The 72089-nt window shown below is 35.0% G+C and overlaps 1 protein-coding gene across 1 annotated transcript; it reads left to right on the top strand.

The window, feature by feature from the left end:
• Nucleotides 1-38029: 38029 nt before the first annotated feature.
• On the top strand, nt 38030-56070 carry LOC133331088 (protein FAM107B). The gene is made up of 3 exons (XM_061539499.1): nt 38030-38063; nt 51317-51620; nt 55769-56070. Exons 1-3 carry the CDS (start codon nt 38054-38056, stop codon nt 56031-56033), a joined length of 579 nt encoding a protein of 192 aa, XP_061395483.1. The 5' UTR covers nt 38030-38053; the 3' UTR covers nt 56034-56070.
• The last annotated feature ends 16019 nt before the right edge of the window (nt 56071-72089 follow it).

The raw sequence follows: 72089 nt of genomic DNA, 5'->3' as shown, positions 1-72089 counted from the left end.
TTTATAAAGCCACGCCTCTGAAAATATTCTTTATAAAGTCACGCCTATTACTATTGAAGTCGTCCAAAAATCTCCTTTAAAAAATCCACGCTCATAGCTTGAATGGTCCTCTACAAATTTTCCTTTGAAAATTCACGCCTAGTCATTGGATGAACCTCTAAAATTATTCCCAACAATATTCGTTTAAAAATTCCTGCTCCAATTTTGCCCTTCATATAATGCTCCTCATTGTTGTTGTTGTTGTTATTACAGTTGTCTTCTTTGTTATTGTTAACATTTGAGACCGACCTCCTCGTCATGGCCTACAGTAGTAGTTCCTACACTGATGATGACTCCTAGCTTCTGATGCTTCTATTCACTTGTCATTTTTATGGCAAAGGAATGCAGCTGCTGCTGCCAGCGATTGTTTGTCGGAGTCAATATTAATTTGTTGTTGCTGTTGGAGTTTCAAAACAAAGGCGTTGTTTGTTAGTTTGTTTACAAACAATCCGATGTTTGTTATGAAAAATATGTGGCGCAACATTAAAAAAATTGTTTTGATCATAGTTTTCTAAAATGGATGCAACATTAACGTTAGGTTTTCCCCAGATGGTTCGAAATGAGGAAACTATTCTCCGGGGCTAGAAATAACTTTTACTGAATAAGGCAACGGTGGTGGAATGTGAGTTATAAATAATAATGCAAAATCGCTAGACCAAATAAAGTTCGAATCGATTTAAAAACAATTATCATAAATTCTGCTAGGCGTTGAAGTTATGGAAAATGTTGGACATTGCTTATGGAGATTGAGGTCTATTGTGAGCAATGGAGGGCGGACTTATTGGGAGTTTAATTAAATCAAGAAAGAAGTAAATTGAACAAAATAAAAAAAGACCTAAATAAACCTAAATATTTTTTGCAGACCCACATATGTATACATATTTAGGTAAAAATCGCGAAATAAATAATTTTGTAAAGACTAGGACAATCTAAAAAATCTTTTTTTATCAACCCAGTAGTTTTTTTTAAATATTTTTCTTATATGGGAAAATATTTCTTTAGCCATAGGCGTGAATTTTTCAAAGAATATTTTTAAAGAACCTTCCAAGCTATGATCTACTTATGAATTATTTTATTTTTAATTACTTTGATAAATAGCAACATTTGTTATTGTTTATATTCAAAAGCAAATTCGCAATACCATAAAAGGTCATGTTTGTTTCTGTTATTTTGAATTTCTTAATGTCTGAAAAAATAAGTTTAAAAAATATAATGGAATCTTAGGCAACCACACATAATTCAGGCAAAACACACCTATTATTAATCATAAAATTATATTCAATTAAAAATTTAAAAACTCAACCATCATCAGTCAATCGTACGCAACACATTACCTCACATCACATTTGGAGATATGAATTCCACATGTGGAAAATAAATTTTATAAAAAAAGAAGATAAATAAACCATAAACCAGTAATCAGAGTAGTGCCCCTCAAAAATTTAAATGATTATAATAATGTCTATAAAACAACAACGACAACAACAACATCGTTCCAAGTAGCTTCAACGCCCATGAAATGAAAATTATAACCTTGCCTTTTATGGTAAAGAAAAATGATGTTTTTTTTTTGGTTCGAAAATTTTGCAAATTTTTTTTGTTTGTTTATTTTTCCAGTCTTTATTTTTTGTGAAAAATTAGCGTCATGTTTTGTGTGTAAGCAATTTATCTACAGCAACAAAACATTACATACAAGGCAATGATAAATATTTTAAATACCATGACTAAGCGTAAGCATATTTTCAAACAAACAGAACAGAAAAAATGTAATAAATAAATTCATGAACATAAAGTCAAGGTCAAGCACAATTCGTTTGCTTCGTTTTTATCTCTACCCAAACTAAATTTAATCCCCACAGGGCAACACTCCCCTCCTAAAGATTAAAAATCCGAAACAATACAACAACTTTGTAATAACTAACACCGGAACCTAATGCTCTAATGTTTTTGTAATTTTATTGGAGCTGAAAAATAAAACAACAACATAAATATCTAAAATAGACAGTCCCTGACAGTTATAATCTCTTGAAAAAATTATCATCATCATTGTTATTATTACAAAAAACATACAGAGATCAGGAGGGATTTTTAAAGGGCATTTAATGTAATGACGCTGTTGGTTTTTTTTTTTTCTTGGCAGATAGACGCATTTAATGTCCATGGCCTCGGCCACGACCCTCTAAGGCAACATGTTTCATTTTTTATTTAATTTATATGATTTGGATGATTATGTTGTTGGCAAGCATCATTTTTAGAGTTTTAAGATAATGTGTTGATGGTTTTTGTAAATAAAACTTGAAATATTGGCAGCAAAGGCATTAAATTCGAATACTAGTGGGAATACATATTGAGTCGGATGATGAGACAATTCTTGTCATTGGAATTTAACCTTTATAAACATTTTACAAAAAAAAAAAAAAAAACAACAACAATTAACTCTTCTATTGGTCTAGAAGTCCTCCAAAAATCTTTATTAAAATTCTGAAAGTCCCCCAAACATCTTCATTAAAAAATCCACGCCTATGGCTCTGAAAGTCCCCCAAACATCTTCATTAAAAAATCCACGCCTATGGCTCTGAAAGTCCCCCAAACATCTTCATTAAAAAATCCACGCCTATGGCTCTGAAAGTCCCCCAAACATCTTCATTAAAAAATCCACGCCTATGGCTCTGAAAGTCCTCCAAAAATCTTCTTTAAAAAATCCACGCCTATGGCTCTGAAAGTCCTCCAAAAATCTTCTTTAAAAAATCCACGCCTATGGCTCTGAAAGTCCTCCAAAAATCTTCTTTAAAAAATCCACGCCTATGGCTCTGAAAGTCCTCCAAAAATCTTTTTAAAAAATCCATGACTATGGCTCTGAAAGTCCTCAAAAAATCTTCTTTAAAAAATCCATGCCTATGGCTCTGAAAGTCCTCCAAAAATTTTCTTTAAAAAATCCACGCCTATGGCTCTGAAAGTCCTCCAAAAATCTTCTTAAAAAAATCCACGCCTATGGCTCTGAAAGTCCTCCAAAAATCTTCTTTAAAAAATCCACGCCTATGGCTCTGAAAGTCCTCCAAAAATCTTCTTTAAAAAATCCACGCCTATGGCTCTGAAAGTCCTCCAAAAATCTTCTTTAAAAAATCCACGCCTATGGCTCTGAAAGTCCTCCAAAAATCTTCTTTAAAAAATCCACGCCTATGGCTCTGAAAGTCCTCCAAAAATCTTCTTTAAAAAATCCACGCCTATGGCTCTGAAAGTCCTCCAAAAATCTTCTTTAAAAAATCCACGCCTATGGCTCTGAAAGTCCTCCAAAAATCTTCTTTAAAAAATCCACGCCTATGGCTCTGAAAGTCCTCCAAAAACCTTCTTTAAAAATCTTCTTTAAAAGATTTCCCTAAAAATGTTGAGTCTGGAATTTTGCATGTCATGTAAACATTTCAATTTTTGTTGTTGTATGTTTTGGCATACCATCATCCTAAATGTTCCCCCTGGCATTAGCATCGGCCCCAGTGAGTATCCAACAGTTTTTTTATCGTTTGATAGCAGTAGGCTAAATGCGTACATACATACACACATTCCTCATTTTTTAGTAAACATTTAGATGCTGTGATATCGTACTTGTTTCAGATATGCTGGAAACAATATCTAAAAAATAAACACAAAATCTGGAAGCAGATACAGATAAGCCTCAGAGAATATGTTAAATAATTTATTTATTTTCGAGAAGATTACATTTTGAAATTTTAAGGCTCATTGTATTACTCACTACTCAATTTTAAATTCCTCACCTACCGAATTTTTCGATTGCCACCTGTATATGTTGTACACACATGGCCTGGCGGGCTGGCAACATATTTCTTCACATTGACATGCCTCTGGCTGGCTGATTGTTAAATAAATTCCTTGTTTTCATTTGAAATAAACAAAAGCAAAAACAACAACAACAGCAGCATTAAAATGTGCGTAGAATTTTTTTGCAGATATTATTTTTTCGGATAAAACTTTCTGTTTGTTATTCCCAAACCACATTTTATTCAGTTGTCTAATGATCTCGGTGCTAAAACGTTCGCAGAAGTTTTGAAAAAAATTCCGAAATTGCGCATCATAAAAAATCTCTAGAATTTAAAGACCAATCAAAGTCGTAGTTGTTTTTTTGTTGTTCCTGCTATTGAATGTCAAGGTGAAGAGTTGATTATTTTTAATTAAATTGAAAGTTCAATGAAGTGTCGTTCGTAATCGCACAACAATAGTTAGTTATGTATGTTATCTTAACGTGTTCGCTGTTTTATATATATTTATTTACACTTCGCTGGTGCTGACAACATTTAATGAGGAGAAAGACATTAACAGCTTGACAAACACCTAACAAAATTAATTAAGTTTGTTAGACAAAACAGAACATGAACCAGGGAGATATAAAATTGAATAAAAAGTGTATAAACATTTCTTTATAGATAAGGAAATTAATAAAAAAATGGTCTAAAGGCGCTCTAAAAATCTTCTTTAAGAAATCCACGCCTATAGCCCACAAGGCGCTCTAAAAATCTTCTTTAAGAAATCCACGCCTATAGCCCACAAGGCGCTCTAAAAATCTTCTTTAAGAAATCCACGCCTATAGCCCACAAGGCGCTCTAAAAATCTTCTTTAAAAAATCCACGCCTATAGCCCTAAAGGTGCTCAAAAAATCTTCTTTAAAAAAATCCACGCCTATAGTCCTAAAGGTGCTCTAAAAATCTTCTTTAAAAAATCCACGCCTATAGTCCTAAAGGTGCTCTAAAAATCTTCTTTAAAAAATCCACGCCTATAGCCCACAAGGCGCTCTAAAAATCTTCTTTAAAAAATCCACGCCTATAACCCACAAGGCGCTCTAAAAATCTTCTTTAAAAAATCCACGCCTATAGCCCACAAGGCGCTCTAAAAATCTTCTTTAAAAAATCCACGCCTATAGCCCACAAGGCGCTCTAAAAATCTTCTTTAAAAAATCCACGCCTATAGCCCACAAGGCGCTCTAAAAATCTTCTTTAAAAAATCCACGCTCTAAAAATCTTCTTTAAAAAATCCACGCCTATAGCCCACAAGGTGCTCTAAAAATCGCCTATAGCCCACAAGGCGCTCTAAAAATCTTCTTTAAAAAATCCACGCTCTAAAAATCTTCTTTAAAAAATCCACGCTCTAAAAATCTTCTTTAAAAAATCCACGCCTATATCCCTAAAGGTGCTCTAAAAATCTTCTTTAAAAAATCCACGCCTATATCATTAAAGGTGCTCTAAAAATCTTCTTTAAAAAATCCACGCCTATATCATTAAAGGTGCTCTAAAAATCTTCTTTAAAAAATCCACGCCTATATCCCTAAAGGTGCTCTAAAAATCTTCTTTAAAAAATCCACGCCTCTAGCTGTAAAGGTGCTCTAAAAATCTTCTTTAAAAAATCCACGCCTCTAGCTGTAAAGGTGCTCTAAAAATCTACTTTAAAAAATTCGCGCCTATGGCTCTAGAAGTTGTCTAAAAATCTTCTTTAAAAAATCCACGCCTCTAGCTGTGAAGGTGCTCTAAAAATCTACTTTAAGAAATTCGCGCCTATGGCTCTAGAAGTTGTCTAAAAATCTTCTTTAAAAAATCCACGCCTCTAGCTGTAAAGGTGCTCTAAAAATCTTCTTTAAAAAATCCACGCTCTAAAAATCTTCTTTAAAAAATCCACGCCTCTAGCTGTAAAGGTGCTCTAAAAATCTTCTTTAAAAAATCCACGCTCTAAAAATCTTCTTTAAAAAATCCACGCCTCTAGCTGTAAAGGTGCTCTAAAAATCTTCTTTAAAAAATCCACGCCTCTAGCTGTAAAGGTGCTCTAAAAATCTTCTTTAAAAAATCCACGCCTCTAGCTGTAAAGGTGCTCTAAAAATCTTCTTTAAAAAATCCACGCCTCTAGCTGTAAAGGTGCTCTAAAAATCTACTTTAAAAAATTCGCGCCTATGGCTCTAGAAGTTGTCTAAAAATCTTCTTTAAAAAATCCACGCCTCTAGCTGTAAAGGTGCTCTAAAAATCTTCTTTAAAAAATCCACGCCTCTAGCTGTAAAGGTGCTCTAAAAATCTTCTTTAAAAAATCCACGCCTCTAGCTGTAAAGGTGCTCTAAAAATCTTCTTTAAAAAATCCACGCCTCTAGCTGTAAAGGTGCTCTAAAAATCTTCTTTAAAAAATCCACGCCTCTAGCTGTAAAGGTGCTCTAAAAATCTTCTTTAAAAAATCCACGCCTCTAGCTGTAAAGGTGCTCTAAAAATCTTCTTTAAAAAATCCACGCCTCTAGCTGTAAAGGTGCTCTAAAAATCTTCTTTAAAAAATCCACGCCTATAGCCCTAAAGGTGCTCTAAAAATCTTCTTTAAAAAATCCACGCCTCTAGCCCTAAAGATGCTCTAAAAATCTTGTTTAAAAAATTCACGCCTCTAGCTGTAAAGGTGCTCTAAAAATCTTCTTTAAAAAATCCACGCCTCTAGCTGTAAAGGTGCTCTAAAAATCTTCTTTAAAAAATCCACGCCTATAGCCCTAAAGGTGCTCTAAAAATCTTCTTTAAAAAATCCATGCCTATAGCCCTAAAGATGCTCTAAAAATCTTGTTTAAAAAATTCACGCCTCTAGCTGTAAAGGTGCTCTAAAAATCTTCTTTAAAAAATCCACGCCTCTAGCTGTAAAGGTGCTCTAAAAATCTTCTTTAAAAAGTCCACGCCTCTAGCTGTAAAGGTGCTCTAAAAATCTTCTTTAAAAAATCCACGCCTCTAGCTGTAAAGGTGCTCTAAAAATCTTCTTTAAAAAATCCACGCCTCTAGCTGTAAATGTGCTCTAAAAATCCTCTTTAAAAAATCCACGCCTCTAGCTGTAAAGGTGATCTAAAAATATTCTTTAAAAAATCCACGCCTATAGCCCTAAATGTGCTCTAAAAATCTTCTTTAAAAAATCCACGCCTATAGCCCTAAAGGTGCTCTAAAAATTTTCTTTAAAAAATCCACGCCTATAGCTGTAAAGGTGCTCTAAAAATCTTCTGTAAAAAATTCACGCCTATAACCCTAAAGGTGCTCTTAAAATCTTCTATAAAAAATCCACGCCTGTAGCTCTAAAGGTGCTCTAAAAATCTTCTATAAAAAATCCACGCCTATAGCTCTAACGGTGCTCTAAAAATCTTCTTTGAAAATGTCACGCCTATTGCTCTAGAAGTCCACGCTTATTGCTCTATAAGTCCTCTAAAAATCTACTTTAAAACATCCACGCTCTGGAAGTCCTCTAATAAAAAATCCACGCCTGTGGCTATTGAAGTCCTCTAAAATCTACTTTAAAAAATCCACGCCCGTGGCTATTGAAGTCCTCTAAAAATCTACTTTAAAAAATCCACGCCTGTGGCTATTGAAGTCCTCTAAAAATCTACTTTAAAAAATCCACGCCTGTGGCTATCGAAGTCCTCTAAAAATCTACTTTAAAAAATCCACGCCTGTGGCTATCGAAGTCCTCTAAAAATCTACTTTAAAAAATCCACGCCTATGGCTATTGAAGTCCTCTAAAAATCTACTTTAAAAAATCCACGCCTATGGCTATTGAAGTCCTCTAAAAATCTACTTTAAAAAATCCACGCCTATGGCTATTGAAGTCCTCTAAAAATCTACTTTAAAAATCCACGCCTATGGCTATTGAAGTCCTCTAAAAATCTACTTTAAAAAATCCACGCATATGCCTTTAAAAGTCGACTAAAAATCTATTTTAAAAAATCCACGCCTAACGCTATGAAGTTCTCTAAAAATCAACTTTAAAAAGTCCACGACTAGTGGTCTAGAAGTCCTCTAAAAATCTTCTTTAAAAAATCCACGCCAATGGCTCTAGAAGTCCTTTTAAAACAGTTCTGATTGTCCTCCGAATTTTTCCAGGTCATATAACTGTCATGTTTGTAATCTCCCAACTGGCGGGGTGCCTTGTGAGCTTGTTCCAAAATTTACATGGCTTTTGACTTGAAATAAAACATGTCGTACAGATGTATGTACGTATGTATGTCGTTTATTTTTAATACTCGTATTTTTTATGACCAACATTACACACACACACACATTTCATTATGACATTTTGACTTGAAACCTAACGGCCTTTTCCATTGTGAGAATATTGTGTGAAATATAATGATAATCGTAAAAAATTTACATGTCGTACCGCACACCACATGTGAAATGAGGCAGTTTTTGTTGTTGTTCCTCTTTTTTGGTGCCACACAGATAATTACAATTTTTCACACCATGTTTGTTTAAAAAAATATTTTTTCTTCTTCTTCATTTGCAGGTAATTGGAAACATTTTGACCACCATTTGATTTAAAACAGGTGAGTTGGACCGCTGGAGGGATCTAAGACCGCAGTTCATATTTTTTCTCTGTTTATCCGATGACCGATTTTTTTTTTCTAAAATCCTCCAAACCTCTGGTCACCTGAGGCCCAATTTTTATCTATAGAAGAAAATTCGTCCATACCTCTGGCCACCTGAGGTCCGGATTTTTCCGTCCGGCTTTTCTATAGAAAAAATTTGGACGGACTGAGGTCTGGACACGTTTTTTATAGAAAAAAAATCGCACCTCAGGTGAACTGATGTCGTGACGATTTTTTTCTATAGAAAAAAATCGTACCTCAGGTAAACTGAGGTCTGAACGAATTTTTTTTTTCGATATATAAAAATTAGTTCACCTGAAAAAATCATCCAGACCTCAGTTGACCTGGGGTGCAATTTTTTTCTATAGAAAAAATTCGTCCCGACCTCAGTTCACCTGAGGTGCGATTTTTTTTCTATAAAAAAAACGTGTCCAGACCTCAGTCCGTCTAAATTTTTTCTATATATATATCATCAGATCAATTGAGGTCCATTTTTTATATAGAAAAGAATTCGCCCAGACCTCTGGCCACCTGAGGTCCGATTTTTCCTATATAAAAAAATTGTCATGACCTCAGTTGGCCTGAGGTCTGAGTATTTTTCTATATTTAAAAAATTGTCCAGACCTCTGGTCACCTGAGGTCCGTGTTTTTTATAGAAAATAATCGTCCAGAACTCAGGTGATCTAAGGTCTAGGCTATTTTTTCTTTCTATAGAACAAAATCGGACCTCAGGGATCTGAGGTCTGGGCGATTTTGAGGTCCGAAAAAAATTCACCTAGACCTCAGATCACCTGAGGTCCGATTTTTTTCTATAGAAAAGTCCGATATTTTTCTATAGAAAACAAATCGTCCACACCTCTGGTCACCTGAGGTCCGTTTTTTTTAATAGAAAAAATCGTCCAGACCTCAGGAGATCTAAGGTCTAGACGATTTTTTCTTTCTATAGAACAAAATCGAACCTCAGGTGATCTGAGGTCTGGGCGATTTTGAGGTCCGATTTTCCGATTTTGAGGTCCGAAAAAAATTCGCCTAGACCTCAGATCACCTGAGGTCCGTTTTTTTTTCTATAGAAAAAAATTCGCCTAGACCTTAGATCACCTGAGGTCGAATTTTATTTCTATAGAACAAAATTTCTTCCGCACATTCCTCAGTGCATCTGAGGTGATTGCTAGTTTTTTCTTAAGGTTGTATTTTTTTTCTATATAACCAAGTTCCCATAAATACTTTAAATACTCTTGGCGCCATGGTCTTTCCTTGGCTAAGATATTTTTTTGCGGTTTTCTATGTAGGAAGTTTGGCTCATTGCCTCCCAACAGAGTTCCATTGAAAAATCATTTAATCGTAAACGTTAAAATGTATTTTCCTTCATTTTATATTTATGATGTTGTTGTAAATGTTCCGCAACTTATCGCCCGATTGTGGTGCGTAGCTGAAAAATATAAATAAAATGATTTTTTTTTCTCTGAAGCGATTTGATGTCGGCTGGCTGGGTAATGAGATTCGTGATTTTTTGTAATTTTTTATCAAACGATTTTATTTAACGTTATTGGGATTACGATTTTTCCTTTGTGGTCACAGAAACAAGTCCCCTTGAAAAACCTGATGGCGATATCGGCTTCCTAGGCAGTCAGTCGGCAATCGGACGAAATAAGCAGGACAGATGATAACCCAAATGGTTGTTGGATGGCGAGAAAGAAACTGGCCTAGCCTGGCTGGTTGGCTGGCTGTAATTCTCGCCATTGGTATTATAAATAAAAATCTATTGCGTAATAATGTACACACACACATTCATACATACAGCCACACAAAGTTCGGAAAAAACTTAATATTGAATCCATACATTCAAGTTGTCACATTAGAGCTACAACAACAATGATGGAGTGGCGGCTTTTTAATTGGAAATACATGTTCGGCTCAAACCTGGCTTGTTGGGGATGTGAAGAAACGTTTACAAACAAAAAATCTCCTCATGACCAATTAAGAATGATGTATGTGACCACACGTTGTGATCACATAGAGGCTGGTGTAATTAGGGGTGTCATGAAAGAAAGAGGAAGAAGCGATCCCCAAAGGATATGGAGCAACAGTTTAGACAAATATTGATTGTGGAAAATAATAACGGTCCTAAGAACCTCCCAAATCTCGAGTCTTTAGTTGTAACTCTGAAATCCCTCCATTTCCTAATCGGCATCCCTGCAACATTTTTCAAATATTTAACCATCATCATTCAACGTCATAATTTTTGCCGACAGCAACGGACATTTGCCGTGGGCTGCTGTAACAACAGCAACAACCACACCAGTCAGTGTTGTCACAAAAAATTTGATGCCTATTAACGGAACTCTGCAAATTGTTGACAATTTTCCATTAGCGGACATTTTCATAATTAACAAGTTTTCCACACAAATATTGACAATTAATAATTTTTTGGGAAATCATATTTTCCACATGGATGGGAAAAACCAGTTGAATGAAGGAATTTTTTCAATAGAAAAAAATCAAGTCTCAATTATTGATTTTTTCAAGGGTCCGCCTAAGGCGTTAATTTTTTTTTGAAGAATATTTTTTCAAAAGTTCACCTAAGGCGTGGATTTTTTAAAGAATATTTCTTCAAAGGTCCACCTAAGGCGTGGATTTTTTTGCGGGTCCACTAAGGCGTGGATTTTTTTCGAGGGTCCACCTAAGGCATGGATTTTTTTGAGGGTCCACCTAAGGCGTGGATTATTTTGAGGGTCCACCTGAGGCGTGGATTTTTTCGAGGGTCCACCTAAGGCGTGGATTTTTTTCGAGGGTCCACCTAAGGCGTGGATTTCTTAAAGAATATTTTTTCAAGGGTCCTTCTAAGGCGTGGATTTTTTCGAGGGTCCACCTAAGGCGTGGATTTTTTCGAGGGTCCACCTAAGGCGTGGATTTTTTAAAGAATATTTTTTCAAGGGCCCACCTAAGGCGTGGATTTTTTAAAGAATATTTTTTCAACCGTCCACCTAAGGCGTGGATTTTTTAAAGAATATTTTTTCAACCGTCCACCTAAGGCGTGGATTTTTTAAAGAATATTTTTTCAACCGTCCACCTAAGGCGTGGATTTTTTAAAGAATATTTTTTGGAGTCCAGCCATAGGTGTGGATTTTTTTAAAGAATATTTTTTGGAGTCCAGCCATAGGTGTGGATTTTTTTAAAGAATATTTTTTCAAGGGTCCACCTAAGGCGTGGATTTTTTAAAGAATATTTTTTCAAGGGTCCACCTAAGGCGTGGATTTTTTAAAGAATATTTTTTCAAGGGTCCACCTAAGGCGTGGATTTTTTAAAGAATATTTTTTCAAGGGTCCACCTAAGGCGTGGATTTTTTAAAGAATATTTTTTCAAGGGTCCACCTAAGGCGTGGATTTTTTGAAGAATATTTTTTCAAGGGTCCACCTAAGGCGTAGATTTTTTAAAGAATATTTTTTCAAGGGTCCACCTAAGGCATGGATTTGATGAAGAATTCTTTTTCCAGGGGCCACCTAAGGCATGGATTTTTTAAAGAATATTTTTTGGAGTCCAGACATAGGTGTGAATTTTTTAAAGAATATTTTTTCAAGGGTCCACCTAAGGCGAGGATTTTTTAAGGCATATTTTTTCAAGGGCCCACCTAAGGCGTGGATTTTTTAAGGCATATTTTTTCAAGGGCCCACCTAAGGCGTGGATTTTTTAAGGTATATTTGTTCATGGATCACACGCAGCTTAGATATTCTTTTGAAAAATTTTCAAGGACCAGATGCAGCTCAGATGTTCTGTTGAAAAAGTTTCAAGGACCACATTTTTTCAATATTGAAAGATATATTAATGCCTGATCTTGCCTTTGAAAAATATATTCTTAAAGCCAGTAAAAAAGTAGTAAAGTCTGACTTCACCACTTTCAGTATGTTGTATATATGTATCCTTGCAATTGCATGTCACTGTTCTCTCGAAAAAAAACATGCTTATGCCTTTCTGAGATATGATAAATTTAATTCGGGCAGATTCAGAGTCGTCTGCGTACCATGGGACAAATTTATGGAAAACGATTTATAGTAAAATTTACACACGCTATTCGGTACGCCGCACTGTTAAAAATGTAATTTCTATCAGTTCGATATACATATGGAAGCTATGGCTGCATCTGCATCAATTTCAACATCAATTCAATTTCAAAAATAATGTCATTCAAGTCTCAATTTTAAACGTTGTGCAAAATTTCGTGTTAATCGGGCAAACATAAGGAGTTGGTGCACCATTTATGTAAAATCGGACGAATATATACGTATATGTGGTTCGAAATCTGAACCGATTTTCTCGAAACTTGGCACACATCATTCTAGACCTAATTCATTACGCTGTGCTAAGTTTCGTGCAAATCGAATGTTATATGGGACTTTGGTCCACCATTTACATAAAATCGGATGAAAATATATATGGTAGCTATATATAAATCTGATCCGATTTTTTTGAAACTTGGCACACGTCCTTCTAGACCCAATTCAGTACACTATGCAACATTTCGTGTAAATCCAAGATACATAAGGACACCATTGGAACACCATTTACCTTAAATCGGACGAAACTATATATGGGAGCTATATCAAAATCCGAACCGATTTTCTCGAAACTTGGCACACATCATTCTAGACCTAATTCATTGCGCTGTGCCAAGTTTCGTGCAAATCGAATGATATATGGGACTTTGGTATACCACTTACCTTAAATCGGAAGAAAATATATATGTGAGCTATATTTAAATCTGAACCGATTTTCCCAATTTCAATAGGGCTCGTCCTTGGGCCAATTAAGTGACCTGTGCCAAATTTCATCCAAATCGGATCATAAATACGACCTGTAGGGGAGACTAGGGCACCTTCGGCACTTTTTTTTAGAGCTCTATATCTCAGTACTTATTCAACATATATAACAACTTTATGGCTGATTATTGTCCTCTGACACTTAATTATAAAAAATAGTACAAAAAAGAAATACAAAAATAGTATTAGTTAAAAAATTTTACAGTTTTGTAAAAAAAGTCAAATCCGCCGAATGTGCCCCAACCCGGGGTAGCTTCGGCATTTGACGGGGCACATTCGGCACCATAGTCATAGCCGGGTAATTGTCATCGCTATCAGTCTGGTTGAAATACTGATCCTCTAAAGACTCTATTTGGTTTTAATACGCCACACAATGTTTGAATTATAGGGCTTTATTTTCTAGCGGCGGACGTTTACATCTCAAGGTCGCACACACCATCAGAAATAGGGGTTTTCTATCGCATTTTCGTCAATACAAGCACGTTTGATCTTATATATGCAATTTCGAGCCATATTAAAGGATTAGTTTTAAAGACAAACTCAAAAATTATTTAAGGAAATAATATTGCACAATCTGTATATGGCCGAATGTGCCCCACTTTAAAATGCCGAATGTACCCCGAATGTACTTTTTATAGTTTTTTCATTTTTTTCGATCAGATTTGTAAAAACATTATATTTTTACATATTTTTATAATAATACATCGTAGTTAACCACTTTTTAATAATATTGTCTCCAAAATTTAAAAAGTTTTATACGCGAAATACTTACGAAGTGGAATTGAAATATTACAGAAACATCTATAAAAATATAAAAACCCATGTAAATAAATAAGTTTATTAGCTAGAAATTTCAAACTTTGTGTCAGTTATTTATTTCGATATTCGATACCTATGTATCGAAACTAGTGATGTACGGTGAGAGCTTCATATCGAAAACGCGATTGCCGAAGGTGCCCCGATGCCGAAGGTGCCCCGATGCCGAAGGTGCCCCAGTCTCCCCTACTTTGTTAACAAAAATACATGGATGGACGAACGGACAGACGGACATGATAAATCGACTCAGAAAGTGATTCTATGCATATTCTTAATCGGAACCATTGGTCTCGATTATTTTTGCCTGTTACAAACATATGCACAAATACATAATACCCTATACCACACTGTGGTGAAGGGTATAAACAGCGCCTTGTGTGGTTCTTAAATAATACTTTAAAAAATCCACGCCTTATCCGGTTCTTGAAAAAGTATTCTTCAAACAATTCAAGCCTTATCCGGTTCTTGAAAAAATATTCTTCAAAAAAATCAAGCTTTATCCGGTTCTTGAAAAAATTTTCTTCAAAAAAACCCACGCCTATATCCGTTTTTAAACAAATGTTCTTCAAAAAACCGCGCCTATATCTGCTCTTTGAAAAAATATACTTTAAAAAACCAACGTTTTACTGGTCCTTGAACAAATACTCTTAAAAAATCCACGCCTTATCTGGTCGTTGAAAAAAATCCAAGCCCGTATGTGGTCCTTGAAAAAAATATTGTTTAAAAAACACATGCCTGTCTGTGGTTCCTTGAAAAATATTATTAAAAATATCCACACCTGTTTATGGTCCCTCAAACAATATTCTATAATTCTTATATGGTCCTTGAAAAAAATTCTTTAAAAACTCCACGCCTATATCAGGTCCTTGAACAAAATTTTGTAAAAACTCCACGCCTATATCAGGTCCTTGAAAAAAATTCTTTAAAAACTCCACGCCTTGAAAAAATTCTTAAGAACTCCAACCCTTGAAAAAATTCTTAAAAAAATCCACTCCTTGAAATAATATTCTTTAAATACTCCACGCCTATATCTGGTCCTTGAAAAAATATTTTTTAAATAATCTTTACCTTGCTTGGTCCTAGAAAAATATTTTTTAAATAATCTACGCCTATGGTCCTTGAAAAAAAAATATTCTTTAAACCAGTGAGCGGAGCAGTATAGTCGGACGGGGCCGACCATATGATACCCTACACAACTACCACGAAAAGCACACTTTCGGCGGTTCTATATTCTGAGCCTGGGCAATATTTCGTGATATTTGTAACCTTTTTACAGATTATAAATCAACAACTCCTATTTCTAAGTCTTGCATATTTTCCAAAATGTTTTTTCTTGAAGAGAATTTTTACGCCATACAATAAAAAATTGGTCACTTTAGGTTTTGGTTGATTTGACCCTCGGAAAATTTACCGATCATCATCTAAACAGCCGCTCTAAGTATTTGGTCAGATCCCCTTCTCCTTGTAAAATATTCTGTATATAATAATTGCCTCTAAAGCAGTGTTGAACAGAACTAAATTAAGAGTATGTGCGTGAGAGCGTTACTGAGAGATAATCAACAAAAATGACTGACGCAAAGAGAGATAAAGAGAAAACATGTTTGGCAATCACCGCTATCGTACTATTTTGTGCATTAGTGCTCTAAAGCGACTATAAAATCTGACAAAATTAAAGTTTTCGGTTCATTGCACACCCTGAATGAAATCTCAACTTCACCGAAAGCTATAGGCGTCGTCCTTGACCATAATCGGAATTGCATGTACAATTTCAAAGCGATCAGCGCGACATTTCCGTCCTCTAATGGAGTAATAGTAACAATATGCACATAGTCACCTTTACTTAATTACGTATGACTCCCACATCGGAGTACATACAGCCATATAATTGGTATCAATTTGAAGGTCAACAACTCATCTTGGACATACTATCAACATCTCAAGTATATGTCCTTCAGGAGCTAGCAGCAACGTACACAGGATTTCATTTCGGGGGGGCCCGGTAGTACAAAATGAAAAAATTCGCTGTTACAAACATAAATTTACTGTGAAAAAAAATTAATTTCGGGGGGGGCCCGGGCCCCCCGGGCCGCCCCCCTGCGTACGTCCCTGGGAGCTAGTATATACGTCCCAGAATAAAAATTTTGTAATTTTTCACACAAAAGTCAGGGTCCATTTGACCCGCTAAATATTGACCGATCTTTATCAAAACAGGCATGCTTATTCTTAGCCCCGATCCCCTTCTCCCTGTAAAATTTCACGATGTTCGGACCATAACTGCGGCCTCTGGAGCGACCAGAAAAACCGACAAAAATTTAGTATTTGGTCCATTTCATCCCCTTAATATTAACCGATCTTTATCAAAAACAATAGGGGTCTTCATTGGCCAGAACCCATCCTACATGCAAAATTTCGTGAAGATTGGTCCATAACTGTGGCCTGTATCGTGTTTACAAATTATAATGGACAGACGGACGGACGGACACACATATCTAGATCGACTCAGCTAGTCGAGATATGACGATTGGTATACTTAAAGGTGGGTCTAGGACCAATATTTCGCGGCGTTACAAACTTTTGGGGCTGCACAAAGCTATAATACCCTGACAACATAGTTGTGTAGGGTATAAAAATCCACGCCTGTCTGTGGTCCTAAAAACATATTCGTTAAAAAATCCACGCCTTGGCTGGTCCAAGAAAAATTTTTGTATCAAAAAATTTCTTATTTTTGAAAACATAGAGTAACTTCTGGTAATGTGGACCATGCATCAAATGTGGACCACCCCCCATATCTAAGAAAATGCTTGAAATATGCCAATGCCGCCTTGATAAATGTTTTCCTAATTAGTGAAAACAAACATCAAACTTGGTTTTTAATAAATAATTGCAATGTTGAAAATTTAGTAGGTGAAAATGTAGCTCTGATTGTAAAAGTGTGATTTGAAAATTTTTTAGCACAATAGTCGAACGATTTTGTAAAATAGTCGAACATTTTGTTTTTCTCGAATATAAAGAGTGGTTTTCTTGTTTTCTTTAACAAAAATACACGTTTATCTGTAATTACTTTCGGTTATTTTTACATTTTTATTCATTTTTGAAGCCGATAATTATTTTTAAATAAAAATATTCAATGTCGGGTAATGTGGACCACTATAAAAAAGTGGGAAATTTTCATGAGGACGAGTTCGAAACAAGGGTGCATTTAATATGCGAGGAGGTATTCTATCCTCTGAAAACTCGATATCCGAAATTATAGGTGCCTCGGTTGGATAATGAAGCAAGGGCCTTCAAAATACCGCAAATGTGGTGGTACCCTTAAATGGGGGCTATTCCAAAACATGGACCCATATATTTTTGCATTCATTGTTACCCAAGAGAGCAATAAATTGAAATTTATCACAATTAATCCACAACCTACCTTTAACTTACTGATCCTCATTACCCACACATACTGGTCCACATTACCCGCCAAGTTATTTTTATTTGCAGTTTAGAGTTTTTTGAAATATAATGCAATAACATTTTTATAGACAAATATATATAATTTTTGACCTGGAATATAATTAGCCAACAAATCTACCATGCTGTGAAAACAATTTGTTTTTATTTTTTACCGTTGTTACGCCCACAATATCAAAAAAAGAAAATGGTGGTCCACATTACCCGAAGTTACTCTAATTATTTATAGAACAACGAAGTATTCAATATTTTGTATTGATGTCATCATTCTTCTTAGCATTCGATGACATATTATTGACATTTGTTGACATACACAGTTTGACAACAAATAAAATTTCAGCTACCTTTTAGAAAATATTTTATTTCCAAAAATTACGATTTGGCCGAACATCATGAACATGTTTACATTCTATGAGACACAATTTTGAATTATTAATATTAATGTTTTAAAAAATATGTGACAAAAAATATCAGGAGGGCTATAAATATTAGATATTATAAAAACAATTCTCTCAACCTCCTTTGTTTGGCTGTAGCACGAATTTTAAAACTTTTTCATGTTGATTTCTCCCAGAAGAATTTCAAATTGCTTACCCTCACCTGTATACTTCAGAAAAGGCTCCCCAATTTAGGGGTTAATAAAATGTGGCACATGTTGACAACATTATTTTTCTGCAATTTTCTTTATTTTTTTCCTATTGCGATTTCAACCCCATTTTAGGTATTTAGAAAATAGGATAACAGCAACGGAAAGAAAGCTGGCAAGTGCCGATTAAGGTCAAAGGACTGCAAAAAGGCAACCACCCCAAGCAAGCCCCTTACAAAAATATCCATTACAACCAACAGCCCTCTTAAAAAAGATTCTTTAGACTATTCTAAGCCATTTATTTTCAATTCCTTTATCTTCTTATTTTTCTTATTATTTTCCCTATCGAAAGACAAACAAAAGAAGAAAATATGCATTTCTTTTGTTCTCCTGTTAAATGAGTAGAAGGAAAATTTCAAAGGATTTAAAACTGCAGTAAAGGTCAAAGCAAAAACATTTAAACTTTAACCCTTTCGTTCGTGCTTCTCAAACTGGACATAGCTTCAAAAGTGGAAAAATCAATTGTTTTTATTTTTTCTCATAACTTCCTTTATCGTATTTCCAATCTTCCCTACACTTGACCTTTTCCTATCGTAGTGGTCAGTGGTTTATGTGTTGTGTCCTTAGCTCGTAAACATTTTTGTCTCCTTTGTCAGCCATTTTGCCAGTTGGAGCCAATTTCAAATAGGCTAACAGAAATGTTTAGCAGTTGAACTTTTATATAGATGAGTGTATATGTTTGTTTGTGTGTTTGTAGAGAAGCTGGGGATAAGGATATTGGCTGACACTATATCCTTCATTGTTTCATTTCCCCCTCCAACACACATGAGTAAGCTGCATACCCATTGTCATCATCATCATTGCCATCACTTGCAGTCAAGTGTTTGTAGGACACCCGATTATTTCCTCTCTTCCTCGAAATCAGCTCTCTCACCAAATCCATTGTTGTTATTTTTAATAGTTTTCAATGATTGCTCTCATCATTACTGCAGCAAAAACATTGCAGAGCACCACACACACAAATTGGGTCAAGGTTTGTTTGCAGCTCCTGGCTGGCTTGCTGCTATTTTTTCGGGGGCTTGTGTTGGTCGGGCGATGCTAATTTTGGGTTGGTAATAAAGGATTTTGCGCAGAAAAAAATTATTTAATAAAATTTATTGTTTAAAGACCATTCCTAAGGCGTGGATTTTTTAAAAATTACTTTTTTAAGGACCCATCACCAACGCGTGGATTTTTTAAAAATTGTTTTTATAAGGACCCTTCACCAAGGCGTGGATTTTTAAAAATTATTTTTTAAAGACCCATCACCAAGGCGTGAATTTTTTAAAAATTATTTTTAAGGACCCAAAGACACAAGGAGTGGATTTTTTAAAAATTATTTTTTAAAGACCCATCACCAAGCCGTGGATTTTTTAAAAATTTGTGTCTTAAAGACCCATCACCAAGGCGTGGATTTTTTAAAAATTATTTTTTTAAGGACCCATCACTAATGGGTGGATTTTTTAAAAATTATTTTTAAGGACCCATCACTAAGGCGTGGATTTTTTAAAATTATTTTTTTACTGACCCATCACCAAAGCGTGGATTTTTTAAAAATTATTTTTTTAAGGACCCAACACCAAGGCGTGGATTTTTTAAAAATTATTTTTTAACGACCCAACACCAAGGCGTGGATTTTTTAAAAATTTTTTTTTTTAAAGACCCATCACCAAGGCGTGGATTTTTTAAAAATTATTTTTTTAAGGACCCATCACCAAGGCGTGGATTTTTTAAAAATTATTTTTTTAAGGACCCATCACCAAGGCGTGGATTTTTTAAAAATTATTTTTTTAAGGACCCATCACCAAGGCGTGGATTTTTTAAAAATTATTTTTTTAAGGACCCATCACCAAGGCGTGGATTTTTTAAAAATTATTTTTTTAAGGACCCATCACCAAGGCGTGGATTTTTTAAAAATTATTTTTTTAAGGACCCATCACCAAGGCGTGGATTTTTTAAAAATTATTTTTTTAAGGACCCATCACCAAGGCGTGGATTTTTTAAAAATTATTTTTTTAAGGACCCATCACCAAGGCGTGGATTTTTTAAAAATTATTTTTTTAAGGACCCATCACCAAGGCGTGGATTTTTTAAAAATTATTTTTTTAAGGACCCATCACCAAGGCGTGGATTTTTTAAAAATTATTTTTTTAAGGACCCATCACCAAGGCGTGGATTTTTTAAAAATTATTTTTTTAAGGACCCATCACCAAGGCGTGGATTTTTTAAAAATTATTTTTTTAAGGACCCATCACCAAGGCGTGGATTTTTTAAAAATTATTTTTTTAAGGACCCATCACCAAGGCGTGGATTTTTTAAAAATTATTTTTTTAAGGACCCATCACCAAGGCGTGGATTTAAAAATTATTTTTTTAAGGACCCATCACCAAGGCGTGGATTTTTTTATAAATTATTTTTTTAAGGACCCATCACCAAGGCGTGGATTTTTTAAAAATTATTTTTTAAGGACCCATCACCAAGGCGTGGATTTTTTTATAAATTATTTTTTTAAGGACCCATCACCAAGGCGTGGATTTTTTTATAAATTATTTTTTTAAGGACCCATCACCAAGGCGTGGATTTTTTAAAAATTATTTTTTAAGGACCCATCACCAAGGCGTGGATTTTTTTTATAAATTATTTTTTTAAGGACCCATCACCAAGGCGTGGATTTTTTTATAAATTATTTTTTTAAGGACCCATCACCAAGGCGTGGATTTTTTAAAAATTATTTTTTAAGGACCCATCACCAAGGCGTGGATTTAAAAACTATTTTTTTAAGGACCCATCACCAAGGCGTGGATTTTTTTATAAATTATTTTTTTAAGGACCCATCACCAAGGCGTGGATTTTTTAAAAATTATTTTTTAAGGACCCATCACCAAGGCGTGGATTTTTTTATAAATTATTTTTTTAAGGACCCATCACCAAGGCGTGGATTTTTTTATAAATTATTTTTTTAAGGACCCATCACCAAGGCGTGGATTTTTTTATAAATTATTTTTTTAAGGACCCATCACCAAGGCGTGGATTTTTTAAAAATTATTTTTTAAGGACCCATCACCAAGGCGTGGATTTTTTTATAAATTATTTTTTTAAGGACCCATCACCAAGGCGTGGATTTTTTAAAAATTATTTTTTAAGGACCCATCACCAAGGCGTGGATTTTTTTATAAATTATTTTTTTAAGGACCCATCACCAAGGCGTGGATTTTTTTATAAATTATTTTTTTAAGGACCCATCACCAAGGCGTGGATTTTTTTATAAATTATTTTTTTAAGGACCCATCACCAAGGCGTGGATTTTTTAAAAATTATTTTTTAATGGACCCATCACCAAGGCGTGGATTTTTTTATAAATTATTTTTTTAAGGACCCATCACCAAGGCGTGGATTTTTTAAAAATTATTTTTTAAGGACCCATCACCAAGGCGTGGATTTAAAAACTATTTTTTTAAGGACCCATCACCAAGGCGTGGATTTTTTTATAAATTATTTTTTTAAGGACCCATCACCAAGGCGTGGATTTTTTAAAAATTATTTTTTAAGGACCCATCACCAAGGCGTGGATTTTTTTATAAATTATTTTTTTAAGGACCCATCACCAAGGCGTGGATTTTTTTATAAATTATTTTTTTAAGGACCCATCACCAAGGCGTGGATTTTTTTATAAATTATTTTTTTAAGGACCCATCACCAAGGCGTGGATTTTTTTATAAATTATTTTTTTAAGGACCCATCACCAAGGCGTGGATTTTTTTATAAATTATTTTTTTAAGGACCCATCACCAAGGCGTGGATTTAAAAATTATTTTTTTAAGGACCCATCACCAAGGCGTGGATTTTTTTATAAATTATTTTTTTAAGGACCCATCACCAAGGCGTGGATTTTTTAAAAATTATTTTTTAAGGACCCATCACCAAGGCGTGGATTTTTTTATAAATTATTTTTTTAAGGACCCATCACCAAGGCGTGGATTTTTTTATAAATTATTTTTTTAAGGACCCATCACCAAGGCGTGGATTTTTTTATAAATTATTTTTTTAAGGACCCATCACCAAGGCGTGGATTTTTTAAAAATTATTTTTTAAGGACCCATCACCAAGGCGTGGATTTTTTTATAAATTATTTTTTTAAGGACCCATCACCAAGGCGTGGATTTTTTTATAAATTATTTTTTTAAGGACCCATCACCAAGGCGTGGATTTTTTTATAAATTATTTTTTTAAGGACCCATCACCAAGGCGTGGATTTTTTTATAAATTATTTTTTTAAGGACCCATCACCAAGGCGTGGATTTTTTTATAAATTATTTTTTTAAGGACCCATCACCAAGGCGTGGATTTTTTTATAAATTATTTTTTTAAGGACCCATCACCAAGGCGTGGATTTTTTTATAAATTATTTTTTTAAGGACCCATCACCAAGGCGTGGATTTTTTAAAAATTATTTTTTTTAAGGACCCAAGGAAAAAGGGAGTGTATTTTTTAAAAATTAGTTTTAAGGACTCAAGGAAAAAAGGAGTGGATTTTTTAAAAATTAGTTTTAAGGACTCAAGGAAAAAAGGAGTGGATTTTTTAAAAATTATTTTTAAGGGCACAAGGAGAGGATTTTTTAAAAATTATTTTTAAGGACATAAGGACTGGATTTTTTAAAAATTATTTTGGAGGACACAAGGAATGGATTTTTTTAAAAATTATTTTTAAGGACACAAGGAGTAAAACGATCAGATTTTTGTGAAATTTTTTCCAGAGGTATGTATTTTTGCCCTAATTATTGGGATATCTTTTTTTTCTTGGGGGACGTACCCGGTTACCCGAACCCTATTGGGACGTACCCGGTTACCCGAACCCAAGGACGAACCCTATTGAAATTGGGAACAATCGGTTCCGATTTAGATATAGCTCCCATATATAATTTCGTCCTATTTAATGTAAATGGTGCAACAAAGTCCCTATATATCTTTCGATTTGCACGAAATTTGGCACAGCGTAATAAATTGGGTCTAGATTGAAATTAAATTTTTAACAGTGCGGCGTACCGAATAGCGTGTATCAATTTTGCTATAAATTGTTTTCTATAAATTTGTCCCATGGTACGTAGACGACTCTAAATCTGCCCGAATAAAAATAAAGGCGTGGATTTAAAAAAAGTATTTTTAAGGACCGCACCCAAGGCATAGATTTTTTAACAAGATATTTGTAAAGACCGCGCCCTAGGCGTGGATTAAAAAAATATATATTTTTAACAGCCAAGAAGTGGATTTTCTTAAAAATTATTTTTTTAGACCTATCTAAGGCGTTAATTTAGAAAAAGTATATTTTATTTTTCTATAAAAAATTCCCTACTTTGCTGCCGTTTCTATGAATCAATTACAAGTTGTAATTTTCAATTTCGCGTAAAACAGCTAAGAACGATAAAATAAATATTTATTTAACAATTACAACGCCTACACGTTGTTGTAGTTTATTTTAAGGTTTCTTTAAAGTGTTCCGCAGAAATGAACTCCCCCACCATCATCATGTTTTTCCAAAGAAAAACAAAATACATTTTCCCTTTACAACCAAGAAAATCTATCTGTTTACTCAATAAACAAATGAACGAACGAATCAGCCAGCCATCCATCCAACCCAAATGACTGAACGAATGACGCACGCACCAAAGACTTCTTCGCAGAACCTCAATTTTTGCGATAGATTCCTACTGAGTGCTGTTATTTCTGGGGCCGCCTCTATTTGTACTCCCAAGCAGACAAATTGATGACAAACGTGTCATATTATTGCCAATACGTTTTTTTCTTTTTTGCAACGAACGACAAAAATGCCATGCCATGTATTTTTATTTTCTATCTAGGTGAGGAATTAGGACGGACGGGTTGGTACCGCTAATATCGTTTGGCGACATCGAACTGTCTCATTCGTTTGCATGTTACAATGCTAATTTGTCGCGATGTTTGTCTGTCTGTGTGTTTGTTATTTCCCAGATGTGTGTCGTTGCCTCTTGTCCCCAAAATAGTTCATTTCCATATTTGTTCTCCGGCGTTGCGTTGCTTTTGGTATCTCCTTTGCCACTTCTTCTACTTCGTTTTTAGGTTATTCGACGGCCTATGATTAGTGGTAGACATGTCAGCGAAAGACGTTGGTGAACTACAACAACAAGGTGATATGATGACAGCATGTCGGTGCTCCCAAAAAACTGTTTTGTAACAGAGGAAACGATACAGATGACACAGTGCTTTTGGAGAATGTTTTAAAAATCCCCGCCATGGTTTGGGTCTTTAAAAATCATTTTTAAAAATCCACGCCTTGGCTAGGGTATTAAAAAAATCTTAAAAAAATCCATGCCTTGGTTACTTACATACTTTACTTAGCTGGCTTGTGACAGAACTTTCGTTCCATAAGCCGAGTTTAGAAAAGATTTCCAGGCGCGTCGGTCTTTTGCGCAGTTGTTTCCAATTTGAAAGACCATTTTCGACAATGTAGTCTTCGACTTGATGTTTACATCGTTTTTATATGCCTTCTGGACTGGGGCATCTTTATGCACTCTCACAACATGACCTAGCCAACGTAGTCGCTGCAGCTCAACACGTCTAACAATGTCGATTTCCGAAAATAGCTGGTACAACTCATGGCTCGGAGAAATTTTCTCTCAAACACTCCAAGAGCTGCCTCATCTGCTTGAGTAAGTACCCATGCTTCAGATCCATATAACAGCTCGGGTAGTATCAGCGTCTTGTAGAGTGTGAGTTTGGTCTAGCGGGAGGTGACCTTGCTTCTGATATAAATAAATCGTTACCTACCTCGAAGCTGTAGTTCTCAAGTTCCACAGTTGGTCCCAGTCTATTGGACGTCTTGCGCGTTGATACCATCAGCTTGGTCTTCTCGCCGTTTACTACCAGACATACTTTGGCAGACTCTATTCAATTTGTTCAAAGATGGCTGTTACCGCTCGCAATGTTCGACCCATTATATCGATGTCATTGGCGTAGGCGAGTAACATGTGTTGTTTGGTGTACAGAGTGCCATTTCTGTTCACCTTTGCGTCTCGTATGACCTTTTCCAGCACGATGTTAAATAGATCTCACGACAAACTGTCAACTTGTCTGAATCCTAGTTCGGTATTGAAGGGCTCCGATAGGTCCTTTCCTACCTTAACTGCTGACCTTGTGCCACTTAAAGTTATCCTGCATATCCGTATTAATTTTGCAGGAATGCCGAACGTGGCTTTAAACACCTCTGAACGGTTAGGGCGGTCGAATGCGGCTTTATAGTCGACAAATAGGTGGAATGCGTCGATGGATTTTTCGTGGATCTTTTCCAGGATTTGGCGCAAGTGAAAATCTGGTCAATGGTGGATTTGCCAGGTCTGAAGCCGCATTGGTATGGTCCGATGATGTCATTGACCATTGGCTTTAATCGTTCCTACAGCACACTGGATCGCATTTTATATGCGATGGGAAGGATACTTATTCCTCTATAGTTGGCACATATCGTCTTGTCTCCATGTTTGTGCACGGGACACAGGATGCAGAGGTTCCAATAATTAGGCATGCATTCCTCTAGCCAAAGTGTACTAATCAGCTGGTGCATGCTCTTTACCAGCATCTGACCACCAGTCTTGAATAGTTCTTCATTGCTACTATTTGATACCAGTTTTTAAAAATGCTCCTTCCAAATCCTCAGCACGCTGTCTGTATCTGCAACCAGGTTTCCTTCTTCATCTCTACAGGAGGATGTGCCTGCACCAAAACCTTCGGTTTTGTGATTTCATTCTTTTGTGACTTCATTCTGATTCCTGTACATCTCGATTTGCTCACGCTCACGTTTTTATTGTTCTTTCTTCTTTTTTCTGAAAACACGTTTCTCCTATCTCCTTTTCTCCCGATAGTTCCACCACATTACGTATTGCTACTGTCAGCAGGGTTGCCCTATACGCTGAGTTTTTTTCATATCAGTAGCATTACGACACTCCTGATCATACCACGGATTTCTTGATGGTGGTCTTTGGTACCCAAGTGTTGTGTTTGCTGCAGTTTGTAGGGAGTGAGCAATTCTCTGCCATAGTGCTTCTAAATTAATATCGGGACAAGGGGTGCCTTCGTCAAGCAGTTGGGTAAGATGAGCGGAGTAGGCTTCTGCTATCCGTTGTGTTTGCAGGTTTTCGACGTCAAATTTCCGTGTTACATAAGATCGCACCTTTGCTGCTACATTAAGACGGGTGCGTACCTTGGCTGCCTCCGCTCCCCGGGTCGATCGGACGTCTAAAACACTGGATAAATGCCTTCATGATCGATTTGATTTCTCGTTGTTCGATCGGGAGAAATCCAAGTGGCCTTGTGTATATCGAGATGCTTGAATCTGATGCTGTTAACTACAATGTTTTTTGTTGCCGCAAAGTCAATCAACCTCATGCCGTTGTCTGATGTTTCTTCATGAAGGCTGAATTTTCCGACGGTGAGGCCAAAGATATTTTCGCTTCCGATTTTTGCATTAAAATCTCCTAGCAGAACTTTAATGTCATGGCCAGGGCAACGGTCATATGCTGTTTCTAGGCGCTCGTAAAATATATCTTTGGTCTGTTCATCTTTATCTTCGGTCGGACTATGGGCGCTGATGAGACTGATGTAGAAGAACTTCGCTTTATGCGGATTATAGCAATTCGCTTATCAACTGTAGTGAATCTGGAGACGAGGTATTTTATTCTCATGTTAACCATAAATCCGCAGCCAAATTCATGTTTCGTTTCATGGCACGTATAATACAGGGCGTAATCATCTGATTTACTTACGCCAGTCCCCTTTCCATCGCATTTCCTGTAAGGCAATAATATCAGTTTTATACTTCTTGAGTACAAAAGCGAACACTGCGCCTGTTCTGTACAACGTGCGCACAGAACAGATTTGCAGATCGTGGTCTTTTATATGTTTGCCAGGGTCGTCAACGTTAGGGGGGTTTGGTTTTCCAACCTACTTTAAGAAATGCACTTAGTGTAGTAGTTCGTATTTAAGTAATCAGCAATCCTTGTCTATCCTTTATATCCTGTCTGCTTTAAATTAATTACAGCACTGATTACTTGATGAGTTGTTAAAGGACTTGTTTTTTATAGCAGGAAACCAGACCACACCAAGGAAAACAACAATAAACGTCGTCCTCCATGTGACCAGCTGCAGTCCTGCGGAAAAAAATGAGTAATTGAATTGAGCGAATGTAATAGACACCACCACCATCACGACGACATGTCCTTCACATTTGCAATTATTCTGCAGTTATTTTTTCAAAGTCTCCTCTTTTTCAAGGGCTTTGCCAATAACAGTTGGCATTGCAGAGATAATGGGGATGGTGATGTGACTGCATATATCTAATAAAAATATCAAGGTTATTTCTCGATGCAATATAAAATTTTTTATTGGCCCTTAAAATTATATGGTGTGTGTGTCGGAGATGATAGATTAGATAATAGATTTGTCTAGCAAACATGAGTGAAGATATTAGAGAGTTAGGCGATGGGCGAAACAATGTAATAAATTAGTTAGGAAATAAATGTGATGCGGTCACCATGGTGAGGACATATCTTCAGACTTGAAGCCTGAATCTTGGAAAATAAATTATAAAATAATTCAATTGCTTTAAGATAAATTTTAAATATATTTTTGTTGATTTCTATTTATTTTATTTTTAATTAAAAAAATTGTATTAAACCCTCAAACTATTCTCATTCGATATACCACATAGTGCAGCATTTTTAGCAGTTATTTCCTCTCTCGATGTAACTTGATACCATGTTCGTTCGAATATAGCACACAACACATTACAACATAATGAACAGCAAACGTCGACCACAATTTCTCACCATTTTGTCAATTAACTGTCACTTCACAGATAAACAAAAACATCAACGTCAGACCAAATAAAAAAACACCGAATGCCGCAACTCAATTTAGTTATGTGTAAATTTATGACATTATATTCGTATTTGTTTGGCGGTTTGATACAACTAAATATTGTTGAGAGTAATTATGCCGCAACAAACTCGACAAACAACACTATTTTTAAATAAACTTTTTTGTCAAACCACACAACCGCAAACAACCTCACGCACCGAAATAGATGACAAGCGGTTAAAAACATTACCGCAAATATTCTAAAGACAGACTAAATCTGAATATTTTCGAAATAATTAAAAATTAATTTATTAAAAAATATTTTCAAAAACCATCCCTAAGGGATAGATTTTTTAAACATTATTTTTAAGGATCCTCAACAAGGCGTGGATTTTTCAAACATAATTTTTAAGGATCCCCGTCAAGGCGAGGATTTTTATACCCTTCACCAGACTGTGGTACAGGGTATTATGTCTTGTGCATATGTTTGTAACAGGCAAAAGGAATCGAGATAGACCCATGGTTCCTTTTGAGAATATGCATAGAATCACTTTCTAAGTCTATATTCTCGTCCGATTTCATGTAAATGGTGTACCAAAATCCCTATACATATTCCGATATTCACGAAATTTGGCATAGCGTACTGAATTGAGTCTAGAATAATGTGTGTAAAATTTCTTGATAATCGGTTCGGATTTAGATAAAGCTTCCATATATATATTCGTCCGATTTCATGTAAATGGGGTACCAAAGTCCGTATATATCTTCCGAATTGCACGAAATTTGGTACAGCATACTGAATTGAGTCTGGAATGATGTGTATAAAATATCTTGAAAATCGGTTCAGATTTAGATATAGCTCCCATATATATTTTCGTCCGATTTCATGTAAATGGGGTGCCAAAGTCCCAATATATCTTCCGATTTGCACGAAATTTGGCACATCGTACTGAATTGAGTCTGGAATGATGTGTGTAAAATTTCTTGAAAATCGGTTCAGATTTAGATATAGCTCCCATATATATGTGTTTGACCGATTTAATGTAAAATGTGTACCAAAGTCTCTATATATCCTACGATTTTCACGAAATGTGGCATAGCGTTCTTTATCCTTCACACAATATTTTTAACTTATGTCTTAGATTTGAAAAAATAATACTCGAGTATATCTCGAAAACACAAATAATGTTGTTGTTATTCCCTGGCAGATTGACACATTTCCCCTATTTCCGTTATTATTTGTTTTTTATTTTGCCTCAAAGTACCTTTTCCATTTTTTTTTTTGCCATGCTATTCTATAAATAAAATTATCCTATTAAAGATGTTGTTTTTTTCCAAAGAAATGTAGGTCTTTATTCTCCAAAGGATCACCTCCTTGAAAACATAAATACGAAATGTGGAGCACCCAGTTCAATAGGGATTCTGTTCTTTTTCCAACAACCTCTGCTCCGCTGAATATCCGTTCAGGATGTTTATGAGATTTGTCATGTTTTGCTCTTGCTTTTCTAGAGCTGACATGGTGGCGCCACTTATACTGTGGCATAAATAAAAACTAACGACGACGACAACAATAACAGCAGCAGCAAAAATAGATATGTCCTTCAAATATTATTATGCGAAGAACGAAGGCAAAGAAGCCTGGGACCAACACCCACAATTTTGTGCTGTGGGGCGCCTGAAAGGAAAAGTGTGCACGAGTTGATTAATTTCTGTGTGTGTATGTATGTATGTGTGCAGGAAAACCTGTAACGAAAGTGAAAGTGCATTCTCGCTCACTCACTCACTCACTTGCTCGTTCGTTCGCTCATTCATTCATAATGAAAACAAAGTTATCACAAGCGTGACAGTAACAACAAGCGCCACAACAGCAGTAGAACTTAACCCTTTCTGCTCGGCAAAAGCTTTCACACATGAACGATGAGTATCATCATCGATAGAACAAAAGTGACTGACGCACTCACTCACTAACTGACAACCACGGTGAGTGTGCGGGGTAAATAGTGCAAACTATGGGAAACAGATTAACCGATTATAACGTCAGTTAGACACGAACACCCAAACACACCACTAGCCGAATAATCACTCATGAGAATAATCGTTCATACACCACCCAAGCAAAAATCCCTTCTTCTTCTTCTTCACCCCACTTCTCGAAATAGTTCCGAGTGCATCAAGGGAAATGTAGGTCATCAACGATTATTTAAAAAGCTTGCTTGTCGTGTGATATTTCTCTCTACTGCTCCGCTTTCCTTCGTCCTAGGTCTCGTTGGCCGTAAAAAAACATGTGGGCGCCTAATAGAGTTGCCAGATTGGGAACAGATTTTTTCTATATGAAAAAACACTTTGCAGGAATGAGGATTTTTTTTCTGTAGAAAAAAAAAATAGATCTCAGTTTCGGCGGAAGGCGTGGATTTTTTAAAAATTATTTTGAAGGGCGCTACCCAAGACGTGGATTTTTTTTAAAAAATTTTTTAAGGACTCCAACCAAGGACTCTACCCACGGCGTGGATTTTATAAAAAATATTTTTAAGGACTCCAACCAAGGACTCTACCCAAGACGTGGAATTTATAAAAATTTTTTTTAAGGACTCCAACCAAGGACTCTATCCAAGGCGTGGATTTTATAAAACTTATTTTTTAAGGACTCCAACCAAGGTCTCCATCCAAGGCGTGGATTTTATAAAAATTATTTTTTAAGGACTCCAACCAAGGACTCTATCCAAGGCGTGGATTTTATAAAATTTATTTTTTAAGGACTCCAACCAAGGTCCCCATCCAAGGCGTGGATTTTATAAAAATTATTTTTTAAGGACTCCAACCAAGGACTCTATCCAAGGCGTGGATTTTATAAAACTTATTTTTTAAGGACTCCAACCAAGGTCTCCATCCAAGGCGTGGATTTTATAAAAATTATTTTTTAAGGACTCCAACCAAGGACTCTACCCAAGGCGTGGATTTTATAAAAATTACTTTTAAGGACTCCAACCAATGACTCTACCCAAGGCGTGGATTTTATAAAAATTACTTTTAAGGACTCCAACCAATGACTCTACCCAAGGCGTGGATTTTATAAAAATTATTTTTAAGGACTCCAACCAAGGACTCTATCCAAAGCGTGGATGTTATAAACATTATTTTTAAGGACTCCAACCAAGGACTCTACCCAAAGCGTGGGTACTCTAACCAAGGACTCTACCCAAGGCTTGGATTTTATAAAAATTATTTTTAAGGACTCTAACCAAGGACTCTACCCAAGGCGTGGATTTTATAAAAATTATTTTTAAGGACTCCAACCAAGGACTCTGCCTAAGGCGTGGATTTTATAAAAATTATTTTTAAGGACTCTACCCAAGGTGTGGATTTTATAAAAATTATTTTTAAGGTCTGTAACCAAGGAGTCTACCCAAGGCGTGGATTTTATAAAAATTGTTTTTAAGGACTCTACCCAAGGCGTGGATTTTATAAAAATTATTTTTAAGGACTCCAACCAAGGCGTGGATTTTATAAAAATTATTTTTAAGGACTCTACCCAAGTCTTAATTTTTTTAATTATTTTTAAGGACTCCAACCAAGGCGTGGATTTTATAAAAAGTATTTTTAAGGACTCTACCCAAGTCTTAATTTTTTTAATTATTTTAAAGGACTCTACCCAAACGTGGATTTTTTTTTTTGAATTATTTGTATCAAGGTGGCAACTCTGTGTTCCCTTAGTATTTTTTGCATAATACCACCCAAAATATTCAGCCTACACAAGTTTGCTGAGCACCACTATAGAACTGGCGTGTGTGTAGGCTTTGGAATCTCAATCCGTGTTGTGGAGGAGGGTACGGCGGAGAGTGATGACGAAGGACCAAACAAGGTAATGTTACAAAACGAGCGTATGGAAAACAATTTTTTGTTGCTTTGTCTTTCCATGTTAAATTGAAAGGAAAAATAATCTACTTGAGGATAAAATGCGAAGGAGGTGGTAGGAGATTAGCGGGCCCTTGTCCATGTTTATACAAAATGCAACATTGTTTTGGCCCCTTGATTGAGTTGTTTTTGGTATGATGGTGTTGATGGCGGGTTGATTGTTGGAATGTGTTGGCTAGCTGTTTTACCTTGTAGGGCTTTTAGTTGTTGTTTTTGTTGTTTGTGCAATGAGTTGTTCATTATTGTCTTGTGCTTCATATGTGTGTGTGACCGTGTCTGTGTAGATGTGTGTCAGTGTTTTCTGCAACATCAACCAACAATTATTGATTTCTCACTTAGCTCTGGCTCACAAATGTTGCAGCAACAGAACCAACCAGCAGCAGCCCCAGCACCAGCCTTCTATTGCCACCACAGTTTCCATGGAGGCTGCTTGCAGGTTGTATAAATCAACCAACTCGTCGACCGAACGACCGACTGCACAACCAACTGACGAAACATTGACAAGGTTGTTTGCTATTGTTATTATTATTCTGCACGAATTGCACAGTGGTTTGAAACGATTATTTATATTACAAACTATTTTTTTGTCTTTGCAGGTAAACAGTTATACTTGGACACTAAGTGGGAATACCTAAATACTGAAACAGGTAAATATGTACTTACTTACTTAGATGTCTTGTTACAGAACGGTTGTTCCATAAGCCGAGCTTAAAAAAGATTTCCAAGCGCGTCGCGCATCTCCTCCAATTTGAAAGACCACGTTCCAAGATGTTGTTTTCTACTTGGTCTTTCCATCTAATTCGTGGCCTTCCCCTTCTACGGGGACCATCAGTAGGCTGGCTTTTATATGCCTTTTGAGCTGGGGCATTCTCATTCATTCGCACAACATGGCACAGCCACCGTAGTTGCTGCAGCTCAATACGACTGACTACCTCGATGTCCGCGTATAAATTATAAAGCTTGTGGTTCATTCGTCGCCGATATTCAGCGTTGACGCAGATCGGCCCGTATATCTTTCAGAGAAGTTTTCTTTCAAACAACCCAAGAGCTGCCTTATCTGATTGTGCAAGTACCCATGCGCCAGATCCATACAACAGCACGGGTAGTATAAGCGTCTTGTAAAGTGTGAGTGTGGTCTGGCGGAAGGTGGCCTTGCTTCTAAACTGCTTACTTAGACCATAGTAGCATCTGTTGGCCATCACAATCCTTCTCCGAATTTCAAAACTGATGTCATTCGTTTTATTTATGGCGGTAAAAAATCTTTAACTACCTCGAAGCTGTAGTTCTCAAGTTGGTCCAAGTCTACTGGACGTCTTGCGCGTTGATACCATCAGCTTGGTCTTCTCGCCCTTTACTGCAAGACCCACTTTGGAAGACTCCTTCTCAATTTGTTTTAAAGTGGCTGTTACCGCTCGCAATGCTCGACCCATCATATCGATGCCATCAGCGTAGGCGAGTAATATGTGCTGTTTGGTGTACAGAATGCCATTTCAGATCACCTTTGCGTCTCGTATGACCTTTTCCACCAGGATGTTAAAAATATCACACGACAAACTATCGCCTTGTCTGAATCCTCGTCCGGTATCGAAGGGCTCCGATAGGTCCTTTCCGACTTTAACTGCTGATCTTGTGCCACTTAAAGTTATCATGCATAGCCGTATTAATTTTGCAGGAATGCCAAACGTAGGCATGGCTTTAAACACCTCTGAACGGATAGGACTGTGGAATGCGGCTTTATAGTCGACGAATAGGTAGAATGTGTCGATGTGTTTTTCGCGGTTTTTTCCTCGATTTCGCGCAGAGTAAAAAGCCGCATTGGTATGGTCCAAAAATGTTATTGACCATTGGCTTCAATCGTTCACACAGCACACTGGATAGCACTTTATATGCGATGGGAAGAAGGCTAATTCCTCTATAGTTGGCACATATCGTCTTGTCCCCGTTTTTGTGCACGGGACACAGGATGGACACAGGTTCCAATCATTCATGGGCATGGATTCCTCTAGTCAAATTGTACTAATCAGCTGGTGCATGCTCCTGACCAGCATCTGACTACCAGTTTGATTAGTTCGGTTGGTAACCCATGGGCTCCTGCTGCTTTATTGTTCTTGAGCCGATTAATTGCTTTTATGACCTCATCATGGCTAGGTGGTATACACTCTATACCATCATTTCTTATTGGTTCTGGGGTATCTTCTTCACCGCCACTATTTGATATCAGAAGCTCTTCAAAAATTCTCCTTCCTGATCCTCAACACGCTGTCTGGATGTGCCTGCACCAAAACCTTCGGTTTGGTGTTTTACTCGTTGGTAAAATTTCCGGACTTCATTCTGACTCCTATAAATCTCGATTTGCTCACGCTCACGCTTTTCTTGTTCTTTCTTCTTCTGAAAATACGTTTCTCCTCTCTCCTTTTCTCCCGATAGTTCTCCATCGCATTACGTGTTGATAGTGTCTGCAGGGTTGACCTATACGCTGCGTTTTTCATATCAGTAGCATTACGACACTCCTGATCGTACCGCGGATTTCTTGATGGTGGTCTTAGGTACTCAAGTGTTGCTTTTGCTACAGTTTGTAGGGAGTGGGCAATTCTATGCCACTGTGCTTCTATATTATTATCGGGACAAGGAGTGCTTTCGTCAAGCAGATGGGTATGTTGAGCGGAGTAGTTACATTAGATTGCACCTGGCTGCAACAAGGTAATGGTCCGAATCGATATTCGCTCCTCGGATCGATCGGACGTCTAAAACACTGGATGAATGCCTTCCGTCTATCACAACATGATCGATTTGATTTCTCGTTGTTCGATCGGGAGAAGTCCAGGTGGTCTTGTGTATATCGAGATGCTTGAATATGGCGCTGCTAACTACCATGTTTTTGCTACCGCGAAGTCAACCAACCTCATGCCGTTGTCTGATGTTTCTTCTAGGAGGCTGAATTTTTCCGACGGTGGGGCCAAATATATTTCCTTCCGATTTTTGCATTAACATTTTATTTTTAGCAGAATTTTAATGTCATATGCTGTTTCTAGGCGCTCGTAAAATATGTCTTTGGTCTGTTCATCTTTATCTTCGGTCGGAGCATGGGCGCAGATGAGGCTGATGTAGAAGAACTTCGCTTTTATACGGATTATAGCAATCTACTGGAGTGAATCTGGAGACGAGGTCTTTTATTCTTCCGTCAATCATAAATCCGCAGCCAAATTCACGTCTCTTTTCATGGCCAGTCCCTTTCCATATTATTGCCTGTAAGGCAATAATATCGGCCTTGTACTTCTTGAGTACATCTGCCAAAGCGAACACTGCACCTGTTCTGTACAACGTGCGCACATTCCAAGTGCAGATTTGCAGATCGTGGTCCTTTGTACGTTTGCGGGGGTCGTCAACCTTAGGGGGGTTTGGTTTTCTTTTTCTTTGCTTTTTATACCCTCCACCATAGTATGGAGGGTATATTAATTTTGTCATTCCGTTTGTAACACATCGAAATATTAATTTCCGACCCTATAAAGTATATATATTCTTGATCAGGGTAAAATTCTAAGACGATCTAGCCATGTCCGTCTGTCTGTCCGTCCGTCCGTCTGTCCGTCCGTCTGTTGTAATCACGCTATCTTCCGAAGGAATTGAGATAGGGTGCTGAAATTTTGCATAGGGTTGTCTTTTGTCTGCAGGCAGGTTAAGTTCGAAGATGGGATATATCGGTCCACGTTTAGGCATAGCTCCCATATAAGGGTACCCCCCAATTTTCGGTATTTTGGGATTGTTGAGCGCGTCTTTCAACCAAATTCGCTGAAATTTGGTACATTGTGTTCTTATTGGGTACTAAATGTCTCCACAAAAAATTATAAATATAGGTCCACTTTTACTGGTAGACCCCATATAACGGTACCTCCTAATTTCAGTATTTTGGGGGTTTTGGTCGTATTTTTCCACCGAATTGGCTGTAATTTAGTACCTTGAGTTCTTAATAGGTACCAAATATCTCCACAAAAAATTATGAATATAGGTCCATTTTTTTCGGGTAGCCCCCATATAAGGGTACCCCCAATATTCGGTATTTTGGGGTTCTTGAGCGCTTTTTTCAACCGAATTCGCTGCAATTTGGTATTTTGTAGTCGTATATGGTAACAAATCTCCCTACCAAAAATTATTTATATTCGCCCCCTTTTTGGGGTAGTCCCCATATAACCCCCTTTTTTATATTAAAATAGTTATCTAATTTGTTCCGCGTTTTGGGTTTGGTTCTAAGAGTCTGTCGTAATCATTTAACCTGCGGAGGATATCGAGATAAAGCTAGAACGTAAGGTTCGATAATGAACTATACATGAACTATAACCCGCATTTAGGCCTAGCACCTGTATGGGAGGTATCAGAGGGAGTGGACCGAACCTGAACTAAGTTTGGAAGAATAATAAGATAGGCACAGGTTGGATGAAATCATTATTTTGTGGAACATGGTTCACATTATGGTTTACATAATCGTGTTGTAGTAATGTCGGTATAGGTCCACTTTTTGGTATATTCCCTACATTTTCATTTCAACTACCTTTTAGTATATCTATAGTGGAGGGTATAAAAAGTTCGGCCCAGCCTAACTTAACGCTTTTTCACTTGTTCGTAGTAGGTTCGGTTTTCCGAGTGTGGGGGGACTAACCCGACGCTTCAACCCATTTTTTATAGTTCTTATGGGTGAACTCCCGGCACATATTAGCTCACTATTTCATCGGGTGATGAAAATAGCTACCCCAGGTGGGATCAGGTAACACAAACTGTCCCCACGCCTTGGTTAGAGAGCCTTAAAAATAATTTCTAACAAAGTCCACGCCTTGTGTTTGGTCCTTAAAAATAAATTTTAGAAAAGCCAAGCTTTGCCTTGGGGATCCTTAAAATTTTTTTTATAATGCACGCCTTGGTTTGCGTCGGTAAATATAATTTTTAAAAATCCATTTTCCATATCCGAACCCCTGTTTGCATACCTGGCGCATGCCGCTTGGCATCCACATAGTTGGACGTGACTTTATCGTTGAGAGGTGACGGTGGAGGCATATTGCAGCTTTTAGCTGCCATTGTCGTAGCCGTAGCTATTTTTGTTGTTGCTGTTTGAATTCTTCCACATCTACATTTTTGGTTATTTGGTTGCACTTTCAGCATTCCTTAGTAGAACTAACAGCCAGGCCGAGTGGCTGACTGGCTGTTAGTATTTCCATACGCCTCAGTGACACGAATCACGCAGATGTGTGCAAATTTTTGCAATTTTGGCCACACGGAGGCCCAAAGTTCTTGTCGTCGTTGTTATAAGAATTTTTGATGTTGTTGCATCCGGAATAATCGACAACAATAAAAAACACACTTGAGTTTCTTTTGAGCCGAATTTTAAAATAGTTGTGCTTGCAAATCGCCATACAAAAAAAGTGAAAAAAACGGCGTTAGAATTTCAAACAAAAATTTTGAAATCTGTGTTAAGTGCTAAGTGTTTTGGTGTTTTTCAGATTTTTTTTTTTTTTTGCATTTTAACAAATGGAAAAATATAAATCTTTATAAGGCCAAGAATAGAAATAAAACAAAACGGCAACGGAAAACACCAGTTTTTCCAAAATTGTGAAAACAACAACAACAATCGACGACGACCCACAACAATTGCAACACAGCTGATTGTGGTTGTTGTTGTAATTTTTTTTTTTTTAATTTTTGTTCGGCTTGTTATTGACCATTTTTGTTCTTGTTGCTGATGTTTGTGTTGTGTTCACGCGTCCGGCTGGTCATTTGTTGTTTGTGTTATTGTTGTTGTTGCAATTGATTATTCGCAAACTGAATCGCTTTTTCGAAAATTTCTGTTCTGACGAGTTGCCTCTTTTGTTTTCAAATTCAATTAAAAACAAGTGAAAACCCCCAGCAATCTAATTTAGTGTCGGTAATTGATCGGACGTGTTAACAGCGGTTTCGATTCGTCACTGCATCATTTGCGTTCAATATTTCAATATTTTGCGAAAAATTATTGGTCAATAAAATCGAAAATCTCGCTTTTGATTTCATTTGCATTGTGAAGTTTTCAGTTTTTATTTTTGGTGGCAAAACTTCGAAAGCAAAAATGACGAATCGTACAGCAGCAGGTATATCGACGGATATACAGAGTCGCATCAGAATGTTTGAAAGTGAGTGATATTATGATTTTATTGTGAAATATCAATATCATGAGATTTTGAAAAAGAATAATGGCCTGTTTGGACTTTTGCCAATGCAATACTTAACCTTCAACCTTGCTCTGTGCAGCTTAATATTATGGCAATGATGTAAAGGTCAAATGCCATCTGCATATGCTGCAGATTTCCAAGGATTGTGTGTATGATTTGAAGGACAATAAAAGGAAATCGATTACTACAACAAAAAATCAATATTCCAGGGTAAAAACAAATGAAAATGAAAATCAGAGAAAATCTACAAGCCGTGGATTTTTTAAACATTATTTAAGAACCTACCCTGCAGCGTGGATTTTTTAAAAATTATTTTTAAGGACCCATTAACCACGGCGTGAATTTTTTTATCAAATTATTTTTAAGGATCCATCAACCAAGGCGTGGATTATTTAAAAATTATTTTTAAGGACCCATCAACCAAGGCGTGGATTATTTAAAAATTATTTTTAAGGACCCATCAACCAAGGCGTGGATTATTTAAAAATTATTTTTAAGGACCCATCAACCAAGGCGTGGATTATTTAAAAATTATTTTAATGATCCTTGGTTTTTTTAAAACTTTTTTTAAGGATCCATTAATTTTTTTTTTTAATTATTTTAAGGATCTATAGATTTTTTAAAAATTATTTTAAAGGGTCCTCTTGGATTTCTTAAAAATTATTTCAAGGACTCTAGCCAAGGTGTGATTTTTTTGGCTGTGGCTGTTACCGCTCGCAATGTTCGACCATTATATCGATGTCATCGGCGTAGGCGAGTAACATGTGTTGTTTAGTGCCATTTCTGTTCACCTTTGCGTCTCGTATGATCTTTACCAGCAGGATGTTAAAAAGATCACAACACAAACTATCACCTTGTCCTTTCCGACTTTAACTGCTGACCTTGTGCCACTTAATGTTATCCTGCATAGCCGCATTAATTTTGCAGGAATACCAAACGCAGACATGACTTTAAACACCTCTGAACGGATAGGGCTGTCGAATGCGGCTTCATAGTCGACGAATAGGTGGTATGTGTCGATGTGTTTTTCGTGGGTCTTTTCCTGGATTTGGTGCAGAGTGAAAATCTGGTCAATGGTGGATTTGCCAGATCTGAAGCCACATTGGTATGGTCCAATAATATCATTGATCATTGGATTCAATCGTTCACACAGCACACTGGATAGCAATTTATATGCGATGAGAAGAAGGCTAATTCCTCTATAGTTGGCACATACTGTCTTGTCTCCTTTTGGCTGGTAACCCGTCGGTTCCTGCTGCTTTATTGTTATTGAGCCGATTAATTGCTTTTATGACCTCATCTTGGCTAGGTGGTATACACTCTATACCATACCAGAAGCTTTTAAAAATGCTCCTTCCAGATCCTCAGCACGCTGTCTGTATCTGTCACCAGGTTCCTTCTTCATCTCTACAGGAGGATGTGCCGGCACCAAACCCTTCTGTATGGTGTTTTACTCATTGGTAAAATATCCGGACTTCATTCTGACTCCTGTACATCTAGATTTGCTCACGCTCACGTTTTTCTTGTTATTTCTTCTTTTTTCTGAAAACACGTTTCTCCACTCTCCTTTTCTCCCGATAATTCTCCATCACATTACGCGATGCTACTGTTTGCAGGGTTGCCCTATACGCTGCGTTTTCCGATCAGTAGCATTACGACACTCCTGATCGTACCATGGGTTTCTTGGTGGTGGTTTTTGGTACCCAAGTGTTGCTTTGGCTGCAGTATGTAGGTAGTGGGCAATTCTTTGCCATTGTGCTTCTATACTATTATCGGAACAAGAAGTGCTTTCGTCAAACAGGTGGTTAAGTTGAGCGGAGTAGGCCTCGGCTACCTGTTGTGTTTGCAGCTTTTTGACGTCGAGTTGAGATAGCACCTTTTCTGCTACATTAAGAAGGGAGCGTACCTTGGCTGCCATAAGGTAGTGGTCCGAATCGATATTCGTTGGATGAATGCCTTCCGTCTATCACAACATAATCAATTTGGTTTCTCGTTGCTTGATCAGGAGAAATCCAGGTGGCCTTGTGTATATCGAGATGCTTGAATCTGATGCTGCTAACTACCATGTTTTTTGCTGCCGCGAAGTCAATCAACCTCATGTCGTTGTCGGATGTTTCTTCATGAAGGCTGAATTTCCCGACGGTGGGGCCAAAGATGTTTTCCCTTCCGATTTTTGCATTAAAACCTCCTAGCGGAATTTTAATGTCATGGCAAGGGCACCAATCATATGCTGTTTCTAGGCGCTCATAAAATATGTCTTTGGTCTGCTCATCTTTGTCTTCGGTCGGATCATGGGCGCAAATAAGACTGATGTAGAAGAACTTCGCTTTTATGCGGATTATGGCAATTCGCTTATCTACTGGAGTGAATCTGGAGACGAGATCTTTTATTCTCTTGTTAACCATAAGTCCGAGGCCTGTTAACTATAAATCACGTCTCGTTTGATTTACTTACGCCTGTCCCTTTCCATCCCATTTCCTGTAAGGCATTAATATCGGCTTTGTACTTCTTGAGTACATCCGCCAAAGCGAAAACTGCACCTGTTCTGTACAAGGTGCGCACATTCCAAGTGCAGATTCGCAGATCGTGGTTCTTTATTTGTGGGGGTCGTCATCATTAGGGGGATTTGGTTGTAGTTTTCTTTGCTTTTTCATAGTGTGGGCAACTAACCCGACACCTGTACTCTTTTTTTATAGTTCTTATGGGTGAACTCGCGGCACATATTAGCTCACTATTTCAACAGGTGATGAAAATAGCTATACCAGGTGACGCCACGGGGAGATCAGTGTCCACAATTGAGATGAAAAAGGGACCTAGATAAGCCTGGACTTCGCCATGTTAAAGGCAATCAGAGCCGTGGCTTGGTATCTATCATCCCCTACACCACCCCTTATTTCCTTTTAGACCCTCAAAAATACTTTTAAAAAATAGTTTTGCTTTGTGACCTGGTTGCGTATCAGTGTTGTCGTTACTTATACGCATTTTAAATGTCAGAAGATTACATTGGTCCAAAAAACATTGGTCCATCAATGTTTTTTTCGTCTGAGAATATTTGTTCAAAAAAATCCACGAATGGTCTTTGGAAAACTATTCGTTTAAAAAAACATCCACGAAGAATAATATTTGTAAAATCTATGCTTCTGATATTCCTCCAAAAATTGTATTTAAAAAAATCTACGTTTCCTTTAAGAGATTTTTTTAAAATATCTACACTTCTTGTACGCTATCAAAAATTGTTTGTAAAAATCTACACTTCCAATAGACCCTTACTGATGTATTAAAAAACTACACTTTTAATAGTTCTCATAAAAGCATTCATGATTTACGGCTCTATTTTTAAATAGTTTTGCTTTGTGACCTGGGTGCGTATCAGTGTTGCCGTTACTTATACGCATTTTGAATTTCAGAATATATTGGTTCATTAATCTATTTAGTTACACATTTAAATGGAGGGAAAACATATTGATGGTCCAAAGAGAATATTCGTTTAAAAAATCCACTCCTTTTGGCCTTTGGAAAAATATTAGTTTAAAAAATCCAAGCCTGTTTGCCTTTGGGAAAAAATCTTCACTTATAATTCTTATTTAACTAAATTAACAACATGATCTTATTTTAGACCTCTGAGCTATTTAATAGACCCCTTTTAATAAGAATTAATTTAGAAAAATCAATACTTTTTGTAATCGTACCCTTTTTATATGGTTTCTCAATTGGCAGGGAAGCCAATTTTTATATTTTTTCTCTGTTTTTGTTTTCTTTTTTCTACTGGCTGTTAAATAATTTCACAATTAAACCAATTATGTAAATTAAAGATTAACTTGTCGGTTATAGTGTTGTATTTTTTCTGTTCTCTTTTTCCCTTTTCTGCCCCGCAACAACCATAAAAAATCCTTTTGCCTTACAGAACTGACCCAATTTCATGTTGCCTTTCCTATGGTAGGTTACTGTGTGTGCGTTTTTTAAAGCCAATTTACTTGAGCCGATCATCAGATGTTGTTCGCTGAATTGTAATTCCTCCAAACCAAAGAACCAGAACCGGCGGCAAACATGTTGTAAATAAATTAAAGAAACCATGAAATGAATTACAAAACGGATACAATTCCACATTTTTATTTAAATTGTTTTGGACGTTGGAAGACGTCTTTAAGTCTACACAGAAAGCATTTAAGTGATATTTTTGTTGTTGGGATTTTATTTCATTTTTTGTTGTTGATGTTGTTGTCGTTTTGTTGGTTATATCGTTTTCATAAGTTAACGACCATAAACCACAGTTAATAGTCGTCGGCGTCATCATCACCATTAGCCGAGAAGATGACTGACAGACTAGCTGACTAACTGAATGAATGGATGGATGAATAGGGGCCCCACAAAAGAACTTCAGATGAGGAGGAAGCGGCTAAGTGTAAGCCAAAAGCGCGCTACATAAATAGAAATAAGAATTTGGGTTAATATGACAATTTAGCCTGAAAAAACAACAACAACCAAAATAATCACAATACTCAAAAACTAGGAAAGAACTGAAAATGAAGTTTATTTACAAAAACAAAACAAAAAATATATTTTTCTGAATTAACAAAGCAACAAAAAAAAAAGAAGCTGAAAACAAGTATGAAAACGAAATGCAAAAAAATATGGTAAAAATAATAATTTTTTGCCAAATAAGAAAAATAAGGACTGTTGCGGGAGAAAATTATTTACAGATGGCATGGATTTTATAAAGAATATTTTTTGGAGACCTTCTATAAGGCGTGGATTTTTTAAAGAATATTTTTGGGAGACCTTCTATAAGGCGTGGATTTTTTAAAGAATATTTTTTGGAGACCTTCTATAAGGCGTGGATTTTTTAAAGAACAATTTTTGGAGACCTTCTATAAGGCGTGGATTTTTTAAAGAACAATTTTTGGAGACCTTCTATAAGGCGTGGATTTTTTAAACCACAATTTTTGGAGACCTTCCATAAAGCGTGTATTTTTAAAAAGAATATTTTTGGAGACCTTATATAAGGCGTGGATTTTTTAAAGAATAATTTTTGGAGACCTTCTATAAGGCGTGGATTTTTTAAAGAATATTTTTGGGAGACCTTCTATAAGGCGTGGATTTTTTAAAGAATATTTTTTGGAGACCTTCTATAAGGCGTGGATTTTTTAAAGAACAATTTTTGGAGACCTTCTATAAGGCGTGGATTTTTTAAAGAACAATTTTTGGAGACCTTCTATAAGGCGTGGATTTTTTAAACCACAATTTTTGGAGACCTTCCATAAAGCGTGTATTTTTAAAAAGAATATTTTTGGAGACCTTCTATAAGGCGTGGATTTTTTAAAGAATAAGTTTTGGAGACCTTCTATAAGGCGTGGATTTTTTAAAGAATAAGTTTTGGAGACCTTCTATAAGGCGTGGATTTTTTAAAGAATAAGTTTTGGAGACCTTCTATAAGGCGTGGATTTTTTAAAGAATAAGTTTTGGAGACCTTCTATAAGGCGTGGATTTTTTAAACAACAATTTTTGGAGACCTTCTATAAGGCGTGGATTTTTTAAAGAATATTTTTTGGAGACCTTCTATAAGGCGTGGTTTTTTTAAAGAATAATTTTTGGAGACATTCTATAAGGCGTGGATTTTTTAAAGAATAATTTTTGGAGACATTCTATAAGGTGTGGATTTTTTAAAGAATAATTTTTGGAGACCTTTCTATAAGGCGTGGATTTTTTAAAGAATAATTTTTGGAGACCTTATATAAGGCGTGGATTTTTTAAAGAATAATTTTTGGAGACCTTATATAAGGCGTGGATTTTTTAAAGAATAATTTTTGGAGACCATCCATAAAGCGTGGATTTTTTAAAGAATAATTTTTGGAGACCTTCTATAAGGCGTGGATTTTTTAAAGAATAAGTTTTGGAGACCTTCTATAAGGCGTGGATTTTTTAAAGAATAAGTTTTGGAGACCTTCTATAAGGCGTGGATTTTTTAAAGAATGTTTTTTGGAGACCTTCTATAAGGCGTGGATTTTTTAAAGAATATTTTTGGAGACCTTCTATAAGGCGGGGATTTTTTTAAGAATAATTTTTGGAGAGATTCTATAAGGCGTGGATTTTTTAAAGAATAATTTTTGGAGACCTTCTATAAGGCGGGGATTTTTTTAAGAATAATTTTTGGAGAGATTCTATTTTTAAAGAATAATTTTTGGAGACCTTTTATAAGGCGTGGATTTTTTAAAGAATAATTTTTGGAGACCTTTTATAAGGCGTGGATTTTTTAAAGAATAATTTTTGGAGACCTTTCTATAAGGCGTGGATTTTTTACAGAACGTTTTCAGACCTTTCTATAAGACGTGAATTTTTTAAAGAATATTTTTAGAGACCTTTCTATAAGGGGTGGATTTTTTAAAGAATAGTTTTGGAGACCTTTCTATAAGGGGTGGATTTTTTAAAGAATAGTTTTGGAGACCTTATATTAAGCGTGGATATACACCACCGATAATTTTTTAAAAAATATACACCTCCGATATTTTTTTATATCAAAATATTCACACGGATATTTTATTATAGAGAAATTTTCACCACAAATATTTATCAATGGACAAATTTTCACCACCGATATTTTGCTATAGAAAAATATTCACCACCGATATTTTTGTATAGAAAAATATTCACCACCGATATTTTTGTATAGAAAAATATTCACCACCGATATTTTTCTATAGAAAAATATTCACCACCGATATTTTTCTATAGAAAAATATTCACCACCGATATTTTTCTATAGAAAAATATTCACCACCGATATTTTTCTATAGAAAAATATTCACCGCCGATATTTTTCTATAGAAAAATATTCACCGCCGATATTTTTCTATAGAAAAATATTCACCGCCGATATTTTTCTATAGAAAAATATTCACCGCCGATATTTTTCTATAGAAAAATATTCACCACCGATATTTTTCTATAGAAAAATATTCACCACCGATATTTTTCTATAGAAAAATATTCACCACCGATATTTTTCTATAGAAAAATATTCACCACCGATATTTTGTCAGAAAAATAATTTATTTTAAATAAGTACTGGAACAGTCTTTATTACTCATCCAGCCTCTGAAGAAGTGAAAGAATATGATGGTGTATTTTTTGTACACCCCTCAAAAAAAAAAAAAAAAAAAAAAAAATTGAAGAAAGTGACTATTTGCTGGTTTTTGTGTCATTGTTTGGCAAGTTTTTAGAGAAATTTGTTGTTGTTTTTTTTGCCTCCTCTTTTTTGTATGACCATTAAAAAGTAAGTCCAGCATCCGAAGAAACAGCACCATACAAATAAGTGGAAAAAACACAACTAATTCAAACGATGGTCACACTGGCAACCGGTCAGTGAGCCAGCTATTCCGCCACACAACGTTGACGACTACGAAAATTGACATAATAACCTCTCTTGTTGTTGTAACACAGTAAAAATTCTTGGAGTTATTAAAAGAAACAACCGAAACAAACAAGGCGACGACAGACATGACAGAGGCATTCAAAGATCATTGGACAAAAGTTGTTGTTGGAGTTCTTCTGGGAGGTTTTTGGTTTGGTTTCTGTGTCGACAACTTTAACTTCATTGAGACGAACGGCCAGCTTTGGGTGACTTGACGGACCACCGATGTAAGCATAAGCGATTGCCCTGCTTGTAAAGCAAATTAATGTCTTGTTTTGAATGGGGCAATGCATGGCTGGCTGGCTGGATGGCTTTGGCTTTAGAAGAAGAAGTCCATAGAAGTTTTCATTTTCTTTGTAAAATTATTTAAACTAACCTTAATTTGTTGGGTTTAATTGAATTTACAAAGTGAACTGGCAGGGAGACATGCTTTCTTTGCTTCGCATTTTTTCACTTTTTTCCCCCTATTTGAGAAGGGATCAAAAGTCACCAGACATGCTGGTATGCATGCATGCAGGCAGACATAGGCTATGGGAGACATTCGCCTTTTGTAGTTGTAGAAAAAGAAAATTGAAATAAAATTATAGAGGCCTATTGTCGTTTCATGCCAATCAAAGTGAAATTGAAAAGCGAAAAACACGATTTTTTTTCTTCGGTGACATTTTCACTTTGATGTTCTACTTTTCAGAGTTACTTTCCCTTGGTTTGGGGAAACAATTATAGAAATATATTTTGAAAGAAATATAGTTTTCTATATAAAATGTCAATGATATACATATTTTTCTAAAAAAAATGTCCGTGGTGAAAATTTTTCCTATAGAACAATGTCAGTGGTGAATATTTTCCTATAGAAAAATGTCAGTGCTGAATATTTTTCTATAGAAAAATGTCTGTGGTGAATATGTTTCTATAGTAAAAATGTCTGAGGTAAATATTTTTTATAGTAAACTGTGAGTGGTGAATATTTTTCTACAGAAAAATTTCAGTGGTGAATATTTTTCAATAGAAAAATGTCAGTGGTGAATATTTTTCTAGAGAAAAATGTCTGTTTTCCTATAGAATATTTGTCTATAGCAAACAGGGCGTGGTGAATATTTTTCTATAGAAAAATGTCCGTGGTGAATATTTTTCTATAGGAAAAATGTCTGTGGTAAATATTTTTTATAGTAAACTGTGATCGGTGAATATTTTTCTATAGAAAAATGTCCGTGGTGAATATTTTTCTATAGAAAAAATGTCCGTGGTGTATTTTTTTCTATGGAAAAACATCAGTGGTGAATATTTTTCTATAGAAAAATGTCAGTGGTGAATATTTTTCTACAGAAAAATGTCTGAGGTAAATATTTCTTATAGTAAACTGTGATTGGTGAATATTTTTCTATAGAAAAATATCAGTGATAAATATTATCCTATAGAAAAAGCGGTGAATATTTTTCTATAGAAAAATGTCCGTGATGAATATTTTTCTATAGAAAAATGTCAGTGGTGAACATTTTTCTATAGAAAAATGTCAGTGGTGAATATTTTTCAATAGAAAAATGTCAGTGGTGTATATTTTCCCAGAGAAAAAATGTCAGTGGACATTTTTTCTCTATATAAAATTGGGAATGAGATATAAGTTAAGGTTTACAAGAGGCGTAATTTAAAAAAAATATTTTTAAAGGTCTATCAACAAGCGTGGTTTTAAAAAAAAATTAAAGGTAGATTTTTGGAAAAAAATTTTTAAAGGTGGATTTTTTTAAATATTTTCCCCGTTTATCACATTTTTACACAATCTACACAGATTTCCATGGAAGCACATTGACTAGCGTGCGATCAATTACCACATAATTTTCCATCATTAAAGCAGAAAAGAGCAGCAACAACAACAACAACATCGAAATGAACATTTCCTTCCTCTTAAAAGCTTAAGCTGATGGTATCTCATTGATTGACAGACAGACATACAGGCAGTTGAATGCTGTGGCTGCTGCGGCTGCGGGTACTTCTCTGTTAATTTCACTTTCAATAAGACGGAGGATGACTGGGTACAGCCCAGATAATAATCGTAAATCAGCTGCGGAGTCATTCAAAAGAAAAATGCCGAGGAATTACAGTAGCCGAAATAATACTCTCCAATAACAATTACAATAATGACAACAACAACGATAATATCCAATATAATATTACGACAATAATCTTAATCATGATTAAGTGTTTTAAATAATTTCATATATATTGAAAGTGATTAACAAAAGTGGAGGGATGGAGGTGGGGCTTTTTATTACTTCCCTGTCACCAGATTATGGTAATTTGAATTTTATGTTATTGAGAAGTGATTCGAAATGCGGGTAATTTGTAAAAATTTGGAAAGGCATGTGGAAGTTCACTACCATTTAATACTGTAAAATGTAAATAAATAAATATTCTACCACCGATATTTTAAAAATCCACGCTAGTTTATAGTTCTTCAAAAATATTTAAAAAAAAATCCACTCCTGTTGATAGAAACCAGTGAGCAGAGCAGTATAGTCGGACGGGCTGACCATACGATACCCTACACAACTACCACGGAACTCTAACTTTCTGCGGATTTTTTTTATTCCGAGCCTGGGCAATATTTCGTGATAGTTACACCCTCTTGCCCGATTAGAGGTCAACAGCACCACTTCCTTACACTGACATATTTTCCGAATATAACTAATATATATATTCACAAAACTTTGCAGACATCATTCTAGACATAATTCAGTACGCTATGCCAAAACTCGTGCAAATCAAAGGACTTTCAGGGACTTTAGTGGACTATTTACCTAAAATCGGGCGAAACTATATATGGGAGCTATATCTAAATCTGAACCGATTCTCACAAAACTTTGCAGACATCATTCTAGACATAATTCAGTACGGTATGCCAAAACTCGTGCAAATCAAAGGATTTCAAAGGACTTTAGTGGTCTATTTACCTAAAATCGGGCGAAACTATATGCGGAAGCTATATCTAAATCTTAACCGATTCTCACGAAACTTAGCATACATCATTCTAGACATGATTCAGTACACTGTGCCAAATTTCGTGCAAATCGAAATATATTTAGACACGTTGGTGGACAATTTACCTTAAATCCGACGAATATATATATATATATATATATATATATATATATATGGGAGCTATATCTAAATCTAAACCGATTTTTAGGAAATTTTGCACACATCATTCTAGGCTTAATTCAATACCCAGTGCCAAATTTCGTGCAAATCGAAGGATATTAAGGGACTTTGGTGCACCATTTACCTTAAATCGGACGAAAATATATATGGGAGCTATATCTAAATCTGAACCGATTTTTACGAAACTTAGCACACATCAGTCTAGATTTGGTTCAGTACGCTGTGCCAAATTTCGTGCATATCGAAAGATATATGGAGTCTTTGGTACACCATTTATTTTAAATCGGACGAAAATACATATGGGGGCTATATCTAAATCTGAACCGATTTTTACGTTCTAGACCTAATTCATTACGCTGTACCAAATTTCGTGCGAATCGAAAGATATATAGGGAGTTTGGTGTACCATTTACATTTAATCGGACAAAAATATATATAGGAGCTATATCTAAATCTGAACCGATTTTCCCAATTTCAATAGGGTTCGTCCTTGGGCTAAATAAGTGACCTATGTCAAATTTCATCCAAATCGGATCATAAATTCGACCTGTACTTTGTTTACAATTTAACATGGACAGACGGACGGACGATGGTGCACCATTTACCTTAAATCGGACAAAAAAATATATATAGGAGCTATATCTAAATCTGAACCGATTTTTCCCAATTTCAATAGGGTTCGTCCTTGGGCCGAATAAGTGACCTATGTCAAATTTCATCCAATTCGGATTATAAATCTTGTTCTTGACCATGGCTGAGACCTCATGGAGCATTTCAAGGCGATCAGCGCTATATTTCCACCCTCTAGTGTGGTAATATCGGAATATGTAAGCTCCTGAAAATATTTACGTGTAACTCCCACATCCGAGTAAATACGACAATATATTTGGTATCAATTTAAAGGCCAACCACTCCTCTTGGATATACTATCAACTTCTCGGATCTATGTCCTTCAGGAGTAAATATATATACGCTACAGAATACAAATTTTGTAATTTTTCATACAAAAGTCAGGGTACATTTGACCCGCTAAATATTGACCGATCTTTATGAAAACAAGCATGCTTATTCTTTGGCCCGATCCCCTTCACCATGCAAAATTTCACGATGTTCGAGCCATTATTGTGGTCTCTGGATCGACCAGAAAAACCGACAAAAATTTAGTATATGGTCCATTTCATCCCCTAAATATTAACCGATCTTTCCCAAAAACAATAGGGGTCTTCATTGGCCAGAATCCATCCTACATGCAAAATTTCGTGAAGATTGGTCTATAACTGTGGCCTGTATCGTGTTTACAAAATATAATGGACAGACGGACGGACGGACACACATGTCTAGATCGACTCAGCTAGTCGAGATATGACGATCGGTATACTTAAAGGTGGGTCTAGGACCAATATTTCGCGGCGTTACAAACTTTTGGGCCTGCACAAAGCTATAATACCCTGACAACATAGTTGTGTAGGGTATAAAAATCTACGCCTCTTGTAAGGCCTTCAAAAAATATGTTTAAAATAACCACGCCTCTTGTAAGGCCTTCAAAAAATATGTTTAAAATAACCACGCCTCTTGTAAGGCCTTCAAAAAATATGTTTAAAATAACCACGCCTCTTGTAAGGCCTTCAAAAGATATGTTTAAAATAACCACGCCTCTTGTAAGGCCTTCAAAAAATATGTTTAAAATAACCACGCCTCTTGTAAGGCCTTCAAAAGATATGTTTAAAATAACCACGCCTCTTGTAAGGCCTTCAAAAGATATGTTTAAAATAACCACGCCTCTTGTAAGGCCTTCAAAAGATATGTTTAAAATAACCACGCCTCTTGTAAGGCCTTCAAAAAATATGTTTAAAATAACCACGCCTCTTGTAAGGCCTTCAAAAAATATGTTTAAAAAATCAACGCCTCTTGTAAGGCCTTCAAAAAATATGTATAAAAAATCCACTCCTCTTGTAAGGTCTTCAAAAATATTTTTAAATGTGAAAAAAATTATAGAACATTTTTTTCAATGATTTACTTCTGTAAAAGTGTTGCTCTATTTCTAAGCCACTTTATCGAAATTTTATTAACGATCTTGTTATTTAATACCGTTCCTAATGTAGCCATAAATCTTTTAGATAACAAGAAATGTTTGGCATATTAGATGATTATTAATATAATAAATGATTCTATTGACTTGTTTTCAAAATTTCCGTTATTGACTGGCTGAAGAAGTCAGCACTAAGTCATCGAGTCCATTCATAGCATCTATCGTTACGTTCTAGCCAATGGCTTCAGAGTCGTCTTCGCACATCAAAATGCCATTGATCTCCACATGGGATGTTGACTTTATTTACAGTTTTTTTGTTTTGTATTGGGAATTCTACGAAACGACCATTTGCCATAAATTATCCAGTTCAATATTTTGTATACAGAGCGGGTTAAGCACATTTCAACAAAAAAAAATTATTATTATATTTTATAAAATATATCTGTTTGTTTTTCAGTCGTATCGTTTATCTTCTGTAACTGACTGACTGATTTATTTTTTTTCAATTCTGATAATGTTTTTCCCCCTCTTTTTTTGTTGTCTGCCTCTGTTAAGCATCTATTGTTTGTATCGTATTTCATTCTTTTTTTACTGATCGGCCTGTTCTTTTTTTCTTTTTTGCAGATTGCGACCAACAGACATCAACAGCATCGACATCTTCGACATCAGCGCCGATAGACATTGTCGACGGTTTAGCAAGTGGCGATTTTAAAAATCATAGCAGAATCGAAGTTGACGAGCTTGGAAACGGTTGTGATATCAAAGAGAAATTAGCCACAATGATGATGCCAACGCCACCACCACCTCCACCACCGGGAGTACAAACAGACGCCAATGGCCTGATATTACCAAAGAAATTAATAAATCCCTGTCTGACGTCAACGGATCGCAAACAGCTGCATCGAGAATTAAAATTTAATACAAAAATGTAAGTACAACAAAAATAAAAAATAACAGAATATTTGAAAAAAATTGAAAATGGCTGATTGATTGTGGTTAGTGGAAATTTTGAAATATTTTGAATTCTTCCGAAAACACGTAATTTATAAATTAAAACTTATTGAGAAATTTAATTCTATTATTCAAAAGTCGAGCATTCAGATTTGGTATTAAACCTAAGTGTTTTGAAAATAAATTTTATGTCAACAAATTTCAGTTGACTGATGACAGATTATTTTTATTATAAAATAATATCTCAATTCTCGAGGATTGAATTTTTTAATTGGAAACCCCCCAACTCGAGAGTTCTGAATTTTTCTAGAGAAAATACTTTTTCTAAGTTAGCTTTTACTTTTTAGAAAAACTTTTTGATTCTGTAGAATAGATTTGCTGGCATAGAAAAACTTTCTCAGTTCCAGAAGATTGGAAATTTGACAATAATCTGGGATTTAATTTTTATGTAGAACAAACAAAACTCGGTTTGGTTCTACGTGTTTGAATGACCCACGAGTTTTAAACAACCAAAAATATTGATTCCAAATCGATATCTCGACTGGATGAATCCCGTACCCATTCTTTTGTTCATATTTCATTTAAGGGACCCCCATTCTCGATTTTTTGTTTTAAGATTTTAAATGGACTGGTATATGAATACCAAAGCTTGTTAAGGTTTGTAACTTTGCACATATCGACGCCTCCGAAGAATAGTATGCTAAGTCTGAAAAGTGAGTTTTTCAGTAGAAGCTTTCAAAGTATGGAAGTTTCTTGAATCTTACGTGCCATGCTAAGTACATGTTTGCTTATAATTTTGGTTTGGATTGGCCGATGATTACCAAAATTTCAGAGAATTTAAATTAAGGACCGCAGTATCTAAAAACGTAAAGAACTTTAAAACATGCTAAGTCGACTTAGCATACTATGGTTCGGAGGCGTCGATATGTATTTTCAAAGTCCCAGGGTATGCTTTTAATGTCAAGCTTTTCATGTATCGGAATCTGGCAACCCAGGGCGGTATTTTTAATTTTCTGCAAAGATGTATCAATCCTTCAATTAATTCTGAATACCAAACTACAGGCACTTCGGTGGGAAAATTCATTTAAAATCCGATTATATGAGCCTGTGTCGAAAAGTGTCACATACACCTCAGGCTATGGCACATCGAATGTAGTACCAAATAATCCTGGCTTTTGTGGGGGAGATACCAGGGGTATTTGTATTTTGATTTAATTCGAATATACACTAATTCAATAATGTCCCTATGAAATTTCAAGTGAAAATATCACCAACTTTTGAAGATATAGCCGATGTATTGTGCTAGCATCAAGTGACGGCATGAGGGCTTCTCAAACGTTTCTCTGTGAGTGTATAGCTATCGTATGAACTAGGATAAATCCAATCGGTCAAGATCTTCCTTATTTTGTTGCTTGTTTTTTGGTAAAAATCGCGATTTTCCAAAAATATATTTTCAAAGGTCCGCCGTTTTGTTGATTTTTGAGCGAAGTCAATAATACGAGAGCCTTCCTAACTCCGTTGGAATTTTCGGATTCCGATGTTCCAGTGATGTTCGGATTCCGATGTTCCAATAAAACAAGAACAAAACAATAAAAAATTGTAAATTATTTTTCATTTTCTTTAAATCTACGAATATATATCTGCAAAGTTACAAACCTACGGTATTGATTTACCAGTCCATTGAAAATAAAAAAAGAAATAAAATCGAGAATGGGGGGTGGTTCCCTTAAAGGAGCTGACACTTTATATGAGGTCTATACCCAAAGATCGATCGATATTTATACATTTTGGTTTGATACCCAATGAGAACCCGAAATATACGATTAGAGGTAACTTAGTTGAAAAAATGTCTGAATATCGAAAATTTGGCAGGTTTGGCAGGTTTGATACCCAATGAGAACCCGAAAAAATTCTAAATATCGAAAATTTGGCATCAAAACGTGGACCGATTATTTTTGGTTGGCTGATTTTCTGTTAAAAATTAGAAATCTATATCTGAAATAAAGTCCAACTAGATTGAACATTTTTCTCAAATTACCTCAAATAGTCTACTATTATAAATGTTTTTTGTTAGAAAGAAGAGAACCGCAAATACCATTTTACAGCCATTTGAAAAGTGTGCGCAAAATACCGAATATCATAACATCACTAAATCGACGTTTAATTCGAACGATAACTTTAATATACATTCCTCTTTATGGTGGATTGAAACAATGACTGGACTGAGCCGGCTATATAATACCCTAAACCACAGTGGGAATATACAAGAGGTGATGAAAAAATCATGAACATAAAATAATAAAATTTGAACCCATTTGAAGCACATTTGGAAAATGTCGTTCTAGACAAATGTGATCTTCATTCCAGTCTCAAGACACTAGCCCATGCAAACTGTCGTACAATTGGCCTGTTCAATGTATCTGTGTATTTAATCGCCATTTATACATAATATCGGACGAAATCTAAATTTGAACCGATTTAAAGCAAAGATGGCGAACGTCATTCCAAACCTAGTTCAGTCGTTTTATGAAATCGATCGAAGTTATATTTTTTCCTGTTAGATCTCTTGGGAGCATAGGATATTCATAAAACATCGCCATCTTACTCGATTAGTCATAGTTCTTTATTGGTCTGCTGTGGCCTGTATTACGTGAAGGGGCTGCCATCTACCGTTGTCTAGAAACAACGTCTCGTTGAATTTTAAGCAATGAAAGAGGTTCTGGCTTATTCAGTTGCTATATTCTTCTTCCTCAAACATTATCTCCTGCCACTTCTATTTTGTGTTATCCTCATGTGTTTATGTGAATGCCAAGGTTTTGAAGAAAACTTAACACACGGCTTTATGAATTCTAATATCTGCACTGTGCAAAATTTAGGGTTCATTTTTCAGGGTCAGGGTACATTTTTCAGGTGATTTTTAAACAATATTTTCTCAGGGTCATCAGAAAAAAATGTTAATGAATATTTGCATAACAGCATTCATAGGATATATTTTCCATTTATCTAATTATGAATAGAAGTAAAAAATTCTTATAATTTTAAGAAAGCCAACATTTGTCCAAAAAACAATGTAAACATATCATTAGTATCACAACTATCCCCCCTCCCCCTCACTTGACGCGTGTTAGTTTTGTAAATGTTTTTCTTGTTTAAGACCGTGGTCTTTCCACTCACTCGATTCTGGCTAGTTTTGCATTCAATTTATTTCAGACATTGTTGGCGACATTTGCCTTGGTGTTATAAAATTCGCATATGCATTTTCCAAATTATTTCGATATAAATGTCAAATACAATATTTCAAAAAAGTGTTGATACGAGCAACAAAACTCAATTGATAGTTTAGTTGTATACTATTGTTATAATGGCGCAAAACAAGAAAATAAGACAAATCGGGACAATACAATAAAAAAAATAAAATCAAAATAGATATATCAAAACGACAAATAGTGTCTGTGCCATAAAAAGTCCCCACCACCACCAAGCACAACTCCAAAGTTGTTTTTTAGCTCTCTCTGAAAGATAGAGAGACGAGTATTTAAAGTTTTATGAATTACATACATAAAATGCAGAAACCGTTCATAAAATATACGAATTATTTTTTTCTGTGTAGGCGTGGATTTTTTTAATATTTTCTCAGGCTCTTCCATAGGTGTGGATGTTTTAAAGAATATTTTCTCAGTCTCTTCCATAGGCGTGGATTTTTTAAGAAATATTTTCTCAGACGTCATCCATAGGCGCAAATTTCTTAAAGAATATTTTCTCAGTCGTCTTCCCAGGCGTTTTAAAGGAATATTATCTTAGGTCTTCCATATTTTGAAAGAATATTTATGTGGATTTTTTTAAAGGATACTATCTAAGGTCTTCAATATTTTTAAAGAATATTTACTTGGATTGTTTAAATATTTTCTCTGGGTCTATCATAGGCGTGGATTTTGTAAAGAATATTTTCTCTGGGTGTACCATAGGCGTGGATTGTTTTTTAAAAAAATATTTTTTCTGGGTCTTCCATAGGTGTGGATTTTTTAATGAATATTTTCTATATTATAGTATTTTATAATTGTCATAAAAAATTGAAGATTTTTTTTAATATTTCATATTTTATTTTTGTTTCTCTCTTCCCCACAGGGGCATCAGTGTTCTAAATCAAAAGACAGAACTGCAGCGTGCCTACGAGAAACGGCAACAGCATAATATGGAACAGCAGCCACCCTCACCCACCTACGGCCTTAAAAGTGAACTCAATCGTGTGATAATGGAACGAGCTCAAAAGCATGCACAAGCCCGCCTTCAAAATCAGGAAAATAACGATGACGACAAGCAGTACGTCAATCCGGAATATCTGAATGCGAGAGCAAAACTGCGGGCGGGACAAAGGACTGAATTGAAATAAAAAAATTCAAAAAAAAAATTAAAATTAATTGTTTTTAAGGAAAAATTCACACACACACACAGAGACACAAAAACACACATACATATATATAGAAGAAACACCCATTGGTCCCCCAAAAAACACTAAATGAAAGAAAGAAATAACAACAAGGAAGGACTTCTCGAAAATTTTAAGTTTTTTTTTATTAAGAAAATTGATTTTTTTTGGAAAATTATTTGGACAATAAGACCAGTTGAGGTCTTTGCCCTTAAACAAAATGATATAACTATATCGAGATATAGTTTTAATTATTTACAAAATTATTATATAACAGATTTGAACATGTGTACAATTTATGTTTTCTATTTTTTGTGTTTAAATATTTTTGTTTCAAAATTTCTTCCACATTTTTTTTTTTTTTTTTTGTCTAAGGAAAAGCGTTTCATTTGTAATTCCCTTCCCCCAATTTTGTTTGTAAGAAACAATGAAAGAAGAAAAACAAATAATTAAATAAAATATTATTATTAGTTATCATTATTATTTAATTCTAGTTTAGTTTTATATATAAACATTAAAAATATATATTAAATAAAATGGATAATGTTAGCCTATTGAAAATGAAAAATAATGGAAAATTTCCCACAGCAAAGATATAAACCTGATTTTCTTCATCTTTATTAAAATACATACTTATAAATATATATTGTTCTTTGTCAAATACAAAAAAATAGACTTTATATATACATATATACATAAAAAATATTATAAAAAATTATTTAAAAAAATATATAATTTAAAAAAATTGATTTGATTTCATAAATCTTAAAATATCACATATTTTCAAATGGCAAGCAGAATTGACGAACTTCTGATTCAAAATTGATTTGGAATTATTAATCGATGTTGAAATAAGGCATAATCAATTCAGAATTATTCTGAATCGATGTGAAAGTAATAAGATGGGTCCCAACTAGATCTAAATTTTATTTTTTAAGGGTCAATGATTATTCCAGCATTGGAGGAATCCATTGGACCTTGAAAAAAAATAAAATTTGCGTTCTGGTTGGGACACTCTATAGGAATATTTCAAGATTCATTAAATCAAATCGAGTTTTGTTTAAATTTGAATATTTTATGTCATTTTGGTATTATTTTTTAATTCAAAATTGTATTTTTCCCCTCAAAAATTCCATTTTTATATAATTCCATAATTAATACACGTATCAATTCTTTGTGTTATTCCAAATATTCTGTCATTATTTTTTATGTATTTTGAGTTTTTTTCTTTCTAGGATATAAGCTTTTTTTGTTAAATGTCAATCAACGAATTACACCGATTAATTTTTTTCATTCATTTATTTTTCTTTATTGATTTGACAAATTTTATTTTAGAAAAAAAAATATACAAAAAAACTATAACAAGAAATGTGGATAAATATGCTTTATTAATTTTTTATAAATATAATTATCATTATTATTTTTTCATTTTAAGTTGTATTTTGTAAAAACAAGAAAGAAATAATAAAAAGCCAATACATATAAAAATTGAAAATTGATTGTGAGTGATATATTAAAAAAACATATAAATTCGAACATTTTTTATGAGCCATTAAACGATTTTGAAAAAAAAAAATTCCGAGTCAACTACAGGCTTAAAATGTATAAAGAATATTTTTTCTGGGTTCACTCAAGGCGCGGATTTTTTAAAGAATATTTTTTCAAGGGTCCATCTAAGGCGTAGATTTTTTAAAGAATACTTTTTCAAGGGTCCATCTAAGGTGTGGATTTTTTAAAGAATACTTTTTCAAGGGTCCATCTAAGGCGTGGGTTTTTTAGGAACATTTTTAAGGGCCACAACTTGGTGTAGATTTTTTGAAGAATATTTTTTTAATGTTATCTTGGTCGTGGATTTTGTAAAGAATAGTTTTTTCAAGACCCACTATATGCGAGGATTTTTCAAAGAATATATGGTAAAGGCTCATAAATTATCCTATCTCCAAAATTGTCTTCCATTGGTTCTTACATTTCAAAAAATTGCTCTTTTGACGCAAATAAGGTGTCATATAAAAGTTCGATGTATGTGTCTCTAATACAATGACGATAAATTTTATTTAAAAACTTATTTTAGATTGTATTTTTAAAAGGTATCATTCGATGTTCGAGAATAGCTGATACAACTCATGGTTCATTCGACGGCGATATTCACCATGAACGCAGATCCGCCCTTAGATTTTTCGGAGAATTTCAAACACTGCCTCATCTACGTGCTCATCTAGCACGGGTAGTATCAGCGTCTTGTAGAGTGTGAGTTTGGTCTGGCGGGAGGTGGCCTTGCTCTTGAGTTTTTTGCTCAGACCATAGTAGCATCTGTTGGTCATCACTATCCTTCTCCGAATTTCAAAACTGATGTCATTCGTTTTGTTTATGGTGGTACCACGGTGTATATAATCTTTAACCACCACGAACCTGAAGTTCTCAAGTTCCACAGTTGATCCGAGTCTACTGGATGTCTTGCGCGTTGATACCATGAGCTTGGTCTTCTCGCCGTTTACTGCCAGACCCACTTTGGCAGACTCCTTCTCAATTTGTTCAAAGGTGGCTGTTACCGCTCTCAGTGTTCGACCCATTATGTCGATGTCATCGGCGTAGGCGAGTAACATGTGTTGTTTGGTGTACAGAGTACCATTTCTGTTCACTTTTGCCTCTCGTATGAACTTTTCCAGCAGGATGTTAAAAAGGCCACACGACAAACTGTCACATTGTCTGAATCCTCGTTCGGTATTGAAGGGCTCCGAGAGGTCCTTACCGACTTTAACTGCTGATCTTATGCCAGTTAAAGTTATTCTGCATTGCCGTATTAATTTTGCAGGAATGACAAACGCAGACATGGCTTTATACACCTATGAGCATATAGGGCTGTCGAATGCGGCTCTATAGTCGACGAATAGGTGGTATTTGTCGATGTGTTTTTCGTGGGTTTTTTCCAGGATTTGGCGCGGAGTGAAAATCTGGTCAATGGTGGATTTGCCAGGTCTGAAGCCGCATTGGTATGGTCCAATAATGTCATTGACCATTGGCTTCAATCGTTCACACATCGCACTGGATAGCACTTTATATGCGATGGTAGGAGCCTTATTCTCTTGTACATATCGATTTGCACATATCGTTTTTCTTGTTCTTTTTTTTATGCACGGGACACAAGGTTTTGATAATATTGAAATAATTTTAAAACTATTCGAGATATTTCGAAATATCCAACGGTTATTTAAGGCTTTAAAGGTTATCTTCCGATATATAATTTGTCTGTGTGGGGACCTGGCATAATATACTCATGCAGTCATATGTTTCCATTTTTTTCATTAATTTGCCTTTGACAGTATCCAGCTTTCAAAAGTGAAATGAAAATATCTCTTCGGCACCTGCTGCTTATATTTATTTTTTTAAAGTTCCCTGCCTTGAAACTTGCTAAGATGTAACGACCATGGTTAAATCTTCAGCTTTAGAAAATATATTTTGTTCAATTTATTGAAGATATGCCAATCGACATATGTACATACAATTTTATGGAATTTATTTTCCATATTATTTAAATTGATCGATAAGTTACAAATTAAAAAGGGTTGTTAACCTAATTCAAGTCCGTGTCTGATTTTTTTTTCAGAACATAGAAAATCTTTGAGTTTTAATCTGTTCATAACCGATTAAATTATCCAAATATCTCTATTTGTTCAAAAATGAAATGCCCTGAATTTCCTAACGACCTGACAATTTGGCGGCGGCAGCGCCATCTATTGACGCAGTAGATTAAAATGACAAATACGAAAAAATTGATATTCTGATTTTGTCGTAAACTTTAGAACTACTGATGGTATTCGAATAAAATTCGAATAAAAGACGACAGCCAGCAACTGACAACACTCTAAATGAGCGTCATCTATTGATAGAAATTCTCCGCCACTGTAAAAAGGGTTTTTCTGAACTGTGGAGGATACAGTTTGTAACTTTTTAATGAACTGCTCTATTAACACAAATAAGGTATCATATTAAAGGACAAATATTCTACTCTATTATAAAATCGTCAAATTTTATTTTAAAAACTTATTTTATGTTGTATTTTTAAAAGGTATCCTTCAAACTAAGTTTTCACATACATGATTGCATAATTCAATAATTATAAGTTGATTTCCAAGTAGCTAGACTTCTTACCTTTGATATGATACCAATTTTATTACGATATCGCCAGTAATTCAATAGTTATCCGATAAAAACCAGAACATTAATTTTTTTATTTTCGCCAGTTCGGTCATCTGTATCAATAGATGGCGCCCCAGTCCCAAGAGTGTCAGATCGTTACGGAAATCAAGGGTTTTATAAAATTGCAATAACTTTCAAACGGGCACAGATATTCCAACAAATCCAACGGTTATTTAAAGCTTCAAGAGTTCTCTTTCGATATAAAATTTGATTGTCAGAAGAATTCGCATAGAAAGGTTTCAGATAATTGCTGACATTATTTTACAGCAATTTTAACCTAATTATTATCGGGATTTAAAAAATATTGTTGCACACAGAGAATCGGTGAGTTTTCAGCTGTTTATAATCGTTCAAAAGTTAAAGCAATTTTATGAATACCTTGATTTCCATAACAGCCCGTCAATTTGGCGCCCACAGCGCCATCTATTGATTCAGTAGATCGAAGTGGGGAAAGTGAAAAAAATTACTGTTCCGGGTTTTGTCGCCATAACTTTTGAACTACTTGTCGTATTGTAATAAAACTGGTGTCATACGAAAGCTAAGAAAAGTGGCTATTTCAAAATCGTATTTTCAGAAATATGAAATGTTGAGTGTCAAAAATGGCATAGAACGATATGTTTCGAAATGTTCTTCTTTAGCAAGTTTAGAAAATGAAATTTGCGATTCTATAGCAAAGACAAATATCTGCTCTTCAATATGACATCTTATGTGGGTTAATAGGGTAATTTTATAAAAAAAGCTACAGCCTGTGAAAGACAATTCTAAGTAAATAACATCGTCCATTCCCCATTCAAACATTCTCCTCAATAGTGTATTGGAGGGTTGTGGAAAGCGACACCTGACAAGATCCTAGATTAATGCCATCTCTTGACAGGTTTTAGTAAGAAACATTTGGCCACAAAATATTTCAAAATGGGTATAGGAAAACAATTGGCTTAGACCTTTATTGGTTGTTTGGACCAACAAAGCACTAAAAATTGGACCAAATAAGGGGAACCCACCTCCCCCCCCCCCCTACTCGGTGGCAACGAAATTTATTTAGTTTTTCGAATCTACACTAATTCAAGAATGTCCCTACACTATTTTATGTGAAAATCTCAAGAACTCTTCAAGATATAGTCGATTTATTGTGTCAGCATCAAGGGACGGCAAGAGTGATTCTAAAACTTTAAACGCATTTTTCTCGAATCAGTGTTTTAAAAAACTAATAATCCGATCGATTCCAAATTTTGGGACGTTTCTCTGTGAGTGTATAGCTATTGTATGAACTAGGATAAATTCAATCGGTCTACTGCATGGCCTTTTCAATTTCTCCTATCCACAGAAGACCTCATGAATTGTCTTCTATTTAGAGAAAACCTCTTGAAAGATAATTCTATCTACGAAGACCTCTTGAAGAGTTTTCTATCTACGAAGAACCTTTAAAGGGTCTTTTATCTACGGAAGACCCCTTAAAGGGTATTTTTTTCTACAGATGATTGCTTGGAGGATCTCAATTAACGGAAGATCACTTGAATGGTCATTTATGTACAGAAGACCCCTTGAAGAGTCTACTGGATACCTCTATAAGGATTTTCTATCTACGAAAGGAATTTTGAAGGATATTTTATATACAGAAGACCTCTGGTAGGTTATTCTATTTACTGAAGAAACCTTGAAGGGTCTCCTATCCAGTGAAGACCTTTGGAGGGTCTTCTAACTACATAAGACCCCTTGAAGGGACTTCTATCCACTGAAGTCCTCTTGAAGGGTCACCTATCCATTGAAGACCGTTTGGAGGGTCGTTTAACTACTGAAGACCCCTTAAAGGGTCGCCTATCCACTGAAGACTCTTTAAGGGTCCTCTATCTACCGAAGACGTCTTGAAGAGCAACTATCCACTGAAGACTTCTTTAATGGTCCTGTATCTACCGAAGACGTCTTGAAGGGTCTCCAAACCACTGAATACCCCTTGAAGGGTCTTTTATAAACTGAAGACTGCTTGAAGGGTCTCCTATCCATTGAAGACCTCTTAAAGGATCACCCTTAAAGGGTCTTCTCTTTACAGACGACCTCTTGAAGGGTCTACTATCTACAGAAGGCCTCTCGAAGGGTCTCCTATCCAGTGAAGATCCCTTAGAGAGTCTCCTATCTACTGAAGTCCTCTTAAAGGGTCGTTTATCTACAGAAGACCCCTTGGAGTGTCTTGTATCTACTGACGACCCCTTCAAGGGTCTTATATCTTCTGAAAACCAGCCATATCCAGGTGCCGCCTCATTTTCGGTATTTTGCCACATATTTCCTCCGCAGTAGCTTTTATTTAACACATCGGTCTCTTCGAGGCGGAAAAAAATAATTGGAGGAAAATGTTCAATATAAGTCCATGTTTTGATTTAGTTTCATATAAAGGACTCGAAGATTTTATATTTTGGAACCGAAGTGACGGTAAAGTGGCATTCTAGGTTCTTGGAGGGTGAACAACTTATTCACAGACGATTTTCGATATAGGTCCATATTTTAACATTGCCCTGAAACAATGGTCTATAGGTCCCTTAAGGTGTAAATATTGTTATTTACTACTGGATGTTTTGACCAAGGGAATACGGTAGTGAACCCAATTATATCTCTTCATAATCTTTTTATATTATATGGCCTAAATACACCAAAATTATGAAATTCGAATCTACATGGAAAATTATTTTCTTTCTTGAAACATTGTTTTTAATTTTCATCGATTCTCCGTTTTTTTTTATTATTTTTTATTTTTTAAGAAAGTAAACCTTCCTTAACAAAAAAAAAAAAATAATAAACCCCAGAACAATACAGAACAACCTTCCTAATCCTGATGTAAAAAGTTTGTAATTATGAATATATAGAAAAAAACAAATATTAAAACAAAAAAATCTAAGGAAATTTGAGAAAAAAGTTATTTAAGAAGAATGAATGAGATATAGGTTATATATATATTTAAAAGAAAAAACACAAAAAATAAAAAAAAAAAACAATAAAAATGATTAACTATATATACAGATCTATATATACAAAAAAATGAAATAAAAAATGAAACTATATATAAAAAAAAAAAATTAAAAAAATGTAATAAAAATCATAAAAAAATATTTAGGTCAAGTAACAGTTAAAAAAATAATAAAACAACAAAAAAATAAAAAAAAAAATATTTAAAACAAAAATTTTTCGTTTCAGTTTTCTATCATCTTCAGCACACAGTTTCCTTTAATTTTATGTTTCCTTGTTTTGTTTTTGAGTGTTTAATGAAAAAAAAAAAACGTAGTCATAAATATTAATAATAATTTTAATTATTAACAAATAAAAATTAACAATAATTATATAAGAAAATAAATTTTGAATGTATGCTAAGTTCAATATAAACACATTATTTAGATGTTATTCTGATTATTCTCTAATTTTTCTTCAAAATAGTTTGTAAACAAAAAATTAATAACCACAACAACAGAAAAATAGTTTAGTCTAAAGATGATTCCAATTCAATAATTAATTCAATAAAAAACCGGAGAAAATGAAATGTTTTATTGTAGCAAAAAAAAGAGAGACATAAAGAAAAGAAAAATTTTAAATGTGTTTTATTTGCGGAACAAATTTATGGAACCAGTGTGGATTTCTTTAAATAATATTTTTTACGACCTTGAATAGGTGTGGATTTTTTAAAGAACATATTTCCAGAACCAGTGATGCGTGTGGATTTTAGACGTATATTTTTTAGACTTTTAGACGGGACATAAATATTTACATGTGCTTACGTATTCTTTACCACACTAGAGGGCGGAAATATAGCGCTGATCGCTTTGAAATTTTCCATGAGATTCAAGTTATGGTCACCGACAACGCCTAAAATTTTCGGCGATGATCAGATAATAATTTTGGGATGCAATGGAGCGAAAACTTATCTTTTTTTCGAGTCGATCTATAGGCCAAAATTGAAAGCCTAACATCCCAACACAACCCACGGTGAAAGAAATCTGAACAAGTGATTAAAAGGGCTGTACTGAATATTAATCATATTTGTTGACCTCTAGTCGGATAAGAGGGTGCAAATATCGCGAAATATTGCCCGATCTCAAAATATAGAACCACAAAAGTTATAGTTTCGTGGAAGTTGTGTAGGGTATCATATGGTCGGCCCCGTCCGACTATACTACTCCGCTCACTGGTTTAAAATATATTTGTTCTAGGCCGACTACAGGTCTGGATTTTGTACAATTTTTTTTTTCAAGCCCCACTATGGGCGTTGATTTTTTAAAATATATTTTTTCAGGCCAACTATAGGCGTGCCCTTTGTAAGGTCCACTATACGCGTGGATTTTGCAAAATATATATTAAAGGCCTACTGCAGACGTGGATTTTGTAAAATATATTTTAAAGGCCTACTGTAGACGTAGATTTTGTAAAATATATTTTAAATCCACGCCTATAGTGGCGTGGATTTTGCAAAATATATTTCTTTCAGACCCACATTTTTTTCCAGGCCAACTATATATTTTTAAATATATTTCTTCCAGACCCACATTTTTTCCAGGCCAACTATAGGCGTGGATTTTGTAAAATATATTTTTTCCAGACCCACATTTTTTCCAGGCCAACTATAGGTGTGGGTTTTGTAAAATATATTTTTTCCAGGTCAACTATGAGCGTGCATTTTTATAAATATATTTTTTTTCCAGACCCACATTTTTCCAGGTCAACTATGGGCGTATATTTTTTTAAATATATTTTTTCTAGGGCCACTATAGGCGTGGATTTTTAAATATATTTTTTCCAGACCCACATTTTTTCCAGGTCAACTATAGGTGTGGGTTTTGTAAAATATATTTCTATGGCCGTAGATTTTTTTAAATCTATTTTTCCAGATTTACATTTTTTCCAGGTCAACTATGGGCGTGGATTTTTATAAATATATTTTTCCAGACCCACATTTTTCCAGGTCAACTATGGGCGTGGATTTTTTTAAAATATATTTTTTCCAGACCCACATTTTTTCCAGGCCAACTATAGGTGTGGGTTTTGTAAAATATATTTTTTCCAGGCCATCTATGGCCGTAGATTTTTTTAAATCTATTTTTCCAGATTTACATTTTTCCAGGTCAACTATGGGCGTGGATTTTTATAAATATATTTTTCCAGACCCACATTTTTCCAGGCCAACTATAGGCGTGGATTTTGTAAAATATATTTTTTCCAGACCCACATTTTTTCCAGGCCAACTATAGGTGTGGGTTTTGTAAAATATATTTCTATGGCCGTAGATTTTTTTAAATCTATTTTTCCAGATTTACATTTTTTCCAGGCCAACTATAGGCGTGAATTTTTTAAATATATTTAGGAGTTGATTTTTTTAAATATATTTTTTCCAGACAAACATTTTTTCCAGGTCAACTATGGGCGTGGATTTTTATAAATATATTTTTCCAGGTCACTATGGGCGTGGATTTTTTAAAATATATTTTTTCCAGACCCACATTTTTTCCAGGCCAATTTTGGGCGTGGATTTTTTTTAAATTTTTTTTCTAGGCCCACTATAGGCGTGAATTTTTTTTAAATATATTTTTTCCAGACCCACATTTTTTCCAGAACAACTATGGGCGATGATTTGTTTAAATATATTTTTTCCAGGCCAACTATGGGCGACGATTTTTTTAAATATATTTTTTCCAGACCCAAGCGTGGATTTTTTAAAGGATATCTTTTCAAGAACTAATACAAGGCGTGGATTTTTTAAAGGATATCTTTTCAAGAACTAATACAACGCGTGGATTTTTTAAAGATATCTTTTCAGGGACTAATACAAGGCGTGGATTTTTTAAAGGATATCTTTTCAGGGACTAATAGAAGGCGTGAAAAAACTTAAGACTTCCCTCTATCCATTGGTTCAAATTTTATGAAAATCGGCTGAGTAGTTGCTGAGTTATTTGCATTTGAATTCAACCAAGTTCCGAAATATACCTACTGTTCGGTGCTGAGCGCCTATTACCTGAAAATGAAAAACCACACAAAAATCGAGTTTTTGATGGATGGCTTCTTGAAACAAAAAAAATTCTTTGCATTTTTTGGAAGACCGGTTTTTGTGTGGTTTTTCATTTTCAGGTAATAGGCGTTCAGCACGGAACAGTAGGTATATTTCGGGTAATAGTTGAATTTGAATGCAAATAACTCAACGAATACTTAACCGATTTTTATAAATTTTGCACGAATGTTTAGAGGAAATTAAAAAAAAAATATTCTTCAAAAAAATCCACGCCTATGTTGACCCTTGAAAAAAATATTCTTCAAAAAAAAATCCACGACTATGTAGACCCTTGAAAAAATTATTCTTCAAAAAAAAAATCCACGCCTATGTTGACCCTTGAAAAAATTACTCTTCAAAAAAATCCACGCCTATGTTGACCCTTGAAAAATATTCTTTAAAAAATCCACGCCTATATTGACCATAGAAAAAAATATTCGTTTAAAAAATCCACGCCTATATTGACCCTAGAAAAAAATATTCTTTAAAAAATCCACGCCTATATTGACCCTTAAAATTTTTTCTTTAAAAAATCGACGCCTATATTGACCCTTGAAAAAAATATTCTTTAAAAAATCCACGCCTATATTGACCCTAGAAAAAAATATTCTTTAAAAAATCCACGCCTATATTGACCCTTGAAAAAAAATGTCCTTTATTTTTTATAAACAATTCATTATGACGACTACTGACCCGAACAACAAGAAACATGAGTGGGAGACATCTCCGCAGAAATCTATTTCCTGATATGGTCACGGAGTTAAAAGCCCGCATTTAGTCAATTTATTGACTTTTCTAACTACCTGTTCTGGATGCCTGGTATGTTTGGGCAATTTACGAAGGAAAATACACACACCAAACTTTAAGCCCGACTTCATTCATAATTTTTTTCCTGGCCACTACTATTTTTTTAAGTGCTACTATTAAGTAGTGTATGTAGTTAATTTTTTTCTTTATGTATTGATTATTTTTCGAAATAAATTAAATAAAGAGTTTTAAAAACAAAAAACTAAAAATGTTTTTTATATATTCATATGGAAGTAAAATAAAACTGTTTGTGGGGGTTCGCAATATTAGTTAATTGTAAAACAGTAACGTCACATGTCTATCCTGATTCCCCATGCCTTCTTTAAAAAATTCCCAAAAAAATTGGTGCATTTTTGAGCAAATTTCTGAAAAATACCAGGCGCCCAGAATAAAATAGCAAGTTGCCCGCCAAAAAAAATATGGACATATTTCGATCTATAGTACCCTAAACGCGCCAAAAATAAGACAACTTTCGATCTGTAGTACCCTAACCGCAAAAAATTCGTGCGCCTAAAAGTATGCTGCAAATTTTGTTTTTTATATTTTTTCTTGGCGGGCTACTTTCTATTTAATTCTGGGCGCCTGGTATTTTTGTGAAATTTGCCAGAAAGTACATCAACTCAGGTAAAAGAAAAATTGTGACGTCATCACATAAAATAGGTCGCATGCTCAGGGGAATGGGGGCATGATACTTACCATATTTTTTTGTAACCGTAAATAAAAACAAACAATATTTTTGGTATTTTTTTAATTTTTATTAAATATTTTTTGTAAAATATATCAAATTTTAATTTTTATAAATAATTTTCTTAACAACTAATCCGATTTATTTGTTCTGTATTGTCGTGCGATCCATTCCTTGTGAAATGTTGATGATTGAGAAAACAGGATAACTCCAAAAGATATAATTATTGTTATAGGCGGACCTGCCCTGCCATATTTCCAACTTATTTATAGCTCGTTGTCAAAATCACGGGAAGTCGGAGCATATTCAATTCTCAACTACCTGGAAAAAAAATTAAAGATAAATTAGAAAAAAAATATATTTTTTAAGCTATGAAATATTTTTTAATTTTAAATAAACGTTTAAAATATATCGGCCCAACAAGTTTTAAACTGTTACGGAATAGCTTCAATTTCACATTTTGTTTCGAAATGTGAGTGGGCGTGGATTATTTAAAGAATGTTTTTTCAAGGTCCACTTTAGGTGTGAATTTTTTAAAAAATATTTTTTCAAGGTCCACTTTAGGCGTGGATTTTTTAAAGAATGTTTTTTCAAGGTCCACTTTAGGCGTGTATTTTTCAAAGAGTGTTTTTCAAGGTCCATACAAGGCGTGGATTTTTTAAAGAATGGTTTTCGAGGTCCACTAAAGGCGTGGATTTTTTAAAGAATGCTTTTTCAAGGTCCACGTTAGGCGTGGATTTTTTAAAGAATGCTTTTTCAAGGTCCACTTTAGGCGTGGATTTTTTAAAGAATGGTTTTCGAGGTCCACTAAAGGCGTGGATATTTTAAAGAATGCTTTTTCAAGGTCCACGTTAGGCGTGGATTTTTTAAAGAATACTTCATCAAGGTCGACGTTAGGCGTGGATTTTTTAAAGAATACTTCATCAAGGTCGACGTTAGGCGTGGATTTTTTAAAGAATACTTCATAAAGGTCGACGTTAGGCGTGGATTTTTTAAAGAATACTTCATCAAGGTCGACGTTAGGCGTGGATTTTTTAAAGAATACTTCATAAACGTCGTCGTTAGGCGTGGATTTTTTAAAGAATACTTCATCAAGGCCGACGTTAGGCGTGGATTTTTTAAAGAATACTTCATCAAGGTCGACGTTAGGCGTGGATTTTTTAAAGAATACTTCATAAAGGTCGACGTTAGGCGTGGATTTTTTAAAGAATACTTCATAAAGGTCGACGTTAGGCGTGGATTTTTTAAAGAATACTTCATCAAGGTCGACGTTAGGCGTGGATTTTTTAAAGAATACTTCATAAAGGTCGACGTTAGGCGTGGATTTTTTAAAGAATACTTCATAAAGGTCGACGTTAGGCGTGGATTTTTTAAAGAATACTTCATCAAGGTCGACGTTAGGCGTGGATTTTTTAAAGAATGTTTTTTTAAGGTCCATACAAGGCGTGGTTTTTTTAAAGAATGTTTTTTCAAGGTCCACTTTAGGCGTGGATTTTTTAAAGAATGCTTTTTCAAGGTCCACGTTAGGCGTGGATTTTTTAAAGAATGCTTTTTCAAGGTCCACGTTAGGCGTGTATTTTTTAAAGAATGCTTTTTCAAGGTCCACTTTAGGAGTGGATTTTTTAAAAAATGCTTTTTCAAGGTCCACTTTAGGCGTGGATTTTTTAAAGAATGCTTGTACAAGGTCCACTTTAGGCGTGGATTTTTTAAAGAATGTTTTTTCAAGGTCCATACAAGGCGTGGATTTTTTAAAGAATGTTTTTTCAATATGCAGACGTGTATTTTTAAAGAATGTTTTACAAGGTCCACTTTAGGCGTGGATTTTTTAAAGAATGTTTTACAAGGTCCACTTTAGGCGTGGATTTTTTAAAGAATGTTTTACAAGGTCCACTTTAGGCGTGGATTTTTTAAATAACGTTTTTTCAATATGCAGACGTGCCCACTTTAGGCGTGGATTTTTTAAAGAATGTTTTTTCAAGGTCCATACAAGGCGTGGATTTTTTAAAGAATGTTTTTTTAAGGTCCATACAAGGCGTGGTTTTTTTAAAGAATTTTTTTTCAAGGTCCACTTTAGGCGTGGATTTTTGAAAGAATGCTTTTTCATGGTCCACTTTAGGCGTGGATTTTTGAAAGAATGCTTTTTCAAGGTCCACGTTAGGCGTGTATTTTTTAAAGAATGCTTTTTCAAGGTCCACTTTAGGAGTGGATTTTTTAAAGAATGCTTTTTCAAGGTCCACTTTAGGCGTGGATTTTTTCAAGAATGCTTCTTCAAGGTCCACTTTAGGCGTGGATTTTTTAAAGAATGTTTTTTCAAGGTCCATACAAGGCGTGGATTTTTTAAAGAATGTTTTACAAGGTCCACTTTAGGCGTGGATTTTTTAAATAACGTTTTTTCAATATGCAGACGTGCCCATTTTAGGCGTGGATTTTTTAAAGAATGTTTTTTCAAGGTCCATACAAGGCGTGGATTTTTTAAAGAATGTTTTTTTCAAGGTCCATACAAGGCGTGGATTTTTTAAAGAATGTTTTTTCAAGGTCCATACAAGGCGTGGATTTTTTAAAGAATGTTTTTTCAATATGCAGACGTGTATTTTTAAAGAATGTTTTTTCAAGGTCCACTTTAGGCGTGGATTTTTTAAAGAATATTTTTTCAAGGCCTACCACAGGCTTGGATTTTTTAAAGAATAGTTTTTCAAGGTCCACTTAAGGCGTGGATTTTTTAAAGAATAGTTTTTCAAGGTCCACTTAAGGCGTGGATTTTTTAAAGAATAGTTTTTCAAGGCCTACCACAGGCGTGGATTTTTTAAAGAATAGTTTTTCAAGGCCTACCACAGGCGTGGATTTTTTAAAGAATAGTTTTTCAAGGCCTACCACAGGCGTGGATTTTTTAAAGAATAGTTTTTCAAGGCCTACCACAGGCGTGGATTTTTTAAAGAATAGTTTTTCAAGGCCTACCACAGGCGTGGATTTTTTCAAGGGCCATCCAATGCGTGGATAGGCGTGGATTTTGTAAAGAATAGTTTTTCAAGGGCCATCCAGGGCGTGGATAGGCGTAAATTTTGTAAAGAATAGTTTTTCAAGGGACATCCAAGGAGTGGATAGGCGTGGATTTTGTAAAGAATAGTTTTTCAAGGGCCATCCAGGGCGTGGATAGGCGTAAATTTTGTAAAGAACAGTTTTTCAAGGGCCATCCAGGGCGTGGATAGGCGTAAATTTTGTAAAGAATAGTTTTTCAAGGGACATCCAAGGAGTGGATAGGCGTGGATTTTGTAAAGAATAGTTTTTCAAGGGCCATCCAGGGCGTGGATAGGCGTAAATTTTGTAAAGAATAGTTTTTCAAGGGCCATCCAAGGAGTGGATAGGCGTGGATTTTGTAAAGAATAGTTTTTCAAGGGCCATCCAAGGCGTGGATAGGCGTGGATTTTGTAAAGAATAGTTTTTCAAGGGCCATCCAAGGCGTGGATAGGCGTGGATTTTGTAAAGAATAGTTTTTCGAGGGCCTTCCAAGGCGTGGATAGGCGTGGATTCAGGGGAATGGGGGCATGATACTTACCATATTTTTTTGTAACCGTAAATAAAAACAAACAATATTTTTGGTATTTTTTTAATTTTTATTAAATATTTTTTGTAAAATATATCAAATTTTAATTTTTATAAATAATTTTCTTAACAACTAATCCGATTTATTTGTTCTGTATTGTCGTGCGATCCATTCCTTGTGAAATGTTGATGATTGAGAAAACAGGATAACTCCAAAAGATATAATTATTGTTATAGGCGGACCTGCCCTGCCATATTTCCAACTTATTTATAGCTCGTTGTCAAAATCACGGGAAGTCGGAGCATATTCAATTCTCAACTACCTGGAAAAAAAATTAAAGATAAATTAGAAAAAAAATATATTTTTTAAGCTATGAAATATTTTTTAATTTTAAATAAACGTTTAAAATATATCGGCCCAACAAGTTTTAAACTGTTACGGAATAGCTTCAATTTCACATTTTGTTTCGAAATGTGAGTGGGCGTGGATTATTTAAAGAATGTTTTTTCAAGGTCCACTTTAGGTGTGAATTTTTTAAAAAATATTTTTTCAAGGTCCACTTTAGGCGTGGATTTTTTAAAGAATGTTTTTTCAAGGTCCACTTTAGGCGTGTATTTTTCAAAGAGTGTTTTTCAAGGTCCATACAAGGCGTGGATTTTTTAAAGAATGGTTTTCGAGGTCCACTAAAGGCGTGGATTTTTTAAAGAATGCTTTTTCAAGGTCCACGTTAGGCGTGGATTTTTTAAAGAATGCTTTTTCAAGGTCCACTTT

This window comes from Musca vetustissima, unplaced genomic scaffold, assembly GCF_032173495.1.
Source record: "Musca vetustissima isolate MV318-11 ecotype Yass unplaced genomic scaffold, APGP_CSIRO_Mvet_v1 utg19508, whole genome shotgun sequence".
NCBI lineage: Eukaryota > Metazoa > Arthropoda > Insecta > Diptera > Muscidae > Musca > Musca vetustissima.
This window is presented reverse-complemented; position numbering and strand designations above follow the sequence as displayed.

Excerpts from the sequence above, each read along its gene's own strand:
- LOC133331088 (XM_061539499.1), top strand. Across the intron at positions 51,621-55,768 it reads TTAAAATTTAATACAAAAAT|GGGCATCAGTGTTCTAAATC; the intron begins GTAAGTACAACA and ends TCTTCCCCACAG.